This window comes from Rhineura floridana, chromosome 2 (genome assembly GCF_030035675.1).
Source record: "Rhineura floridana isolate rRhiFlo1 chromosome 2, rRhiFlo1.hap2, whole genome shotgun sequence".
Lineage (NCBI taxonomy): Eukaryota > Metazoa > Chordata > Lepidosauria > Squamata > Rhineuridae > Rhineura > Rhineura floridana.
In genome coordinates this window covers 110,756,428-110,828,516 of record NC_084481.1, presented here as the reverse complement: position 1 = coordinate 110,828,516, position 72,089 = coordinate 110,756,428, and the positions used below count along the sequence as shown (strand labels likewise).

The window sequence follows — 72,089 nt, the reverse complement described above, 5'->3', positions numbered from 1 at the left end:
TATCTTCAAAAAGGGCAAAAAGGAGGAAACTACAGACCAGTCAGCCTGACATCGATCCCCGGGAAAATTCTGGAGCAGATTATAAAGCAGTTGGTTTGTAAGCACCTTGAAAACAATGCTAAAAGCCAGCTTGGATTTTTCAAGAACAAATTCTGCCAGACTAATCTCATTTTTTGATTGGGTAATCTCCCTGGTAGACTGTGGGAATTCTGTGGACATAATATATCTCAACTTCAGCAAAGCTTTTGACAAAGTGCCTCATGATATTCTGATTAGTAAGCTAGCTAAATGTAGACCAGATGGAACAACTATCAGGTGGATCCACAATTAGCTACAGAATTGTACTCAAAGAGTGCTTATCAATAGTTCCTTCTCAGACTGGAGGGAGATAACAAGTGGGATAGTGTAGGGCTCAGGGCTCATCAACATTTTTGTTAATGACTTGGATGAGGAGGTGCAGGGAATTTGCAGATGATACAAAATTAGGGGAGATAGCAATACACTGGAGGACAAAACCAAAATTCAAAGTGATCTTGATAGGCTGGAGCATTGGGCTGAGAACAACAGAATGAAATTTAACAGGGATAAGTGAAAACCTCTACACCTAGGGGAAAAAACACCAAGTGCACAGTTATAAATGAAGGATACTTGGCTCAGCAATATTGCTTGTGAGAAGAATCCTGGGATTGATCACAAGCTGAAATTGAGCCAACAGTGCGATGTGGCTACAAAAAAAGGCAAATGCTATTTTAGGCCACATTAACAAAACTATAGTTTCCAAACTGCATGAAGTACAAGTTTCCCTCTACTCGGCACTGATTATGCTTCATCTTGAGTACTGCATCCAGTTCTGGACACCGCCCTGTAAGAAAGATGCAGACAAACTGGAACAGGTTCAGAGGAGGGCAATGAGAATGATATGGGGACTAGAAACAAAGCCCTATGAGAACAGGCTGAAAGAACTAGGCATGTTTAGCCTTGAAAAGAGAAGACTGGGGGGACATATGACAGCACTTTTCGAATACTTGAAAGGTTGTCACACAGAGGAGCGCCAGCATCTCTTCTTGATCATCCCAGAGTGCAATACACTGAATAATGGGCTTGAGTTACAGGAAACCATATTTCAGCTGAACATCAGGAAAAACCTCCTAACTGTTAGAGAGGTACAACAATGGAACCAACTACCTAGGGAGTTGGTGGGCTCTCCAACTCTGAACACATTCAACAGACAGCTGGAAAAGTTGGATTCCTGCATCAAGCAGGGGGTTGGACTCAATCATAGGCCCCTTTCAACTCTACTATGCTATGATTCCACATGTGTTTTAGGAAACCTCTCTCACTGAAGAGAAGAACCTGCATCCTTCCTGCCGTGTAGAGTTACATTTAAGAAATACATGTGATTTTCTGTTTTGGTATTTGCTCTCTCTGCAGTGCTGAGAAATGTTCATAGTCATGGGTGATGGAGGGATGGATTCAAGGCATTGCACAGCTGATGAAATAGAAGTTTCTTCTAAATGAAATTCTTGTATCATAGAGGTGAAGGTAAGTATGTGCATGAGCAGGAGATTCAATTGGAGAAGTATGTTTGGGGTGAGCATGCAGAAACACCATTACAACAAAGGATGGCATTGTATGCACAAAAAAGCCCTTAGCATTTGCTGACATGTTAATTAAGCTTGGAAAGAGATACATGGCGGTATTTTGTGGTTGACTCACTGGCGGTAACACTGATAAACAAAAAAAGAGTTGGGAGTAATCTGTAGACAGAAAGGCAATAATATTAAGTGAGAGCTGTGTTTCATAAAAGCTACATCCTGAGAGTTTTGCCAGATGACTGGCACAGCTGACACATAGCACTTTACTCCTACACAGAATGTGGGACACATGCCAAGAGAAGGTATGCATACAGCAGAGATAGGCAAAAGGTAGACGAGGGTCCCATTTTTGATGGATCACCTGCTGGTTGCCTGAAGTGGACTTTGATCTGATCCAGTAATGTATGTCTTGTAGGAGAAACATAGGAAGTTGACTTTACTGAGTTGGACTATTGGGCCATTTCCCTCAATAATGCCTTCAATACTGTCAGTAGTTCTCCAGAACTGCCCCACCTGGAAATACTACAGATTAAACCTGAGAGCTTTTGCATGCTAAGTATGAGATTACCACTGAACTATGGTCCTTTTCATGTTTTTAAGCAAGAGTGCACACTTGGGATCATTAGCACAGATTAGTTATAACTCAACTATTAATTATTGTTACTCATATTTGCATACTGCTTTCAAGAATTAATAGCACTTCACATGCATTATCTAGTTGTAATCCTTTTAACAACTCTGTCAGTATTACTATTTCCCATATTATTGATGAGGGAGACTGAGAGGATAGCTTGCCTTAAAGTCACCTACAAACCTATGCATATCTACTGTGAAGTAATACTCACTGAATTCAATGGTGCTTACTGCTGGCTATTAATTTTTGCTTACTATATTTGTATACTGTCCATATAACAGGCAGAGCGTTCCAAACCCCTGATCTGCTATGCTGGAAGGAGTTTCAATGAATCAGAGGTATCCCTCCACTGGCCTTCTTTGGCAGAGGGTGTGTGTGCATGTGCTCTGCTGGCAAGGTAATCCCACCAAAATTGTAGCTTGTGAAAACCCCCAGAATGGGAGAGGGCAGAACAGGGCTAGCATAGGATCCACTGGATCCAGACCTGATCTTGCTTGTCACATGATGGCAACAATCCATGTCTCTTCACTGTCTCAGCATCTGAGCTGGTGTACCAAAGAAGCATTTTTCTTCCCCCCCCCTCCTTCTGCCTTCTGTTGGGCTGGGGATGTAGCGGTCACTGTGCAGCTCCATTAAACCCTGCCACTGCCAGGTGCTTGGATTGCATCCTGAGTTGGCGGTTTACAGAGAGATAGTTAAGTATGTATATGTACTAGAATTACAGTCCTAGTGAGTTCATAGCAGAGGGAAGATTTGAACTGGGAAGTTCCTTATTCATACCTCAGTCTTTTAGTCACTACACCATGTACACTTTCTTTGTAAATTTAAAAGTCCGACTACCCACATTTTACCACAGCAACAAGTTCCTAGAGGCTAAGGATTGCATTCAGTGCAGTCCTGCTTGTAAGGCCATACAAAGTTTTTAAAGGGCTTACATACAGAGAGCATTAAAGAAGAAGTGTGCATAATCCTGGCTCAGATATTGTGAACTAGAGGCTTCTATTTTAGGCTTTAACCCTCAAAACACTTTGCTGATATAAGCAGTCAATGGGCCTTGCATTGTTGGAGAATTCTGAATATTCTACAGCAGTGTTCCCAAATTTTTTTCCTCACAGCCCACTTGAAAATTGCTGAGGGTCTTAAGAGATTACTTAATGATTTTTCTGCCTATTGTAGCAATTGTAATTCAATAGAATTTGAGTTGTAATACAATAAAAGACAATACAACCTAAGAAATGAAAGAAACAATAAAAATACAATTACAGTAGGGCCCTGCTTTTCGGCGGCCCGCTTTTCAGCATTCCGCTAATATGGCGACTTTCAAATAGAGTAAGGCCCCACTCATATGGCACTTGTTCTGCTTTTACAGTGTTTTGGGGGCATTGGGCGCCATTTTATTGACAGAGTTCCGCTTTTCGGTGGGTTTTGCTTTTAAGCGGAGGTCTGGAATGTAACCCGCCAAATGAGTGGGGCTCTACTGTAATAATCAATATGAATAGCAGAGCTTGGAAAAGTTACTTTTTTGAACTACAGCTCCCATCAGCCCCAGCCAGCATGGCCACTGGATTGGGCTGATGGGAGTTGTAGTTCAAAAAAAGTAACTTTTCCAAGCTCTGATGAATAGTCAGTGCAATGGATGTACCATCTCCCATCTTCAATGACAAATCTAGACATTCCACAGACACCATCTGAATGAAGCTTGCAGACCACAGTCCTATAAATGTTTACTTGGAAGAAAGGCCCGCATAGACCCACAGTGTTCAGTGTTCTCCCAGGCAAAAGTACATAAGGTTGCAGCCCTAGGTTGATTTTCAAGATTTTCAAAAGTGAAGAGTTGTTTTCAGTTCACAGTATGACATTCTTGAATATAAGAAGCCAAGGGTTGGTTGGTTTTTAGAATATCTAGTCTCCAAAACTGTGTTCTTTAAGGGAATTTATTTATTCATTTATAATAAAATTTCTTACCAGCTCTTCCTTTCCAAGGCAATCTGAGATTACATTAACATCTAAATGCACAAATATACAGTAGCAGGACAGGATAAAACAACAGCCATTCAGCCCACTAGTACTCAGCTGGCACTGAAAACACAAAAAAGTTGGTGCCAACCATATCTGAGAGGAGAGGGAATGCTATAGTTGGGGAACTAATACTAAGAAGGCCCTCTCTAGTGTAGCCATGTATCTCTCAACTTCAGCACCATCAAGGGAGCCTGCTCAATAGATTTTTACATGTGAGCTAGTTTGTATGGGAGAAGGCACTCTGTCAAGCAACTAGGCCTATGGTTTAAGGGTATTTGTTGCAATATCCTGGTAACCTTCCTTATTTTGTGCACACACTGTATCCAAATTATAGCTCCAGTGTTTACAGAATGTCCCTTAGGCATGTGTGGTGTGTCATCCCTTGGACAATTAACAAGGATTAATCATCTGTTATCAAATGATGAACAATAAATTCCATTGAATATCATTACTATGAATGATAATGTAATCCTGATGTTTTGAAATCCTTAAGGAAGTCTTTCAGCTTCTAGCCATTATGATTATTTTCTCATGAAGTAACAGAGAACAAATAGTCCACAGAATTTGCATCCATGAGATCTGGGGTCCAAGCAGGACGCCAGAATCAAGTTTGTGGCTTAGAATAAACTTGTAATACGAGCCTCTTCCCACAGCCATACATATAATCTTGTGAAAGAAAGCTTTTTATTTTAATTTTGAAAGTGCATTTCCTTCATTTTTGAAATTACACCTGGGCTTTTCTATCATGCTTCAAACCACCTATGCCTTTGAGGCTTTTTTTTTTTTTTTGACAGAACATCCAGTCTGAAGAATAGTCTTACAGACCTTGCTGGCTACATTGTAACTTTTTGCTGAGTCCTAATAAACATGTAATCCTTTTGATGGTTTCATTTTTTAATTTTATTCTAATAGACCAACCCAGCCACAACATTTTATAAATTCACTTAAAAGCTTTCTTTTTCTGGTCCTTCCCATTGCAAAATTAATGGTACTAACAGTGACATTACCTAAGCTGAGCTTTTCTCTTTTGTAATTAGTGGTGGTGAGCCTATTTCTAAGAAAGTGGGGAGGGAGGCGTATCCTTCTTTATAGGCAAGGGGGGCAATTTTGACACTTTAAATAAATATTTCTGACCACTAGCGGAAAACTCAGAAATTCATCTCCCCCCAAAAGAAGCCAAAATTTCTCCTCACTTTCATGGGAAGGGGATATCAGCCCACCCTGAGTACTACCTGAACTGTCTTGTCTATTTTGAAAAACAGGAGGATCAATAGGAATCCTTCACCATCTTTTAGTTCTCTTTCTTTAACCTCCCTACCTCTTTGGCTGCCTAATTTGTATTTATAGTCGGACATGGTTGTGTGTTTGTGTGTACACTAGACATCATCTGTTCTGGGCCTTTAAATCCTACAATCAACATTGGCTTCAACTGTACCTGGGATCAGTGCTCCTCATTATTATGGTGCTTTGTTCTTTCCACCAACAGTTCCTCCCTTCTGTCTTTGCACAAGGAACTCTGGGACTGATACTTCCTGAGGAAAGCTCAAATCTGTTTATAAGGGCTCATTCACACCGTTTAATTCGCATGATTCACATAACATTGCAGGCAAGCAGAAGCTATGATGCAGTCTTCTTTTAATCCATATCAACCCAATTTGCTGATAATGCGAAAAGTGGCTTAACCAGTGGCTTACCAGCCACTTCCGCCTCACTGTGTCCTCCCGCATCGGAGTTCTGTTTACCTACTTCACTCACTGTATTGCCAAAGGTTTTTCTCTTCCCTAAGGCAAGTAAGTTCAAGATTTCAAAAATGCAATTAACACTTCTGGTGGTGAAGAAGTTAAATGGTTTATTTAAGCAAGTTGGTTACAGAAGTAAGCTGGTTACACTGAACTGTCAGTATTTGCAGGCAATGAATCACTAAAATGAAACTAATGGCTAATGGGTCCCTGCCTATTCCCCCTGCCTTTCTTACACGTATCTCACTGACTGGAAGCCCCATGAACAGCTGCAGCAAGGATCTTTTGTCTGGGAGGCATTACGACTCTTGACTTCCCTCGATGTTGCTTCGAGGCTTCATTTTTCCTGATGTTATTTCGGGGCTTCTGAAAACCCCTTAAGGCTTTTGAAAGCCCTGGAGGCTTAATCTCCCTAATCTAGGGGTCCTGTATTTATACCCAAAAGACCCTCTAATAGGCATTATGCCTATTAGATCATTATCTTCCCAGCATCCAGGTTGCTTGTTTCTCCCTCAGGTGATTTTTGTTTATCTTTCCTGACCCTGCATATGCTACAGGTGTGCCATGTATTCCCAGCAGTCACTCATGCCCTCTCTTGATGAGCTAATGGGCATAACTGCCTTGTTTTGACTATCCAGAGTCTTGTTTACACAAGCAGGATGAGAACATTCATAAACCAGTTACGCTCACTGTCCCTTCTAAGCTTGGGAAAGCTATAAACCAAGCCCACCTGGCAGAGCAGGAGTGTGAGACAAGCTGGAATGCTTTGGTTACTTGAACAACTTTCCCATGTGCTGTTTTTGAACACAGTGAAACATTTCTTAGCTTATTAAAGCCAATGTCAGAAAACCTGTACTTTAAATTCTTCAGATTCTAATACTATGACAGTATGCAAAAGCAATAAGCACCCCAATAAATCAGGGGTATGAAACATATATAATGGGACAGAGGCTATGCACATGTCATCCTAAGTCTCCTCGTTTAAATCTAGATTCTTCCAGAAATGTGTGGTAATACATTCACTCCTCCCTCTAATCAGTTTTGTTTCAATTGCACCCCACCTTCATCCAGCAGAGGTGTGCAATTGACAAGAAACTACCAACCCCTTCTGTTTACCTACTTCACTTACTCCCCCCCAATCAGTTTGGTATCAATTGCACCCACCCTCTCAGCCTGAGAGGCGTGCAATTGACAAGAAACAATGAAACTGACCAAAAAAATCCTTCTCAGTTAGCAATAGTGATACTCTGGAGGGAGTAATTATGTAAAATTGGGGGTGAGGTACAAAACAGTGACACCAGTCCTTCCCAGAGGAATGCTGACTAGTGTGAATGGAAAATAGCGGATATGAAAGTAGGAAGTGTGAACCTTGCAAATCTATTGCGATGGCAAAAGCTGCATCAGTTCAGCTTCCGGGTGAATTCCCTCTTAGACTGCAAGACCCAGTTTAATTGCAGAAACACACTCTGTTCTAGAGAAGGGCCTGGGCCACCAAATCACTGTTCAGAATGTTGCTTGTTTTGCCCTAACATTGCTTTTCTGATTAGCTTCAGGAAATCTCACAGGATCTGGATAATAGACAGACAGACAGACAGAAGGAGATAAATTTCCATAAACATTCTTATGCATTACCTACAATTTAGTCTCCATTTCTCTCTCCCCCTTCCCCCCCTTCACAGGAATAGGGCTGTCACCTGGGCCAAGGCCACCTAGATCTCCAGGCCCCAGTAAAGCATACCTTTCACCATTTCATTTCTTTAATTTCTTTTTATGAATAGCTTCCTATGAATTGGGTTGCCATATTGCCCTGTTAACTAGGTTTTACCCAGATTCTAGCCATGCTACCCAGTGCCCATTAGGTGATTTCTTTCTTTCTTTCTTTCTTTCTTTCTTTCTTTCTTTCTTTCTTTCTTTCCAAAGCATGTCTCTAGCCCTTATAGATCCAGAGATAAAGGACAAAATGTGGAGGCAGTTTTCCAATCATTTTGTTAGAAACCAGCCTACTCCTGCCTTTCATTGTTCTTAGCCAAGAGGAACACAGCTGTCCTGAGAAAATCAAGAATTTTAGCCTGCCTGCCTGCCTGTCTGCTACATATCTAGGCAGTTTAGAAAACCGCATATGCTCACTTGATCAGCGCGTGCAGTTCCACCCCTTGTCCAGAGTCTCTAGCTCACTTCCTGGTTGAGTCAGCAAGAAGCAGCCTTCAGCTCAATTGTCTCTGTGTCTCAGGGTATGTGACTTCATGAGGGAAGTACCATCATGAGGGACAGAATAAAATGGTATGAATCCACCAACAGTCCCTCCCCTAGAATAAAAGAATAGTAGAGTCAGAAGGGGCCTATAAGGCCATTGAGTCCAACCCCCTGCTTGATACAGGAATCCAAGTTAAAGCATACCCGACAAGTGGCTGTCCAGTCTCTTTGGTTCCATTGTTGTACAGCTCTAACAGTTAGGAAGTTTTTCCTAATATTCAGTTAAAATCTGGCTTCCTGTAACTTGAGCCCATTATTCAGTGTCCTGTACTCTGGAATGGTCGAGAAGAGATCCGCACTCTCTTCTGTGTGACAACCTTTCAAGTAATTAAAGAGTACTATCATATCTCCCCTCATTCTTATCTTCTCAAGGCTAAACATGCCCAGTTCTTCCAGTCTCACAATCTCCTGGTCATCCTTGTTTCCTTCCTCTGAACCTTTTCCAGTTTGTCTGCATCCTTCTTTAAGTGTGGTGTCCAGAACTGGATGCAGTACTCAAGATGAGGCCTAACCAGTGCCAAAGAGAAGGGAACTAGTGCTCGCAATTTGGAAACTATATTTCTGTTAGTGCGGCCCAAATAGCATTTGCCTTTTTTGTAGCCACATCACATGGTTGGTTCTTGTTCAGCTTGTGATCAACAACAATTCCAAGATCCTTCTCGCATGTAGTATTGCTGAGCCAAATACCTCCCATCTTATAACTGTGCATTTATGTGTGTTTTTCCCCCTAGGGGTAGAACATTGCACTTATCCCTGTTAAATTTCATTCTGTTGTTTTCAGCCCAATGCTCCAGCCTATCAAGATCCCCTTTAATTTTGTTTCTGTCCTCCAAGGTATTATTATCCCTCCCAATTTTGTATCATCTGCAAATTTGATAAGCATTCCCTGCACCTCCTCATCCAAATCATTAATAAAAGTGTTGAAGAGCCCAGAGCCCAGGACTGAGCCCTGTGGTACCCCTGCTTGTTACCTCCCTCCAGTTTGAGAAGGAACCTTTGATAAGCATTCATTGTGTACAGTTCTTTAGCCAACTGTGGATCCACCTGATAGTTGTTCCATCTGGTCCACATTTAGCTAGCATGCTAATCAGAATATCATGGTGCACTACCTTGTCAAAAGCTTTGCTGAAGTTGAGATATTTTATTTATTTATTTGTTAAATTTATATCCCCTTCCTCCCAGAAGGAGCCCAGGGCAGCATCAAAAACACTAAAAACACTCTGAAACATCTTAAAAACAAAAGACTTTAAAATATATTAAAACAAAATATCTTTAAAAACATATTAAAACCAAAAAGCTTTAAAAACATCTTAAAAAGCATTTCCAACACAGATTATTATATCCACAGCATTCCCACAGTCTACAAGGGATGTTACCCAACGAAAAGACAAGATTAGTCTGGCAGGATTTGTTCTTGACAAATCCATGTTGGCTTCTAGTAATCACTGCATTGTTTTCAAGGTGCTCGTTTTCAAGGTGTGCTTTATAATTGGCTCCAGAATTTTCCCAGGGGTTGATGTCAGACTGACTGGTCTGTAGTTTCTCAGGTTCCTCCTTTTTGCCCTTTTGGAAGATAGGAACAATATTAGCCATTCTCCAGTCATCTGTATTTCACCCATCCTCCACAATTTCGCAAACATAATAGACAGTGGTTCTGAGACTTCTTCAGCCAGTTCCTTCAACACTCTAGGATGCAGTTCATTGGGCCCTGGAGATTTGAACTCATTCAAAATCATTAGGTATTTCTTAACCATTTGTCTATCAATCTCAAGCTGCAATCCTGCCCCTACAATTTCACATTTGTCAGGAAGGTCATAGACCCTTTTGGGAGAAGACTGAGCCAAAGTAGGAATTGAGCACTTCTGCCTTTTCTTTGTATCATCTGCAAATCTGATAAGAATTTCCTGCACCTCCTCATCCAAGTCATTAACAAAAATGTTGATGAGCCCTGAGCCCTACACTACCCCACTTGTTATCTCCCTCCAGTCTGAGAAGGAACTATTGTACTCTTTGAGTACAATTCTGTAGCTAACTGTGGATCCACCTGATAGTTGTTCCGTCCAGCCCACATTTAGCTAGTTTAATAATCAGAATATCATGGGGCACTTTGTCAAAAGCTTTGCTGAAGTTGAGATATATTATGTCCACAGAATTCCCACAGTCTACCAGGGAGATTACCCAATCAAAAAATGAGATTAGTCTGGCAGAATTTGTCTTGAAAAATCCAAGCTGGCTTTTAGCATTGTTTTCAAGGCGCTTACAAATCGACTACTTTATAATCTGCTCCAGAATTTTCCCAGGGATCAATGTCAGGCTGACTGGTCTATAGTTCCCAGTTTCCTCCTTTTTGCCCTTTTTGAAGATAGGGACAACATTAGCCCTCCTCCAGTCATCCGGCACCCGTCCTCCATGATTTTGCAAAGATAATAGACAGTGGTTCTGAGAGTTCTTCAGCTAGTTCCTTCAACACTCTAGGATCCAGTTTATCATGCCCTGGAGATTCAAAATACTTAGGCATTCCTTGACCATTTGTCTATCAATCTCAAGCTGCAATCCTGCCCCTTCAACTTCATGTTTCCCAGGAGAGTCATAAACCCTCTTTTGGGAGAAGACTGAGCCAAAGTAGGAACTGAGGACTTCTGCCTTTTCTTTGTCATCTGTTATCATTTTGCCATCTTCGCTGAGTAGCTGTACCACCATTTCTTTTCTCTGTCTTTTACTATGGATGTACCTGAAGAAAGCTTTTTTGTTGCTTTGAGCATCCCTCGCTAACCTCACCTCAGTCTCAGCTTTAGCCTCCCTGACGCCATCCCTGCAATTACGTGCTACCTGTCTGTTCCTTTGTGGCCTGGCTTCCACTTTCTATTTGTGTCTTTTTTTTTCCTCAAAGCTTTTTGTGATGCCACATTGGTTTCTTCTGATGTCTTCCGTCTTTTTTCCTTGTTGGAATTGTTTGAAATTGTGCTTTTAGAATTTCCTCTTTTAGAAGCTCCCACCCATCTTGGACTCCTTTTCTCATTAGGAAATGCCATGGAACTTTTCTTATAATTGTTCTGAGCTGATTAAAATCAGCTTTCCTGAAGTCCAGGGTATGTGTATGACTACTCTCAGCCTTTGCTTCCTTTGAAATCAAGACCTGAAATGTAACATGGTCACTTTCCCCAGAGTTCTCGTAACTGCCACTTCATCCACTAAAGGATAGCTGATCCTCTAGTTCCTTCCTCAGCTTTCTGCAGGAGAAAGGTATCTCCAGCACAAGTCAGGGATTTCTTGGAGGAGCCATGTTTGGTAGAATTTGTCTCCCAATAGATATCGGGGTAATTGAAGTCCCCCATTACTACTACATCATGCCTTCTCGCAACATTGACAATTTGCTTTCCAAAAGTTTCATTTTCGTCTTCTCCTTGATTGGATGGTCGGTAGTAGACTCTAACCATCATGTTCCCTTTATTCCTTGCCTCATTTATTTTAATCCATATGCTCTCGGTGGGGCTACCAAGCTGATCCTCCTAATTTTTTTTTCTGTGCAAGGCTATATATTTTTAACATATAGTGTGATTCTTTTTATTCTTTTTGGATACATTATATCCTTCAATTGCTGTATTCTAGATGGGAGTCATCCCACCAAGTTTCAAATACAAGATATAAAAGTAAACCTCTCTGTAGAAAAAGCTGAAGTATTACTATTTGCATTTTCCAGCCCTGCCTCCACCCTGTTAAATAGTACTTACTCCCATGTAAAGTTGCACTGGAATGCAGCCTAGCTCAACCTGTTGCCTGGCAGAGCCTTGTTCAGCAATTCAGAAAAGGCTAAAAAGTATTATTTTAATACATATCCTTCTTAAAAATGACTGGCAGGCATATCCCCACCAAAGATCCCCTTTCTTCATTTCCCTCCCAGGGATAGATATGTGTGTGTATATACATACATATACACATACACAGACTATATATAGTTGGAGGTGCAATGTTTTCCCTCCTTAAGACCAATAGGAATGTAACAATCCACCCCATAGTTACCACCCTGGGAAACATTTACTATGTGGTGATTTTTCCTCTTGGTGCTACATGTCTGCCCCCTTGCAGTTTGCCATTCCCACCGCTATGCCAGGTTCTTGGGGGGAAATGCAAGCTTGGGCTTTAGCTCCTTCAGGGGACACCAGCTTATTCATGGAAGGCAGAAAATGGCTGGGTGGGTAAGGTACATCCCCCTTTCTCACTATAAGCTGCCTTGTCTAATGTTAGCTGCTACTACTATTACTACTTTTGGCAGGCCTCCATGTATACCATATGCTAAAAATACTCTGAAGTTCAGGCAAATACTGCTGCACAACAAGATTCTGTTCTTTCTAGTGGCATATTAAATACTCTAAAGATAGAATACATAATTCTTATTTGCTTGATGATCTCCAATTTATTGCTCAGCATAAGCATAAGCTTGGGTATCTTCAGGTACTTCAAAATTGGGGTGGATCAGGAACATTTCACATCCATACATAGAGATCGGGAATACCATGGTCTGAATGGTCCTGACTTTGGTGTTCAGTTATACATCTTTGCATTTGGGGACCTTTTCTAGTTCTCTCATAGCTGCCCTCCCCAGTCCTGGCTGTCTTCTGATTTCTTGACTATTATCTCCATTTTGGTTAATGACTGTGCCAAGGTATTGATAATCCTTGACAACTTCAATGTCCTTATTGTCATCTTTAAAGTTACATAAATCTTCTGTTGTCATTACTTTAGTCTTCTTGACGTTCAGTTGTAGTCCTGCTTTTGTGCTTTCCTCTTTAACTTTCATCAGCATTCATTTAAAATCATTACTGGTTTCTACTAGTAGTATGGTATCATCTGCTTATCTTAATTGATATTTCTCTCCCCAATTTTCACACCTCCTTCATCTTGGTCCAATCCCACTTTCCATATATGTTCTGCATATAGATTAAACAAACAGTCAAATTTATCAAAATTTGGACAGATTCAGTCTCAGTAGCTTGTTTCAACTCTGTTGGAATGCCATCTGTTCCTGGTGATTTGATTCTTCCAAGTATTCTAAGAGCAGCTTTCACCTCACATTCTAAAATGTCTGGTTCTTCATCATCATTCACTCACTGGCGATCACTCATGGCCGAGTAAGATTGTCTTCCAATATAAGGTCACAGTCCTGTCCCCGTCGCCATTCACCGATCACCACGGGACTTTTGGTTTGCTTTGCTTTGCTTGGAAGACACCTGTGCGTGAATTTGTTTTATGTGGAGAGATCAGTGCATGACGATCAACACAGAATCTTCACAGAAAAGACTTTGATCCAATGTCATGGGATACCACGACGATTGGAAGTCTTTTATCAGCTGCAGACTCCATCCGCCTTCACAGCCATTGTAACATACACATTTTTATCCTCTGCCTGTTCTGCCGTTGAGGACTTTCTTGGATCATTATTTTTCTGGTTCCACTCCCTTGACCTTACTGCCATGGGTGACCCTGCTGGGAATATATGACTTCTGACGGCTTCGCTCACAGGGTTTGGAACACGCAAGCCCACTCACCACTACAAAGTGACGATCCAGCGAGGAGTGTTCTTCATCATAAGGTTTGAATGAATCTGTCATCCTTGCATCTCTTTTATAGAATTCTTCAGTTATTGCTTCCATCTTCCTTTTATTTTATCTCGGTCAGTCGGTGTGTTCCCCTGTTGATTATTCAACATCCCTACTCTTGGTTTAAATTTCCCTTTAATTTCTCTAATCTTTTGGAATAGGGCTCTTGTTCTACCCTTTTTGTTGTCCTCTTCTATTTCTATACTATAACTATTATAATAGTTCTCTTTGTCCCTACATACTAGTCGCTGTATTGTTGCATTTCGGGTTCTAACTGTGTTTCTATCTCCTTTTGCTTTTGCTTTTGCTTTCCTTCTCTCTTTAACCATTTTAAGAGTTTCTTCAGTCATCCATTGAGGTCTTTCTCTCTTTTTAACTAGAGGTATTGTCTTTTTGTCCTTCTTCCCTGATAAATGTCTCTCCATAATTCTACTGGTTCTCTGTCAGCTAAGTTTAAAGCCTCAAACCAACTAAGTTTAAAGCCTTATTTAATCTTTATATTCTTCTGGGATGTTATTCAAATTGTATTTTGGCATAATGATTGCTTTGTTCTTCTTTAGTTTTACTCTGATTTTTTATATTACCAGTTCAGCTCCTGGTCTTGTTTTTGCAGAGAGTATGGAACTTCTCCATCTTCTGCTACCAATTATATAATAAATTTGATTCCTATATTGACCATTTGGTGGTGTCCAAGTGTACAGTCATCTTTTTGGTGTATAGTCATCTTTTTTGCAAGAAACAAATTATTGGCTTCACAAAATTCAACAAGTCTATCTCCTGCTTCATTTCTGTCTCTTAAGCCCCATTTCCCCACAATTCCTTGTTCTTCTCTGTTCCCTACTTTTGCATTCCAGTCCCCCATGATTATCAGCACATCTTGTTTTGGTGTGTGATCAATTTCCTCCTGTACTTCTGCATAAAATCTTTCCAATTGCTCTTCTTCTGTGTTTGCCATTGGAGCATAGACTTGGATGATGGTTATGTTAATAGGTTTCCCGTTTAATCTCATTCACTCATTCATCTTATCACTCACTCAGACCTTGTGTTATAGCTCCTAATTGCTTTTGCTACATCACTTCTCACTATTAAAGCAGCCCCGTTTCTTCTTAAATTCTCATTTCCTGCGTAAAATATTTTGTAGTTGCCTGATTGAAAATGTTCCATTCCCATCCATTTTAATTCACTCACGCCAGGTATTGTAATGTTAATACATTTCATTTCTTGCTTGACAATTTCTAACTTTCCCTGGTTCATGCTTCTCACATTCCATTTTTCAGCATCATAGAAATATAGTCTCATATATATATTTTCAAAACACACTATATATCAGCAAAGTCATCATATCTGGCAGCAGAACAAGAGAGCTTTTGTTCTATCAGACAAGCAGAGAAAGATGGTATTTCCAGTATTTGTACTTAATACTTATGCATGTGTATAGATTTGAAGGCTTCACATAGTCTTGCTCTACATCCCTTTTAGAATTGGGTTAATCACTAAAATTATATATACATTATGGATATTTTATTTATACGGCAAAACATTTTGGCATTCTCCTTCAGTTGATCTGATAAAAATGCATTGATGCTGTTGACAAGGTGGTAGTTATAGAGCTCTGAGGATGGAATGTTCAGAAGGACTTCATTTGCTGAAGCAAAGTGATGCTGGTACTATTCTCCAGGATGAGGTCATGTGATGTTAATATGTTCTGTGTGTGTATATGTGTGTATAATACAAATATTTATCGACCACCCCTCATAAAATAATCAAGATAGTGTACAACAAAGTATGCAAGTACAATAAAAACATAACATACTGTAAAAAATAATGCAAGTCATAAAAATAACTGGCTCATCTTGAAAAAGTTTAACGAACTCAACAGTCTAAGGCTTTCAGCATAAAAATGCAGAATCTTGAAGAAAATGCTCCTGTTTTGGAAAGAGACATTTTTCCAGTACTCAAATTGTCCACAACACATGGTTGCTGGAAAATTAGAATTTTTTGTAAAGTGAAGTGGAGGGGTGTCATTGTGACTTGAGCTGAGGACCTACAGGAAAAAGGTCCAGGTGGGGGAAAACATGCACACAGCCAAAGCTGTTTGGAAAGTTTTCATGTAATCTCTGGCTGCACATATAATCCAGTTTTGTTTGTTGTTTATATAGTGCCCTCTCACAAGACAAAAGTGTACAGCAACATAAAAATTTTTTTAAAGGCAATACAGAATGATAAATAAAATGAACGTCTACTCAAGAAAACTTTAAACAACTGGTTAGGCCTGTTGGCATAAAGAAGTGTTCAAGAGATGCCTGAAAGACAGAAATGAGGATGTCTGCTGAATCTCTGTTGGAAGAATGTTTCACAGCATGGGACTGGCAACACTAAATGGCCAACTTCTGGTTGAGGCCAGATAGGCCTCTGTAACGTGAGGGTCAACTAATAAGCACTCCTCCTGATGATCTTAGTGATCAGGCTGGAATTTAAGGGCTTAAGGAACAGTATCTGTGATCCAAGTTGTCCAGAGCTTTGTACTCAACACAAGAGCCTTGAACCTGATCTGGTAGCATATGGGCAGCCTGTGTAGATTTTTTACCAGAGGTACTGTATGCTGTCAGCTGTCTGCCTCCATCAGCAGTTTCATGTATTCTGTACCAGCTGGAGCTTCCAGACCAGACCCAAGGTCAGCCTCACATACAGCACACTGCAGTAATCACGTCTTCAGGTTACCAGTGCATGGACTGTAGCTGGTTTACCAGACAAAGCTAATAAAGCATTCCTCGCCACCAAGGTCCCTTGAGCCTCTAACGACAAATGTTTCCAGGAGTACCCTGATGCTACATATCTGCTCCTTTAGAGGGAGTGCAACCCCATTCAGAACAGGCAACTCACCCATCTTCTGGACACAGGAACCACCTGCCCACAGAGCCCCACAAAGATTGAGTAAAAGTAGCAGGGTCAGATTCCTCCTGTCCCTTTCCCAGTACAGGTCACCCATTAAGGCAACCAAGGTTGATTCAGTCCCCAGACTAGGCCTAAACCCAGACTGAAATGGATCCAGATAATCAGTGTCATCCAAGAATACTTGGGGTTGCTCCACCACCACCCTCTCCTCCACCTTTTCTCCAAAAGATGTATTGGCAACTGGCCAGTAGTTATTACAAACCATTGGGTCCAGAGTGGGCCTTTTAAGGTTATTCTTTAAGAAGATTAGCACCTTCTTATATGATGCAAGCACAGAAATGCAATGTGGCCCTTTAGTATGAAAGAAAACAATGTTGTACACTTCGGTAATGTTGTGCTGTAACAATGTCCCACAGTTTCATTAACAGTTCCTTTAAAAAATATTGTTTTAAAAAAATTGAAGGCTATCACACTACACTTGGTACACCAGGGATAGCAGGAGTTGAGCCAACTGAAAAGTGAGAATATAAAAAATTGTCTGGATAAGCCTTAAATATATTATCCTTATTTCACTTTCTGATACAAACTTAAGTCAGCTGTAATTCAGTCTTTAAAAATCTGATTACATTGTACAATCTTAGAACAACAAAACCATATGTGTAATTAAGGATTTTTACAGAGCATCAGGTTGCATGGCGTTCAGAGACACCCAAGTAGGTTCATTCCATACCCTGAAACAAATACATGGAGTGCATATGTACTCATCAAAAACCTTGGAGATTCTAGACTGGTGATGCTGCATATTTTATGGTGGTTGTTTCTAGTTCATATAGGTTATATTCTATCTGTTATTTTTATACAAATGTATCGATTCAGCAGGAGACATGCTGTTGACATTATGAGCGATGAAACTTGAGGATGTAATTTAGAATGTTTTTGACACTAGCAGCTGAACTCATGTTGTGTTTGTTTATACCTGCTGTCTTTGAAAAATATTTCAGTTAAAACAGTTATTAAAAAACTACTTGGAGTACCATTTAGAATAAGTTAGAGTAATCTGGGACAGCTTTGATTTAAACTGATTGCTAATGCATTGGACTAGCTGTAACAGGGCTAGTTCCCGGTTTGAGGATGCCTTGGGCAAAGTGCCTGCTTGTGAACCCTTTCTTCTGTTGGTAGTAGGGTTCCAGGTCTCTGATTTTTGCCCAGAGACTCCAATGTTTGGGGTTCTCTTTGGATCTCCAGGTGAGTCACCTTGACTCACTAGCTTTCATTTTAAAAAATATTTCAAGGTCCTCTGATTCAAGAGATATACACCTAAATGACAGCCACCCCCACCCCACAACTTCTGTTAGAAGTCGGCTGCTCTAATCACCACCCTTTCAGGTTTTAGCATGTGTAGTTAGGATTGTGATTGACAAGAGATTTGCTGACCTCCAAGCAAGAGCTAGAACCCACCGTAAATCTTGAAAACAGTTTCCTTTTCCCGATTGTCTGCACATCAGCAGTTGAGTGAGTGTATAATATGTTATACTTTTCTAATTATAAGGAGTCAAACAAGTTTAAGTTTACTGGCTGTTGAAGAGGGCAGTTTATTTGTCTTATTCATAGCCTGTTTTGAAAACCTTCCCAATGTGAAATTTTAATCCATTACCTACTTCCTCGGGAATAAAGCTTCAGTGCTAATCCCACATACCTGAGAGTAAACCCCATTGAATTCAGTAGGCCTTACTTTGGAGTAGACATGATTGTGATGTAAATCCATGGGACTTTTGAGTGAACATAGCAAAGGATTGTGTTGTAAATCTTTCTCTCCCGCTCCAATCCTTTTTTTAAAAAAAGCAACTAGGCAGGACTTACTTAGAATTATTAATAGAATTAGAATTTATTACCTGCCCTTCACCCAAAGGTCAATGCTTTTATTGGGTAGGAAAATAATACTGCTTTTTTTTTAATGTTCTGCAATGGCCAAATGGTTTTGACAATAAACTATTATATAGGGTGCATTTATTTTTACATCTCCAGTGTGTGTGCATATGGAATCTTTCCAACAACCCTGTGAGGTAGGGACAGCTCACAACAAAAAATAAATCCATTTAAAATCCAATAACTGTAAAACAAGTATAAAACAGATGCAAAACAGCTTAAAGTGACATGATTCTGAATTTTGGGTGAGGTGAGTGAAGTATCTTATCATTTGAGGTTGCAGTCCTGTGCACGCTTCCTTCTTTGAATACATTGGGACTTGCTTCTGAGTAAATATGCATAGGATTGCACTATAAATATCTTTATATCTTTATACATCTTTGATATGTATGCTTATGTAAATATTTCTTTATACTATGTCTCAATATGTATCTGATTTCACACTATGGTGGTACATTATTATTTCCTCTACATTGTAAGCGTACCCTTCTTCCTTGGGGTGGTCATGATCCCCCTCCATTGTTTTCACCCAAAGGGGCATGTTAGGTTGAAAGACTGTGAGTAGCCCATGGTCACCCAGTAAACTTTGAAGCTGATTTCCATTTTAAAAAAATAATTAAAATTATTTATACATGCTTATGAAGTAATGCAGAGCCACATAATACATTTAAAGCACATCCAACTCACATGTAAAGCACATAACTTCCCCAAAAGAATCCTGGAAAGTGTAGTTTCCCCCTCAGAGTTATAGTTCCCAGCACCCTTAAAATACAGTTCCCATGATTCTGTGGTGGGATTCATGTGCTTCAAATGTATGTTGAATGTGCTTTAAATGCATAGTGTGGATCTGTCCTAGTATGTTCATAATAATAATAAATTTAATTTTTGTGTCGCCTATCTGGCCAAAGCCACTCTAGGCGACGTACAAACTAAAATTCAGTAAATTACAATACAATACAGATAAAATACAATAAAATCAGAATGATCATTAATCACAGCAGCATGAAATCAGTTAGGGCGATCAATAGATAATAAAATATCCCAAAAAAGTTAGCCCTCCCCGGAATTCCTGAAGGCCTGTCCAAAAAGCCAAGTTTTTAATGCCCGGCGAAATACATCCAGGGAAGGGGCATGGCGAAGATCGAATGGGAGGGAGTTCCAGAGAGTGGGGGCCGCCACTGAAAATGCCCTCTCTCTAGTCCCTACCAACCTAGCTGTTTTCGTTGGTGGGACTGAGAGAAGGCCCTGTGTGGCTGATCTGGTTGGGCGGCTTAATTTGTGGTACTGGAGGCGCTCCTTCAGATAAACTGGGCCGAGACCGTATAGGGATTTAAAGGTTAATACCAACACCTTGAATTGGGCCCGGAAAACAACTGGCAGCCAATGTAGGTGAAATAATACTGGCGTGATGTGATCACGGTGGTGGCTGTTTGTAAGCAACTGAGCCGCCGCATTCTGCACCAGTTGTAGTTTCCGGACCGTTTTCAAGGGTAACCCCACGTAGAGCGCATTGCAGTAGTCTAATCGAGAGGTGACCAGGGCGTGTACCACCAGTGGGAGCTGATGAATAGGGAGGTAGGGTTGCAGCCTCCGTATGAGATGTAATTGGTACCAAGCTGCCCGGCTCACTGCCGAAATCTGAGCCTCCATGGACAGCTTGGAATCAAGAACCACCCCGAGGCTGCGGACCTGATCTTTCAGGGGTAAACTCACCCCATTAAACTGTAGGTCAACAGCACCCAACCTCCCCCTGTCACCCACAAGTAGCACCTCGGTCTTATCAGGATTGAGCTTCAGTCTGTTCCTTCCCATCCATCCACTCACGGATTCCAGGCACTTGGACAAGGTCTCCACAGCCATCTCTGGTGAAGATTTAAAGGAGAAATAGAGCTGCGTGTCATCTGCATATTGATGACATCGCAGCCCAAAACTCCTGATGATAGCTCCCAGCGGCTTTACATAGATGTTAAATAGCATGGGAGAGAGGATAGAACCCTGTGGCACTCCGCATGTGAGGGGCCAAGGGTCTGAAACCTCATCTCCCAATGCTACCTGTTGATGCCTGTCAGACAGAAAGGAACGGAACCACTGCAAAACAGTGCCTCCTATTCCCAATCCTTCCAGGCGATCCAACAAGATACTGTGGTCGACGGTATCAAAAGCGGCCGAGAGATCCAGGAGAGCAAGAAAGGTGGATTCTCCCCCGTCTAATGCCCTCCTCATGTCATCCACCAGAGCGACCAAGGCTGTTTCAGTACTATGTCCAGTCCTGAAACCCGATTGGTATGGATCCAAATAATCCGTTTCATCCAAGTGTGCTGCCAACTGGCCAGCCACCACTCGCTCAATGATCTTCCCCCAAAATGGCAGATTTGAAACGGGGCAAAAGTTGTTCAAGACTTTGGGATCCAAGGAGGCCTTTTTCAAAATAGGTTTTATAATTGCCTCCTTGAGGGCTGGTGGCAAAACACCCTCCTTCAAGGATGCATTTACCACTGCCCTGATCCCTTCGCCTAATTTCTCCCTACATTTCATAAGAAACCATGATGGGCAAGGATCAATCAGACAGGTGGTAGGTTTTACTGTTGAAAGCACCTTGTCCACATCCTCAGAAGGGAGAGGCTGGAACCGATCCCACAGAACCGGACTGCAATTGGTCAACTCTGGATCCCCCACTGCATACACAGCGTACGGAATCGAGTTCTTCAGGTGCTCGACTTTATCAGCAAAGTGCTTTGCCAATTTGTCACAGGAAGCCTTAGAATGTTCCAAGGGTTCCTGAGCAACTGGACCGACCAGGCTTCGGACCACTTGGAACAGCTTCCTGGGACAGCACTCTGCAGATGCAATAGAGGCAGCAAAGAAATCCTTCTTTGTTGCCCTCACTGCCACCTGGTAGGCAGCTATTGCTGCTCTAACCTGTGTCCGAGCATCTTCAGAACGGGATTTTTGCCACCGGCGCTCTAGTCGTCTCACCTCCTGCCTCAGACTACGCAACCGGGGTGTATACCACGGAGCCGTCTGAGTCCTATTCAGGGAGAGAGGACGTTTCGGAGCCACCCGGTCTAATGCCCTGGTGATTCCCTCATTCCACTCCATCACCAGGGTTTCGACCGGGCGACCTTCAGCAGGTTCCAATTCCCCCAGCGCAGTCAGGAATCCCTCTGGATCCATCAGGCGCCTAGGGCGGACCATTCTAATAGGTCCTTTACCCCTGCGGAGGGAGTGTGGCATCGAGATGTCAAAATTCACCAGATAGTGATCTGACCATGACACGGGGGTAAAAGAAATAGCCTCCAACTTCAGAACACTTCCTACCACTCCCAGGACAAATACAAGGTCGAGAGCATGACCGGCTACATGGGTGGGCTCAGTATTATTAAGGTGCAGTTCCCAGGAAGCCATGGTTTCCAGGAAATCCCGAGAGGCTCCACTGAGGGTGGTCTCAGCATGCACGTTGAAATTCCCCAGTACTAAAAGCTCTGGGATCAATGCTCGTACATCCGAGACCACCTCGAGCACCTCAGTCAGGGAATCTGCCGTGCAGCGGGGCGGGCGGTACACGAGCAAGATCCCCAAACTGCCCTTCGGGCCCAACCTCCAGTACATGCAATCAACAACCTTGGTCCTTGGGAGCGGAGGCCTGGTGAAAATCAAAGACTCCCGGTAGATGACTGCCACTCCCCCTCCCCGCTTACCTACCCTCGGTTGCTGTGCATAATAGAAACCCGGCAGACACATGGCCTTAAGGATGGGAGCTGAGGCCTCGTCCAGCCAGGTCTCCGTGATACACACCAGGTCTGCGCACTCATCCAGTATCATATCATGGATGACAGATGTTTTTTGTGTCACAGACCTGGCATTACACATCAGCAATTGAAGGTTGGTAGGAATCCTGCTTCCCCCAGTTAACTTCTGGTTTTGGGCAGACCTGGAACACGGGATAGGTATTATGCATCTATCCCGTGTTCCTCTAAATTGACATGGTCTGCCCCTAGCATCAATCCGGCACCTGCCGCCCAAACTTGGTATAGCTTGGCCCCTCTCCTTCTCTGTTTCATCCCTCCTTGGTTTGCACATGCCCCTATCCCTAATTGCCTGCTGGACAGGCCTATCTTAAATAATATAACAAATAAACATAAAAACCCACCCCTTACCCCCCAGGGGCTGCCAGTCACTTCTTGTACACCACAACAATATACAAACAACATACATACAACGAACATGTAATTAGAACAAAGATACAACACATAACATACGACATAAGACAGACAATACACAACTTACACCTTACATACAACATGCATTTGAGTGTAATCACTCCATACAATTCAACCCGCTAAACCAACATTGTCCAGCACTATATAAGTAGATGAAATCTTCCAACAGCAGCAGCACAGGCAGGCAGATGGCTCTCCCTCCCTGGGCAGCGATGGTCCTCTCTTCCCCTTGCAGGCAGTGGGTCTCCCAAGCCCCCTCAGCCAGCCGGCTTATATATCCCCTCCAAAGAAGGGACAGGTGGAACAGTATCAGGCACAGCTGGCTGAGTACCTGGGGCCTGGTCCTGCAAGGTGCCCACGTGCAGAGCAGGAGCCCAAGAAGGAGAGAGCAGAGATGTTATCCAGCAGCAGCGCAGCAGCAGCACATTAGTGAATGTTGTGCATTCATTAGTGAATTGAAAAGAACAATTTTAAAAGATATTTTTTAAACAGGGGAAGGGCTGTAGCTCAATGATAGGCCACATGTTCTGCATGCAAAGGTCCAAAATCCAATCTCTGGAAAAGACTATTGCCTGGAATCCTGGAGATCCAATGCTAGTCCATGTCATCAGTACTGAGCTAGATGGTATCAAATGGCCTGAATTAAAACAATACAACAATAAGGAATTAAAACAATAAGATTGTTAGCAAAAACAGTTAAATACGGGTATTCCGAAACATTCAAAATTATAAAACCAACAATGAATTAAAAACTAATAAAAAGCACAATAGCTTCTGCATGCTTGAGTAGGCATGCCTAAACAAAAAATGTTTGTAGCAGGTGTCGAAAAGAGTACAAAGAAGGCAACCATGGGGCTGTCCCAATATGCTACTGGCCCAACCCATGTAGCAGGGCATACTCTAGATTTGGTCTTCGCAACTGGACAGGGGGATGGTGATCTGAATGTGGGGAGCTTTACATCAGTTCCTTTGTCATGGACAGATCACCGCTTGTTGAAGTTTAGACTTACAGCGGCTTCTCCCCTCTGCAAGGGTGGAGGACCTATTAAGATGGTCCGTCCCCAGAGACTAATGAATCCGGATGGTTTTCAAAGGGCTCTGGGGAGTTTTTCAGCTGATAGGGCTGGCGCTTCTGTTGAAACCCTGGTTGAACTGTGGAATACAGAAATGACCCGGGCAGTTGACATGATCGCTCCTGTGCGCCCTCTCCTATGTAGAGCTCATACAGCTCCATGGTATACTCTGGAGCTGAGAGCGATGAAGCAATATAGGGGACGGCTTGAGTGCAAATGGAGACGAACTCCTGATGGATGCAATTATACATTGGTAAGTGCCTATACCAAGTCGTATTTAGGGGCAGTAAGAGCAGCAAAAAAGCAGTATTTTGCTGACACTATTAAATCATCTATCTGCCGTCCAGCTGAGCTTTTTAAAATTGTCCGAGGACTATTACATTCTGATCCTAGGCACTTGGTAGAACCATCAGAGGCCTGCTGCAATGCTTTTGCTCGACACTTCCAAGATAAAATCTTTTGCATCCGTCCGGACTTAGACTCCAATGTTATAACAGTTGAATCAAATGAGGTATCCAGAACACAGTCTTGTCCTGATTTTTTGGATGAATTTCAGTTGGTGCAGCTTGAGGATGTTGACAAGGTGCTTGGACAGGTGCGTGCAACCACTTCTGTACTAGATCCTTGCCCTTCTTGGCTAATAAAAGCTAGCAGGGATGGAACAGCCGGCTGGGCCAGGGAAGTGATTAATGCCTCATTGCGAGAGGGAGTGGTCCCTGACTGCCTAAAAGAGGCGGTAGTAAGACCGCTCCTGAAGAAATCTTCCCTGGACTCAGAAAATTATAACAATTATAGGCCGGTAGCAAATATCCCATTCCTGGGCAAGGTCCTGGAACGAGTGGTTGCGGATCAGCTCCAGACACTCTTGGATGAGACTGATTATCTGGATCCATTTCAATCGGGTTTCAGGCCCGGTTTTGGCACCGAGACAGCCTTGGTCGCCCTGTACGATGACCTTTGTCGGGAGGAAGACAGGGGGAGTGTAACTCTGTTGATTCTCCTTGATTTATCAGCGGCCTTTGATACCATCGACCATGGTATCCTTCTGGGGAGACTCGCTGATTTGGGAGTTGGAGGTACTGCCTGGCAATGGTTCTGCTCCTACTTGGCGGGTCGTCTCCAGAAGGTAGTGCATGGGGAGTATTGCTCGGCACCCTGGGTCCTCCAGTATGGAATTCCGCAGGGGTCAGTTCTATCCCCCATGCTTTTTAACATCTACATGAAGCCACTGGGTACGGTCATCAGGAGTTTTGGAGGGCGTTGTCACCAGTATGCTGATGACACGCAGCTCTACTTCTCCTTTACATCTTTTTCAGGTGAGGCTGTCGATGTGCTGAATCGGTGCCTGGTCGTGACAATGGACTGGATGAGAGCTAATAAACTGAGGCTCAATCCAGACAAGACTGAAATGCTGTTAGTGGGTGGCTCTTCTGATCAGATGATGGATGTTCGACCTGTCCTGGATGGGGTTGCACTCCCCCTGAAAGAGCAGGTTCACAGGTTGGGCGTTCTTTTCAAACCATCCTTGTCACTTGAGGCTCAGGTAGCCTCGGTGGCACGGAATGCTTTCTACCAACTTCTGTTGGTGGCCCAGCTACGCCCCTATCTGGACAGAGACAACCTTGCTTCAGTCATTCATGCTCTGGTAACCTCTAAATTAGATTACTGTAATGCGCTCTACATGGGGCTGCCTTTGAAGACGGTTCGGAAACTGCAGCTCGTGCAAAATGCAGCGGCCAGATTGTTAACTGGGACAAGGTGGTCCGAACATATAACACCGATTCTGGCCCGCTTGCACTGGCTGCCTATATGTTTCTGGGCCCAATTCAAGGTGTTGGTTTTAACCTATAAAGCCTTACACGGCATGGGACCACAATACCTGTCGGAACGTCTCTCCCGATATGAACCTACCCGTACACTTCGGTCAACATCGATGGCCCTCCTCCGGGCACCTACTCAGAGAGAAGCTCGGAGGGTAGCAACAAGAAAAAAAGGGCCTTCTCAGTGGTGGCCCCCGAGTTATGGAACGATCTCCCCCTTGAAGTACGCCTGGTGCCAACGTTAATATCCTTTCGGTGCCAGGTTAAAACGTTCCTCTTCTCCCAGGCATTTTAATTAATTATGTTAATCATTTTTAATCATTTGACATTATAACATCTTTGTATCTTATACTTTATGCTTTTAGTATTTAGTATATCAGTATTTTTAACGTTAGTATTTTTGAGTGTTTTAATTCTATATGTGTTTTAATTGTATAATGATGTATTTATTCTGTTGTGAACCGCCCAGAGAGCTTCGGCTATGGGGCGGTATAGAAATTTAATAAATAAATAAATATAAATAAACCTGCCTAATGTCAATAGGCAGGGAGTTCCAAAGCGTAGGTGCTGCCACACATGGAAATCAAACCTTGAACTAGGCCTGGTAGCAAATTGGCAACCAGTACAGATTTCAGAGCAGAGGTATTATGTGCTGATAGGGTCTCACTCATGTCAGCAATCATGCCACAGCATTCTACACTAACTGCAGACCCAGGGTCAGGTTGTGCTGGATGGGGATTTCTGTGACCTTGGCTGAGTGGCTGCCAGGATTTTTAGTTTTGGTCTTTGGTAGGAACCCTGACTGGTTGCAGGATGCTGAGCTTTCTACGTTAATAACAGGAATCTTGTTGTTGTTGGTATGTCATTGCATTTAGACAAAGAGGGCTCTGAAGCCATGTGCTCTGACCGTGTGCTCTGAAGGGCTCCATAGAAGCTTGATTGGAAGGGGAAGAGCCTCATAGTTGCTGGCTGAAAGAGCTTGGCCTGATAGCTGCTGAGTGCAACTAGGAGCAGCTGTGTGGGCTGGGAGTTTTCATTCTGTTTCCTGACTCCTAACTGAGCAGAGTAGAAGAAGCTGTGTCACATGGTCCAAGGGAGATGAAAGTGAGCAAGCTCTCAGAGAGCGAGCAAACAGAGAGCTAACAAGAGTTCAGCAGAGGAAGTCAAAGGGGAGGTCCCTAAAGCTTTTCCCCTTGTATGGCATACCACATACCAGTAGGACTCTCCTATTTACCTTGAAGTAGGACAGGACAAAGTACAGGCCATGACAATGCAAGTAGGAAGAAAGAAAGAAAGAAGAGGCAGTAGAGAATATGGAAGGGAAGGACAATGCACTGGTGGTGACCTGCAAGGTGTAAGTGATGTTTGTTTTCTTGCCTGAGAACAGGATGGTGTACACATGCAACAAGTGCAAGCTGGTGGCACTGTTGGAAGAAGAGGTTTGGAACGGTGGGTGGCTACCCTGAACAGTATAGGAGAATATGAAGAGTTCTTAGATAGAACGCTGGAACAACAGCAGCAAAGAGAAGTACAGGAGGTGGCATGCTGAAACAGAATAGGAGACTGTTGTGGAGAGTAACAACTAAGTGGAGGAAACTCAGTGGAAAGGGGTGACAGGAGCAGAAGAGAGAGAAGATATTCATCACTGGTAGAAACACGGAACCTCTTCCAGGCATTTGAGGATGAGACTAGAGGACAGTCCGCAGGGGAAGAATTACAGGAGACCTCAAGAGACAGCAAGCGAGAGGCTGAAGCTCAGTCAAGCAGAGGCAATGAAACCATGCCCCATGACAACATGAAGAGAAAAGTAATAGTGGTGGGTGACTTCCTACTGCATGGGATTGACACCCAAGTATGCTGAGAAGATCCATGAACTCATCAGGTATGCTGCCTCCCTGGAGGACGGATTAGAGATGTGATGGCAGGGTTGCCATCACTCATAAAGCCCACGGACTGATATTCCTTTCTTCTCATCCATGTGGGAACAAATGATACTGCCAAGCGGAGGTACAAAGAAATCACATCAGACTTTGAAGCTCTGGGAAGGAAACTCAAGGACTTTGGGGCCCGGATAGTTTTGTCGTCCATCCTTCCTGTATTTAGAAGAGGAGTGGAAAGAGGGGGGGGGAAATACTCCGGGTGAATGACTGGCTACAAAGGTGGTGCTAACGCAAGAGATTTGTATTCTGGGACCTCTGGCTATGCTTCCTGGAAGATGGACTGCTGGCAAGTGATGGGTTGCACTTCACAAGGACTGGGAAGAATGGATCCAGATAATCAGTCTCATCCAAAAGTGTCTGGAGCTGGCCTGCCACCACTCGTTCAAGAACCTTGCCTAGGAATGGAACATTTGCTACCTACTGGCCTATATTTATTAAGATTTTCTGGGTCCAGGGAGGGTCTCTTCAGGAGTGGTCTCGCTACCACCTCTTTCAGGCAGGCAGGGATCACCCCCTCTCACAGAGAGGCATTAATCACTTCCCTGGCCCAGCCGGCTCTTCCATCCCTGCTAGTTTTTATTAGCCGAGAAAGGCAAGTTTCCAGCATAGATCCTTTGAGATGTTCCGTAGGAAGCCATTCATAAATGAAATAAAATAAATAAATAAATAAATAGAGCCAGGGCACTCTGGTGGTCTTGGGGGCCTCTTCAGTTGGCCAAAAAGTGGCAAACAATAGGGCCAAATATTCCAAGTTTTATGTCATCTAATAAGATGAGTCATGAGTAGGGATGGACAAATGTTTTTCTTAGTTTCTCATTTTTCTAATCTTCAGTTTAGTTTTCCACATTTTTGCATAGGTTTGTGAATATTTCTATATTTGTCTTCACAAAAATTGTCAGCATTTTAATGCACATTTCTACTAATATAAACATTTTGGCAAGCAATTTTTCCTAATATAATAATTTTTGTGTCACTCTTTTCCAGCTGCACCGGGGTGATTAATGGTGCCATAAAACAATTAGCCAGCAGTTGGCCAGGTGGTGGCTGGGTCATAAATCCATCAAGACTTCAGGATAATGAGCGTAAGCAAAGGAGGGTCTGGGGGTTTCATTCAAGCACCACGTACCAGTTTGGTTTCTAAAAACATCAGTAGCAATTCAGGAGTTCAATATTCTAGTAAAGCAATCCAATTTTCAAGACTTGAAGGGATCCGGACACAGCTGGTGACGGTCTGATGCTGGCATCTAACATTGCTTCCAGTGGAGGGCAAAAGGCCTCTCACTGCCTTTTAAACTCACCTCCCTGGTTCAGGTTATTGCAGTCAGCCCTCTGGCTCCCAGGAGTTTGTCAACTTAAACAGCCAGGACACCTGCATTGCTCTGCTAGTTGCAAGTGTCTTCGCTCTGCAGAGGGCAGAGAGGCCACTGCCTGAGGGGCTGCAGCTGTGTCCTGAACATTTTCCAGCGGTGGGAGGTCTTAAGCTGCAACTTGGGAGATTCTGCTTGTTCGCTGTCCTGGGTCCACTATGACAATCCACTGTTCCTCATCCTTCTCTAGGGATTCATCTGGTGGAGGCATGACACTTGATATATTTTTTCAGTAATATAATGCATTTGTATGTACACATTTCCCCAAGACAATCCTTTTTGTACACATTATTTGGTTGGAGAGCTGTATCACAACATTTAGAGAAGTGTGAATTTCAAAGAACAGTTGTGTTTTGGTTTGTGTTTTGGATTATGTATTATTTCAGAAAGTGTGAAATAAGTAGGTTCTCATTCAAATATGAACCAAACCAAATTTCTCCATTATCCCTAGTCATGAGTGACAGGTAAAAGATTAACCACCTGGGTTTCCTCAGATAGGTGCAAGCTATCATTTATCAGATGTTCAGTTATCCTCAGTATAAAAGTAATGTCTGTAGAAAAAAGAGGCAATTGGCATCTGGGACTACCTCAAGTAGGTGCAAATTAGCAAGGATTTGGCTAGTCTTTTGTCAGGCAACTTTGTGGATTTAGAAAAGGTGAAACTTGGAAGTATGTGATGATGTTGCATGTCTTGCCTCTATTGGATGAGTCCTCAGAGGAGGATGAGGAGCAGCGGATTGGCACAGCAGACCCAGCAGAGGGAACAAACGGACCCACCCCAGAAGCAGCTCCAGACCTCCCATCACTGTTCAGAACATAGCTGGAGCCCCTCAGTCAGACTCAGGCAGTGAACAGAAGGCCCCTCTATTCCCTGCAAAGTGAAGACGCCTGTGAGTAGCAGAGCAATACAGGCATTGTGGCCATTTAAAGCTACAAGCTCCCAGGAGTCAGAAGGTTGATTGCTAGCACCTGAACCAGGGATAGGAACTTAAAAGGCAGTGAGATGCCCTTTGCTGGAAGCAATGTCAAGATGCCAGCACCAGACCTTTGCCAGCTGTGCCTTGAAACCCAGATTACCTTGTTCAAATATCAAACCTTGCTTTGTTAATTGATTTTGCATTTTGGAAGATGACCTGGTACATGTATTGAGACCCCTTGACCCTCTCCCTTGCTTATCTGCTTTACTACCAAGCCTCTGTTTAGGTTGTTGTTGTTGTTATGTGCCTTTAAGTTGATTACGACTTACGGCAACCCTGTGAATCAGTGACCTCCAATAGCATCTGTCATGAACCACCCTGTTCAAAACTTGTAAGTTCAGGTCTGTGGCTTCCTTTATGGAATCAATCCATCTCTTGTTCAGCCTTCCTCTTTTTCTATTTCGTCCTGGTTTTCCCAGCATTATTGTCTTTTCTAGTGAATAATGTCTTCTCATTATGTCTCCAAAGTATGATAACCTCAGTTTCATCATTTCAGCTTCTAATGATAGTTCTGGTTTAATTTGTTCTAACACCCAATTATTTGTGTTTTTCGCAGTTCATGGTATGCGCAAAGCTCTCCTCCAACACCATATTTCAAATGAGTTGATTTTTCTCTTCTCTGCTTTTTTTCACTGTCCAATTTTCACATCCATACATAGAGGTCAGAAATACCATGGTCTGAATGATCCTGACTTTACTGTTCAGTGATACATCCTTGCATTTGAGGACCTTTTCTACTTCTCTCATAGCTGCCCTCGCCAGTCTTAGCCTTCTTCTGATTTCTTGGTTATTGTCTCCATTTTGGTTAACGACTGTGCCAAGGTATTGGCTGGGGGGTGGGGGAGTGCAGCTCAGGACCAATGTGAGTGATGGCCCCTGCCAGGGTGCTGGGGTCTTGGCAACTGCGCATGGATTCCAGGGGCTGATGCCAACCCTGGGGTGAAAGCTAATTTTAGGATGTCTTTTCATTGGCAGTTAAGTAGTGGATATTAGGGTGGCTACATACATGTCACCAAAAAAGAATAAAACATCACTTAAAAAGGACATATTTGCATTACATTTGTATTAACTAATATATAGGTATTGATGCAAATTTAGAATGAATTATTATAATTTAAAAAGAAATGCATCTCACAAGACTGTGCCCAGGTGGCTTCTGTTCCAACTCACTCTGATGCCCAGTGCTGTTGATGGGCAACTTCAAAGCCCTGATTTCTTATGGTTATATTTAAAATGAACTTCGACTGGGCAGCACGTCAGACAAAGGTCACCTTCAAATAGATGACTGTCCTGTGTAAATTAGCACACATAACCACCCTACTGGGTTTTGCTTTTTGTTGCACAGTTTGCCAACAGTAATTCAGTGTTATATGTGGTAGTTGTTTACAGATGCTTGGTCTAGGATACTTGAAAGAGAATGAACAGTTCAGGAGCAGAGTGCAACTACTCCTGTCCTCTTGAGTAGACACAGCTGGGTAGAATGCCCTTTTGAAGGGAAAATACTGTATCTTCCCCTACTAACTGCAAAGGATTATGAGATATCCACTACCGTTCTCAGTTTGGGGACAAACTAGTAATGATCAGCAGTATTTTATTCTCTACTGAAGTAGCAGCGGAAAAGAGTACAGAAATGAAGTGTTACTGTTGAAAGTGCTGCTGTTAAATGCAAATACATTGTTAGGATCAGTGCAGTAGGAGGAGAATACCAAATAATCCTCCCTTCCCCTTCCTTCCAGCCTTATCTCATACCCTCCTGCTGGTGACTCACTTTCAGGAGTCACTCTGATGTACAAATTAATGCTGGTTCATCTGCTTAGAGGCCATATTCTGCTGTAGCAATGATTTCATCCATTGGTGAAAACATTTGCGGTCTGATATGGATTGCAGTTCAGCCTGAAGCACTGTGGAACTGATGCTTTTGTCTCTGGCCAATCAGGAAGTAATCCAGGGCAGTTAGAGTTATGTTCTGTAAAATTCTATGGAACTGTGAAGTCTGTTGTGTAGTATTGTGGCATTTTTTATTAGAGGCTTTCATAGTGAATCTCATAGTTCCCTATCTTTTCTATTTAGTGCTGGAGTTCCATCCTTTGAGATTATATTGCATTTATTTATTTGATTTCTTAGGTGCCCTTTACCATAAGGTCCATGGATGGGTTAAGAACATAAGAAGAGCCTGCTGGATCAGGCCAGTGGCCCATCTAGTCCAGCATCCTGTTCTCACAGTGGCCAACCAGGTGCCTGGGGGAAGCCCGCAAGCAGGACCCGAGTGCAAGAACACTCTCCCCTCCTGAGGCTTCCGGCAACTGGTTTTCAGAAGCATGCTGCCTCTGACTAGGGTGGCACAGCACAGCCATCACGGCTAGTAGCCATTGATAGCCCTGTCCTCCATGAATTTGTCTAATCTTCTTTTAAAGCCGTCCAAGCTGGTGGCCATTACTGCATCTTGTGGGAGCAAATTCCATAGTTTAACTATGCGCTGAGTAAAGAAGTACTTCCTTTTGTCTGTCCTGAATCTTCCAACATTCAGCTTCTTTGAATGTCCACGAGTTCTAGTATTATGAGAGAGAAGAACTTTTCTCTATCCACTTTCTCAATGCCATGCATAATTTTATACACTTCTATCATGTCTCCTCTGACCCGCCTTTTCTCTAAACTAAAAAGCCCCAAATGCTGCAACCTTTCCTCGTAAGGGAGTCGCTCCATCCCCTTGATCATTCTGGTTGCCCTCTTCTGAACCTTTTCCAACTCTATAATATCCTTTTTGAGATGAGGAGACCAGAACTGTACACAGTATTCCAAATGCGGCCGCACCATAGATTTATACAATGGCATTATGATATCGGCTGTTTTATTTTCAATACCTTTCCTAATTATTGCTAGCATGGAATTTGCCTTTTTCACAGCTGCCGCACACTGGGTCGACATTTTCATCGTGCTGTCCACTACAACCCCGAGGTCTCTCTCCTGGTCGGTCACCGCCAGTTCAGACCCCATGAGCGTATATGTGAAATTAAGATTTTTTGCTCCAATATGCATAATTTTACACTTGTTTATATTGAATTGCATTTGCCATTTTTCCGCCCATTCACTCAGTTTGGAGAGATCTTTTTGGAGCTCTTCGCAATCCCTTTTTGTTTTAACAACCCTGAACAATTTAGTATCATGAGTAAACTTGGCCACTTCACTGCTCACTCCTAATTCTAGGTCATTAATGAACAAGTTGAAAAGTACAGGTCCCAATACCGATCCTTGAGGGACTCCACTTTCTACGGCCCTCCATTGGGAGAACTGTCCATTTATTACTACTCTCTGCTTTCTGCTTCTTAACCAATTCCTTATCCACAAGAGGACCTCTCCTCTTATTCCATGACTGCTAAGCTTCCTCAGAAGTCTTTGGTGAGGTACCTTGTCAAAAGCTTTTTGGAAGTCTAAGTACACTATGCCCACTGGATCACCTCTGTCTATATGTTTGTTGACACTCTCAAAGAATTCTAATAGGTTACTGAGACAGGACTTTCCCTTGCAGAAGCCATGCTGGCTCTGCTTCAGCAAGGCTTGTTCTTCTATGTGCTTAGTTAATCTAGCTTTAATCATACTTTCTACCAGTTTTCCAGGGACAGAAATTAAGCTAACTGGCCTGTAATTTCCGGGATCCCCTCTGGATCCCTTTTTGAAGATTGGCGTTACATTTGCCACTTTCCAGTCCTCAGGCACGGAGGAGGACCCGAGGGACAAGTTACATATTTTAGTTAGCAGATCAGCAATTTCACATTTGAGTTCTTTGAGAACTCTCGGGTAGATGCCATCCGGGCCCGGTGATTTGTCAGTTTTTATATTGTCTATTAAGCCTAGAACTTCCTCTCTTGTCACTACTATTTGTCTCAGTTCCTCAGAATCCCTTCCTGCAAATGTTAGTTCAGGTTCAGGGATCTGCCGTATATCTTCCACTGTGAAGACAGATGCAAAAAATTCATTTAGCTTCTCTGCAATCTCCTTATTGTTCTTTAGTACACCTTTGACTCCCTTATCATCCAAGGCTCCAATCGCCTCCCTATATGGTCTCCTGCTTTGAATGTATTTATAGAATTTTTTGTTGTTGGTTTTTATGTTCTTAGCAATGTGCTCCTCAAATTCTTTTTTAGCATGCCTTATTGTCTTCTTCCATTTCTTTCGCCAGAGTTTGTGTTCCTTTTTATTTTCTTCATTCGGACAAGACTTCCATTTTCTGAAGGAAGACTTTTTGCCTCTAAGAGCTTCCTTGTTACAACAATAATATATACACTTATAAAACAAATAAAATAGTTACAACCCTAAAACAAGAAAAGTATAAAAACAATTAAAAACAGTTCTATATACAAAACAAATAAAAACAAATGCATATATAAAAACTGCGAAAACATTTAAAAACAATTCCATATACAAAAATAGTTAAAATAGCTCCAATACAGATGCAGATTGGGATAAAAATCCCATTATGGAATTCTGTGAAATTCCATGACAATATATGACAGTTCTGTGGTATCTGATACAACTGAGGGTGCCATAGATGGTGACTTGTTCCACTTATAGAGGGAAAATAAAATGCAGTTAGACTCAAGTTCAACCAGTCAGTGCTGCTTTTAGCAATGCTCAGGATACTGCTGTCTGCTTCTGCTAGGTATGTAAGAACCAAAGGTCCGTCTAGTCCAGCATCCTGTTTTCACAACAGCCGGTCAGATGCCTATAGGGAAACCACAAGCAGGACATGAGCGCAACACCACTCTCTCATCTAGTCCTCTTTCAAAGACATCCAGGTTGGTGGTTATCACTACATCTTGGGGCAGATTCCACAGTTTAACTATGTGCTGTGTGAAGAAGTCCTTTCTTTTCTGTCCTGAATCTTCCAGCTTTTATCTTCATTGGATGGAGAAATATATGTCTGTACCCACTTTCTCCACACCATTCAAAACTGTATACACCTCAGGGAAGCCTTAGGGAGTCCACCAGTGTGAAGGTGAATACTTTATTGCTGAAGGCCAAAGGCCGCCGCAAAGGCATACCAAAACGAAACATACGCCAATACAAAATACAGAATACAAGCCTAAAAGATATATAAAACACAACTATAAATTTAAAATTGCTAAAAACAAACATACCAGCGCATTTCACGAATACCAAGTACAAGAAGCAGCTCGGGACTGTTAAGAGTGTTACTTGCCCCCTTAGGCACCCTAGCCCGATTCAGTTTAAGGAACTGATGAACCTGTAGACTGGGGCTGTTTTTGGGATTTACTTCTAATTTTCGCTGTAGCGAGGGCGAACTCAGCCACTTGCCGAGTGACAAAATTATCATTACCTGCTAATAGAACACAAACTTGTTCTAGGGTTAACCTATTCTCAAGAAGATGCCTTGTAGGAGATAGGAACTTTGACCGTGGGTCATTATAAAGAGAGCAGCTCAACAAATAATGGGCTATGTCCTCAACATCACCTGAATTACATATACAGTGACAGAGATGTATTGGAATATGACCTTATCTCCTCTTGAGAAGCGCCAAGGGCATTGTTTGGAATCAAACAGCCGTAAATGCAGTTCATAGCCAGGGCGCTTCTAGAAAGAAGAAATAGGGTTCCAGGTTAAAAGAGGTTTTATACATGGGAAACCAGTGCGAAAAGGGGGACTGAGTAGAGGCATGAAGATCCCATCTTTTGGCATAGAAAAGTATTCTATCTCTCAGCAATGTTTTTGTTCGTGAAGATACATATGAGGGAGGCACCAATGTGGAGGTGGCCCGCTAGAGATTACTTTGCCTAGGGCTCCCTCAGGGCTTGAGCTAGCCCTGCTCACCACCATTGTTGCCTTCTTCAGCCACCTGTTCACTGGCCAGACAGACTGACCAGCTGTTCTTCCTCACCTCTGCCATAGTTTCCTTGCTCATGCCCTCTAGGCCAGAAGGAGAGGAAATGTAAGCAAGCAGGTGCCAATGCTGAGGAGAAGGAGCAACGGCAGGTCCATAGAACTTATCTTGGTGATGTGCCCCTTGCTAAAAGATGTCCAACATGCCAATGCCTGATGCTGGTCCTTGAACATTTCAGATGTGATCCTCCAGGTCCACTATATGTCCATAGAGAACTTTCTCATGTTCACACATCAGGGCTTTTGGTGTCACTTGTTACAAGGCCTTACAAAAAGGAGCACCTCTTCCCATACTAGCCTGCCTGTGCATGAATATCTTCAGAAGAGGCACGACTCCAAGTACCATCCATCAGTTTATTTTATTTGTGAGAGAATTTCTAGCTCACCCTGCATCATCTGATCTCAGGGTAGGTTACAGTGGCATAAAAAAACCCCACTACAATAACATCAAATAAGCAAAGTGAGAGCCAGTGTGGCGTAGTGGTTAAGGTGTTGGACTACAACCTGGGAGATCAGGGTTTGAATCCCCACACAGCCATGAAGCTCACTGGGTGACCTTGGGCCAGTCACAGCCTCAGAGGAAGGCAATGGTAAACCCCTTCTGAATACTGCTTACCATGAAAACCCTATTCATAGGGTCGCCATAAGTAGGGATCGACTCAAAGGGAGTCCATTTCCATTTTCCATAAAAACAGGGCATACTTCCAAAAACTCTCAGGGAGCCCCTTCAGTTGCTGAAGAGTACTATACATGTACAAAGAAGTAGGAGGGGGTTGTGGTGGTGCCCAAAGTTTTGAATACCCTCCCTAAAGAAGTTCAACTGGCATTGCCACTACAGTCTTTTCAGTGCCAGATCAAGGTGTTGGTTTTATGGCCTCTGTCTGCTATTTAGGTTTTTTTAAAAAAAATTGTGCTTCTCAGTTCTCGTTTGAAGAATTTTTTACATCACTTTAGAATCCATCAGATCAAAATATGTTGTTGATCTTTCCTAACACCCAGCGTACTGAAGTCAAACAATAATGCCAAATCATCATTGTACAGATAATCATTTTCTTTAGAATAAAAATGTAATATGTGAACCAAGCGCGCTAGAGTCAGAACATCAAGAACCTAACAGTTTCTATTTTAAAATTATTCTTTAAACTAGGCAAACTTGTGTGGCTTGTGGGTGCCTGAACGCAGCATCAGCACTTAACGTGAGCCAAACTGCGATCCTCCTTTTGTGCACCCAGCCAGCTCCCCGGAAATTATATGTACACAAGTATGTGCTTTACATCAGCTTTTCCTGGAGTGGGGAGACGCATTTTATTAGCAGGTGACAGCAGTTGAAGGGTTAAACCACTCTCCGCCTCCTCTAAGGTCACGTTACCCAGTTGCAATTTTAGGCGGTCAGCTGATTAGGCAGTCACGAGGTTGGATTGCTCAGTCATCCCCCTTAATATCAGAGGGGTGCAAGTGCAAATAGGCCATCGCTTGCAGCGGCAATAGAAGCGTATCAGCTCGTATCCGAGTTGCAGTCCAGCGCTACTGCTGCAGTCGTCCTCATGGGGCTCCGTTCTTTAATAGTGTTTGCGTCCCTGGTGGTCGCTTGCTCGTCGCTGATCAGGTGAGGATCGGCTTTCTAGTGCTCAGACACAAAGCCTTTGGGATTCCTTGGCTGGGGCCAGGAGACTGGAAGGGTGGGAAAAAGCAAAGCTTTGTAAACAGAAACCTTGGGAGGAAGTAGCTTTTTTAAAAAAAAAAAATAGCCTCGTGCTTCCCAAGTGGCCCTTTTGTTGTGGTTGTTAAAAGGTAACGTTGGTCCTCACTTGGACTCTTCCAGTCATCTGGGAGGGCGTGTCGGAAGAGCTGCCATCTATAGAGGTTAGTTAGTCAGTTCCATTTGCCCGTTCCACTGTTCCGTTTCTTCGTGGTGTGTCTTAGCTTTTGCTGCTTGTTAAACCAACGTAACCGTGAGGTCGTGCCGGATTTGGCAGAATTTGGTGCCCTGATACTAATTGCTCGATTGGGCAGGCTCTCAAACGATCAAAGATCCCTTTCTTTTTCTAAGTGGACTCGAGTGTTGAGGATTAAATGGAAATGAAGTCGCGTCTAACAGGCATACCCCAAAGGGAGAGTTAGTGCACACTCCAGGAGAGAAACTTACTTTGGCATGTAAATGTAACTTGCTGATAGGCCTTTACGAAGTGACTTTTTCCTCCCCCTCCCTCTACCCTTAAGTAAATATAAAAGAATCCAATAGGACTTGTACTTCTTTCCTAGTTAGGGGTTAGGACTGCAATCTAATACAACAAGAATTGCCAGTAATGCTGTTGTTGATGAGATATAATTTCTTTCTCTTCCCTTGCCTCCCACTCCCTTGGCACCCAGTTTTTGTGGTACTATGGTTGCTCCTGACTCTCATATCAACTCTGTGAGTTCCACACCCTTGGTCCTGTTGCCAAGATTTCAGGCTAGATGGAGGGAGGGTTACCAAGCATGTGGACATCAGGCTGCTGTGCTAGTCAAGATCTCTAGAGTTTAGGTGTGGCAGCAGGTTATGGTACAAAAAAAGACTCTCAGGAGGTATCCTACCCTGTCAGCCAGTTGCCTTTGAAAGGGCAATCCTGTGCAGGTTTGCTCAAAAGTAAGACCCACTTAGGGTTGCTGCCAGGATTTCAGCTTAAGAGTATGAAAATGTGTACCAAGAGGCCTGAGAACCCCCTCAGTTCTAGCTGATGGCAAAGAACTGTTTAGTTTACACCTTCTGAAAAACTATAAGAACAAAGTGTGAGGTGCTTGATGTCAGGAGTCTTGCATACTGAGAGAGTTGCCTACTAGTGATAGATGACAGAAGAAATGGAGTCTTGTTTTGAAAGTACACCTCAAAGGCATAGCCATTGTAAAATACTGCTGTCTCTTTCTCACACCCACCGCTCCCTTGCTTGCATGCACGCACATACACAAGCACCTTTTAGAAGAGATGGCACCAGATAAAGGCTACTGCCATCACATTTTCATGGTGAGCAAACAAGTTAGGTGGCTGATGTTCTGACGTGTAGCGAGTGCCTCCTACATGGTTGTTGGTGCTCTAAAGCTCAGGTCTGTTCTAACCAAAGCTATGGCTTTCCCAGGCCTTAATGTTTACTACATAGTAGATGATTTATCCATGTTAACACAGCTTACAAGGTCTTCAGCCATAGCCAGATTCAGAGAGGGTTGAATTATTTCATAAAAAGCCTGGAATCTTACCATACCCATTTGAAGGGGCTGTTCTAAGAGCCAGATGTCACTTGAAATATGTCACTCCATCTTCTGTATAGGAATCTACATATCTGCTACAATAGTGGTGACCATAAGTCAGTCAGTCTCTCTCTCTCTCTCTCTCTCTCTCTCTCTCTCTCTCTCTCATATGCATCTTGTCTTCCTCTGAGTTCTCTATGCATTGCAGATAATGTGGAGTTTGGGCGGTAGTCTTTTGCTTTATGTTGGATTGGCCAACACACTGGCCAAATAGTGTTCATTGACCTATTGTTTGACTGTGTTCAAATATTCCATGAAGCTATGTGGTAGATTACCTTGTTTGCAATATGGCTTCATTACAGTGTCATTTGTTAGCAAGGGCAGGCCTTCTTGTCCCCTAATTTTGCAGTAGTTGGAAACAAACCTAATGGCATAGTTGCTGTTCAGCATTTGTCTTACCCATGATAGGTCATGACTCCATCTTCCTGGCTGCAGAGGCTAGAAATTATGTCCTCCATGTGATCTGGTGTCTTTTTAAATAACTGCTGCTGTTTGCATTATTTCTAATTTAATTTCACTTTAACAAATGTGTGACTGAAAGCTGGCCCTGGTGTTCTAGAATTAAAGGCTAAAGAGAGCTATTCAGTTAACTAGTTACCCTTATGAGAACCTCTTCCACATTTTTAAAAGTTATAATTGCAGTTTCTTTTATATAAAAGTAATTGTTAGCTGCTCTAACTTGTTCTGTCATTAGCAAAGTATCAAACCTGCTGCTGATTAGAGTATATTTTTGTTCTAATAAAGTACTCAGCTCAAATATTTTCCAATCAGTTGATCAAAGCTTTTTTTAACTTGTCCAGTGCCCAACACTCCCCCCCCCGAAGTCCTCAGGCATGCATGGAGATACTGTTTCTGTGCCTCCAAAGTCTGACTTGGTGAGAAGCTGTCTGCTCTCTCTGCCCCCCCCCCAAGTGTCCTCTGCACATGCTGGAAGATGGGATGCTGTAGCAAAAAAATAGCTGTCCCCCGAGGCCAACGAAAAATGGTGGTGCCCTGCTTCTGTAACTGCTGTCATCTGAAGGAATTGTAAATTTGCAGATAGTGACACCAGACCTCAAGAAATCTAATGGGGCCTTGTTCAGTGCCTCTTGGTAGTAGTTAATACTGCAGATATTATACGCACTTATCTGGGAGTAAATCCCATTGAACTGAAGCCCCATTGAAAAGCCATGCCTAGGATTACACTGTAAACATCTATTGGCAAACTAGGTCTTCTGCAGTTTCTAATTTGGACTGAACAGCTTTCACTGGTATTGTGTCTGCCTGTATGAGTAACTCCTAAAGGTGAAGGTGTCCCCGCACTTGTAGTGCGAGTCGTTTCCGACTCTTAGGGTGACGTCTTGCGACGTTTACTAGGCAGACCATATATATGGGGTGGGATTGCCAGTTCCGTCCCTGGCCTTTCTTTACCCCCCAGCATATGCCGGGTACTCATTTTACCAACCATGGATGGATGGGAGGCTGAGTGGACCTCAACCCCTTTTACCGGAGATTCGACTTCCTCCTTTTGTTGGAATCGAACTCTGGCCGTGAGCAGAGCTTCAGCTGCGTTAATGCCGCTTACCACTCTGCGCCACGGAGGATCTTATGAGTAACTCCTAGCTAAACAGAAACTCTTGCTCTGACATCTGCTTGACTTCCTGTGGCTTTTGAACGATGCTGCTGTTTGAAAGCCTTTGCCAAGGCTGTTCAAGAAAACAAGAACCAATGTGAGGCGTTAGAGCTGGTATTTTATCCTGTTCCATCATGAGCTTGCCAGGAAGCATCGCTACTATATCTTGTTACACAAAGTAAGCTAAAGATGGTAATGTGTTGTACTGGTTGTTGTTAATGCATAAGTTGCCACTAAGAGTGCTTGGCCACATATGCATGATATGGAATGAGAATTTTAAGAGGAAGAATGGCTGGGGCATAGTTTGCTCTCTGGGTGACAGAATGATCAGTCACAAATTGTATTCAACCTAGTATTGTTTGGTACTTTCATTTGTCAGTTTTAAAAGCTATTTGATATCTGCATATGAAAGGTGTCATGTAAGAGTATTATAATTAAAAGCCAGATAGCAAACTTCCAGAGGTTGGCCTTCCAGCATATATAACTTGATTTTTTTTTAAATGAAATCTAGTTTCAAAACTTGCTGCAATAGGGAGGTTCCCATAAATGCTGCCAAATTCCCTGCGGAGGTGAACTAGCAAGGATCCATTAACTTCACAGGAGCCATGTCAGTAAGTAAACCCCAGTGGAGAATCTGGTTCCTTGTTTGTTCTTTTCCAGATCAAAAGGAAAACATGTTGTCCTTGCTATAAAGGGAGATGTCTCTCTTTTGAACATCTTTGAGGTAATATTTGGTTGTGGAATTACAACTAGACAATACTGATAATAGAAAAGTCCCTTGGTTTGGTCTTGACTCCTACTGAACGAGCTGCAGGAGAGGGTAGTGTCAAGAAAGCTACTTACTTCCGCTAATGTCCCTCTCTTTTAAAAAAATCATTTCTGTTGGACAGAATTCCATTGAAGAAGTTCCCCTCCATGCGTAGCATCTACACTGAATATGGGACCAATATCCAAGACTTGAATGAGTTGGGGGAAATGCTGAAATACAAATTTGGGGGCCCAGATGTGGGCACACCTACCCCAGAGGCTTTGAAGAACTACATGGATGTAAGTACAGTCGCTGATTGGCACTCTTCTTAATGGTTTCACTGTGTCTTCCTCCTTAATGACTCAAATCTGTGTGGTACAGTATAGCAGCATGCTGGAACTTCGCAGTTGTCCTTGTTTATTTGCAGGGAACAAAATCAGTTGGGAAAAGGTCATTGTCATCTTCACAAACAGGGTTTTTAAAGTTATCCGCAGTCATATTTGAAAACATCCAGCGCTCAGTGTTTCAGTGCTGCAACTGCACATGCTCTGCTTCATTCCTTTGGACAGACTTGGTATGTGGGGACCTTGTACTGCCATTCCACAAGCACCACAGTGTGTCACCTCCATGTGAAATCTCCTCCCACTGAAGTGCTACACTCCTTGGGGCCTGGCCTCCTTTTCGAAAGAATCCACATGTCTGTGGGAACCAAGGCAGGTTCATGATGATAATTTGCTTTATGCAAAGGTAGCTTTTGAAACAAATGGGAATGTGTAGGAGGAATATGAAGAAAACAAGGAAGCAAAGAGTGGATAAGATACAGATGTTCCTGACATTTAAGATCGTAACCATTATAACTCGAAAGACCTTTACATTGGTAAAAACTACCTCAGTGAGCAAGCATAGACTTAACAATATGATAACCAGGACCAAGTAGACTTTACTTCTGGGAAGAAGAGCGGGATATAAATTTAATTAATAATAACAAGCATTTCCCTCGGAAAACCCTTCCACTCCCTCTGTCACTTCCTACACAACTTGAAAGGATGACTTGTATCTGCACAGGTGTAATATGTTGAAACTTAATCCAGTCAACAAAGGTTCGCAGTATCTGGCAGTCCAGTCTTGTTCCCCAATAGAGTTTTTACACAAACCACCCATCAGTGCTAGGAGATCATTACTTGTTGCTGAAGTCTCTCCTTTTAGAAATTGCAGAGAAAGTGCCACCATCGAACTCTAAAATAGAACTTGCTACAGCCTTTGCAGTTTTCTTCTCTGAGCATTTCTTGCAAAGTGGCTGTAAACAGCCACCTCTCCTCTTCCCTGCTGATTTAGTGATTCCATAACACTGGCTTGCAAGACAATGGGTAAACAGAACACATTCAGAATCTGAATTGGTGAAGTAATTGCTTTTTTTTAAAGGATCATACCAATCTCAAATGCAATATGTATGCTTTTGAGTCATACAACTCCTCTCAGACCGGTTGTTCAAGGAGGGAAAAAAGTGTGCTAAATGTAGATAAGGCAAACTTCTGCTTATCAACAGACTTTCATAACTGGGTTAAGGCCAGGCTGTGTGATATGATGCTAAGTTGCACTAAGCCCTTTTAGGATGAAGAAATAATTATTGTATTTATTGCCTTCTGCATGCATTATACAATAAAAACAGCTAAAAAAAGTTAAAAACACAGATATATTTAAAAAACAAAATAGACACCCTTGGCAAAGACTCATTCATCCATCTGTGAAAGCCTGTTGGAACAAATGTCTTCAGTTGTTTCTGGAAAGTGCAGATGATGGGTGCCTGTCATATCTTGACAAGGATGCTATTCCACAGAGCAGGGACAGCCACACTGAAAGCCCTGCTCTGAATTATTGTGGACCGGGCTTCTGATACATTTGGAACTTGAAGGAAGAACCCTCCCATAGACCACAGTGACCTTATCCCTTATGTAAGGGATCATATGATATCTCAAGAAGATTCTCTTTGCAAATAATAAAAACAACTCTATACAGGCTAATTGGAATTTGCAGGTAAAATATTTTCACTAGTGCCTAGAACTACCAGCAGTGAACTAGTGTTCATTTAAGCAAACATGAGGATAAGCATAAGCAGTGCTTAGTATGGATGACTCTGCTAGATGATCATTAGGTAGGATCTTAAAATTGAAGGAGAGGGTCTTAGGCCATCTAATCCAATTTCTTGCTTTATATGGGAAATCCAGAGTTAGAGCATCCCTATCACATGGCTGCCCAGGTTCTGCTTGTAGACATCCAACAAAGGAGAACACTTGTAACTGTTTCCATTGTTAAACAGCGCTTATGTGGCTTCATGTTTGGGAGCCAGCCTTTGAAGCTTCTCCTTTAGGTTTCCAACTCCTTGAGCACTAATAAAATTCATTGTTTACTATGGCTGTGGGCATTCTGTGAAACCCTGAGAGGAACATCTGGATATTCAAAACAGGCCTCAGTCTAATGAAAAATGATAAGTCAATAAAGAGAAAAATCCAGAAGATAAGGTTTAGCTGATATTTTAAAAATGTTCTTTCTGATGTGTAGCAAGACAGGTCAGTGAAGCAGTGAGCCAAATTGTGCCATTTAGTCAAAAAGTAGATTGTTCCCCAGTGGCTGATGGGAGTTGGAGCTCAGCAACATCTAGTGGGCCACAGGTTAGCACCTTTGAGAAAATGTGGTAAAGATCAGGGCCTCGCTGTACTTGTATGTTGGTGGTTCTTACAAAGAAATAAGTCTCATTGAACCCAATGGGATTTATTACTTCTGAGCGGACATGTAGGGATTGCGCTGTTCAGTCTTGTTTGCTACACATTTTCTCAATAATGGCTCCTTATTGCTGAAAGACAGCCAGAGGCCTGGGAGGTTTTTTATGCCTTTGCATAGTTTCCTTTTCTCATTGACTTCTGCAGTCTTGCTTCCCTGTAGTCCTTCCTTGGTTTTGCAACAGCCCAGTGTTTGTGCCAATTCCTCCCCAATCCTTCCAGATTCTGAAAAACCTGTATCATATTCTAAAGACACATTACCTTTTATAGCATGGGAACTCCTACAGTGCAGTTTCCTCCATGGGTCACTCAGATAATGTCAGAATGCCCACTTTATATGGGAGAAGCCCCTATTGTTGCTCCTTCTTATACTAGTGTCAGCCCTCCTAGAAACTGGGTCAGTGCTGACATGGAAAAGAGCTGTATGGGAGCTCTTTGTTTTATTTGAAAATGCTTATACCACTTTTCACTTCCATGAAGAACTATCTCATAATAAAATCATAACATAGTATATCCAGTGATTTTGTCTGTTTTCATTTGACTTTGAATCTCAAGACCAAGAAGATATTTCCATAAAATCTCTTTTCTACTGATGTAGTTAGGAAAGGTGCTGCATTGACTCTCATGCCAGAATGTCAGAAAGAGCCTTTGATCAGGAGCAATGTGTACATTTTTGCTTCAGTCTGCAGAACTCCAGGTGTTAAATCTGTTAACTCCATAGCATGGACCTTTTTTAGCATGTGTACAAATAATTTTAACTGCAGTACCATTTGTTCTGATCTTCAAATGGGAGACTTCAGGCGTTGATAGCAGTAACTGCTCAAGTCTTTCATCTTCAATATTCCACAGGAAGCTGTTCAAGCCGCTGCTTTGTAATCCTGGCAAAGAATCAGTGGCATGATTATCAGTTTTTTGTGTGTATGGATACGTAACAGTTCTAAGATATCAAAAGATTGCTGTCTCCACCCTGTCCAAATGGAAAACTTTTTGATAACACAAATCTTTAACTTGAATGGATGATACCAACCAAAGAGATGGTTGGAGTGGGGTGAGGGCAAGAGATCATTTGTATGGAGTGATGAGCTGCACATGAGGACATGTCCCTTAGCCTGAGAATGTAAGGAATTGGGGAAATAAGCTCAAGAGAGGAAGGAAGTGCATATTATCTCTCATGGCACACAACACTGTTGAATCATTCTTGGTTCTGAAAGACTGTGTATGCTGCTGAGCTAGAGCTGATGGATGCTAATGAGAAAAAAACTCCATTGGGCTCTGACACTTAAGGTTGGGTGCTGAGAGAGAGAAATCCAGTCTAATTCTGCATTCCTTCTTCATCTGAGGGACACTTTATCTTCATCTTGGGGAAGACTGTGCTATCTATATTTTGCCCACTGTCTCTCCTCATTTGGCTGATGTCTTCTGCACACAAATGGTGAAATACCTTTCTAGGGGATTTGCCCAACTCTTTCCCTGTCCTCATACACATTTTCCTGAATTTTGACTTGCAACATAACTTCTGCCCATTGTTCTGCTGGGCTTGCTACTCCCTTCCTCTTAATTCTTGGTTTCTTGATTGGCCCCATTCTGTTGGTGTCTCTAGTGACCCAGATTTTGAGGCCTGTATTGGGGCACCTGTGATCTGTTCATAATAGGCATTCTCAGTTTGTGGTGGTGGTAGTTTTCTTTCCTCTTCAGAAATACCAGAAATACCAAACACCTGTTGCAGGACTTTGGTAAGATTCTCACCACGGTACTTGTGTGAAAATCCAGGCTGAGCATCCTGAATGGGGCACACTTGCATCTAGAGAGAGTTGGGGAGGGTGGGGGACTGGCCAGTGCAGCCTCTGGAGCCTGGGAATGGTGGGGCTTCTTCCCCAACTTGAGACACAGTCTGGACTTGCTGTGTTCTGAATTGTGTGTACCTTGCCTCTTGGGAAAGCAAGTATCTTGGCTTCTCTTTTCCCCTGCCCTGGGCTCTTGTTGGCCGTCCAGATTTCTTCTCTTGTGATTGGCCATCTCTTTGTTTGCCAACTCCAAGGAGGGGATGGAAGTGTTTAATCAAGCTCTACTTCTGATGTTGAAATATACAAGGTGAAGGTTGTGCAATGCATGGCTACTCAAAACTTTTTTTCCATTTGAAGAAAGCTTTACTCACCTCATGGCATTGTTTTTTTTAAAAAATCCTAAATTTCCACATTTGGAATTAATCCAAATTGTTCCTGTCAAATTACAAATTGCTGCAGACCAGAGAGGACAGATTACAATCCTTCCCCTTGATGTAGCTTTCCAGGGGCAGATAGTCTTTGACATGGGTAATGTTAAAAACATGCAAGCCCATCTTTTTGTCCTGAAATACTGTATGTATGGATGTGAAAGTTGGACAGTGAAAAAAGCAGATAAGAGAAAAATCAACTCATTTGGAATGTGGTGTTGAAGGAGAGCTTTGCACATACATGGACTGCGAGAGAGACAAATAATTAGGTAATAGAATAAACTAAACCAGAACTATCACTAAAAGCTAAAAGGATGAAACTGAGGTTATCATACTTTGGACACATAATGAGAAGACATGATTCATTAGAAAAGACAATCATGCTGGGAAAAACAGAAGGGAGGAGAAAAAGAGGAAGGCCAAACAAGAGATGGATTGATTCCATAAAGGAAGCCACAGACCTGAACTTTCAAGATCTGAACAGGGTGGTTCATGACAGATGCTATTGGAGGTTGCTGATTCGTAGGGTTGCCATAAGTCGTAATTGACTTGAAGGCACAAAACACACACACGAGCATTGCACCATGTGTTTTTCTGAATGTGTAAATCAATTCTTCAAACTAATGAGAGTTGGAGGCTATATGGAATGTTTTTTAAAATGATATTGGCAAAGTTTAAAAAAGAAAAAGCTGGGCCATAGAACTGCATTGCCATTGTATTCTTGCCACATTGCAAATGGCTAACATATGCTCTGTATTGTGTCACTGTGTACTCCTTTCATTGGGCTACTATTATCTTGGCCTCGAGGAAGATCAGTAGTATCTGATGCTAGAAGGCCACACTAAAACATGCTGACACCTAGAGTACTAAAACAAATTATCTGCTTAGACTCCTTTCTTCCCCCCATCCTGTAATTAACAGTTTGCATAAAGCTCACACCAACATGCAGCTAGTAATAATATACATCTTAAATTGAGTTTTGTGCATGGGAAGGGAATTGGCCATTCTTCGGGTGTGTGAATCTGCCCAAGACCATCACACTTTCCTCATTCCCGCTGCCTAGAGATTTCCCAAAACCATGTGCCATTACCAATGGTAGTAGAACACTATGTGCCTCCATGCTTTAAGAGTGTGATCTGTAACTTCTGTCTGTAGATCGCTGGAGCAGTTTGAGATATTGGAGGATGGATCAGAGAAAGGAGCAGGCATCATGCACCTGACTCCCTCCCCCCTTGGAGAAAGGGGTTCAGTAGATACTCTGCTTGCTTGACTTCATTCATACTTCACACTTCCAAGAACATGCACCAGGGTGACTCTTGACTAAATTTCTTCCTGTAATACAGTGGGGAGGAGAGCCTGGCTGGGAGTCCAGAGTCTGAGTTCAAATCCCCGCTCGTGTCTCCTGGGTGTCAAGGGCCAGCTAAAGATCACCCCCACAGTGAGTGGCTCAGGGGTGACATGCCCTGCCACCTGTGCAGCTGTGGGCAAGCTGCATAGTCCCAAGAAGCCCAGTTGTCTACAACTGCCAGCTGGGGGGCAAGGAAAGGGCAGGCTTGTGCATCTGTGGCAAGCTGAGCAGGCCCTAGCCAGCTGGGGAGGACTAGCCTCAGAGGGAGGCAATGGTAACGCCCCTCTGAATACCACTTACCATGAAAACCCTATTCATAGGGTAGCCATAAGTCGGGATCAGCTTCAAGGCAATCTATGTCATTTTTCATGTTTAAAAGTTCCAGTATAATAATAATCTAGAAACCTTTGAGCTTCAGGAACGTCCCAGATAGTCAGTGAGTGGTTTTGATTTATTTTATGCCAGGCTTTTTGGCTTGTTTATGTTGCATGAGAAATGCAGACTTGTTACAAGGAATCCTAGCACCTTTCTTAAGGAAGTGCTTATATTAGAGGGAAGCTCTCACTTTTCCAGCATTCAAAATATAGCAACTTTGTGGTAGCTGTAATGGTCAAGCTATCATCTAGCAATTATAAACCTGCCTCCTCAAAACTAAGCCCCTTGGAAACTAGCAGGATATATTTAGCAGTAAGCATGGTTAGGCTTAGAGAACGGAAATGGAGAAAACAGATTACTCCCAGATATATGCAGAAAAACAACTTTTCAAGTTTGGGACAAGGAGACCATACCTAGATGGTGTTCTCTATATCTTTGTGCCTTGTTGCTTGTTTTGTGAAGAATGGGAAATGTGATCTTGAGCACTCTTAAGTGTTTAAGTACACTGCAGATGACTCTTTAAAAAATGAATATGTTTGTAGTTCAAAAATGCAATTTTCTTCCCCCTATCCCAACATACTATTATTATTCGTTAAATTTCTATGTTGCTCTTTCTTCCAAAGGAGCTGAGGGTGGCAAAAATACCCTCTCCCCCCAGTCACAATGCCACACCATTTTGTGAGTGCTTTATTCTTTCTGAATTCTGCACCGCTTCTCCTCCTTCCGCCACTTATTGTAGAAGCACAGACCTGGTCATTGGACGTCTCGGACCCTCTCACGTCAGATACGTGCATACTGCAATGGGCACTACAGGGGCTGGATCGGGGCTAAATTTGGAATAGTTGGGTTTTTCATTCCTGCAGTCTTGAAATGCCCCGCTTTTCTCTTATTCCCTGAGCAGATAAGGCTAACTGAAACTTGCTGGGTCCTTTATTACCACAACTGTGAACCCCTAGCCTTATCTCGGGAAGGGCTGCAATCTCTTCTGAAATCTAGTCATGAGACAGATGAATTGCAACAGAGTCCCTGACATGATGACTGTGCTTATTGGTGAATTGAAGAGCCTTTTCCTGTCTGTCTGTCTGTCTGTCTGTCTGTCTCTCTCTCTCTCTCTCTCTCTCTCTCCCCCTCCCCCCTCCCTCTCTCCCTGCCCCCCCAGAAGAAAACAAATTGTGACTGCCTGTTGGGAGGGGGATGGAATGGCTAGAAGCCTGAACAGAACTATTCCAGGCTGCAACATTTTCTTGCAGGCCCCACTTGCGTTCTCAAGGAAAGCAACTACAATTGCAGAAGAGAACTCGGAATAATCCACACACTGGTGCAAAAGAGGGAGGATCAGTGTTATCTGAGGCTTCCTCACTGTTGACAGGCATACAGTGGTGAATATATATATATGTGTGTGTGTATGTATATATATATAGATATATAGGCTAATGAGCGTCATATGGGAGGCAATACTGACCTCATTTAGGGACTGCAATAGACTGGTTCAAAATTACAGTTAGAAAGTTGATTGCATTTAGACTCTAGGATGCGGCACAGGTTTAGTTATTCTAATACACCATTACATGGTGAGATTACTTTGGCTTAGTTGACTGCCACACCAACACAACATGCTGTTCTAGTGCGCATTTATAGCAGCCTTCATCAACCTGGTGCCCTCCAGATGTTTTGGACTACAACTGCCATCAGCCTCAGCCAGCACATGCTGGCTAGGGCTGATGGGACTTATAGTCCAAAACAGCTGGAGGCCACCGGGTTGGTGAAGAGTGATGTATATAGAATTGATGGCTTCAACTGGTCCACTAAAACACACACCTCAACTTGATGCTGTTGTTTCCCACATCAGTTAATCAGTCTTGTCTCTCCCCCCCCCCCATTTGCAAAACCCTCCCTTCCAAAAATGGCAGAAGGGAAAGGAAAATTTACTCTAGGGCTGTTGTAAATCTATTAAGTTGGGGTTTTTTTAAGACAACTGCTGCTGTCAAATAATGAACTCTCTCTGTCATACCTGAACCACCTCCGCACTCATTCACACAGGCAAAAATACATTTCTGATGCTTTTATAATATATATAATTATGCCTGGTAAAACTGCTGATGAATACCCTGTCATGCTATAACGTCCTGGAATTGGGAGGCCAGAAGCTGACATCACTTTCCTGGCCACCGAGACCTATTTTCAAAATGTTTCTTTTTATGCCATTTTCCCCACAACTGAGTGTACTCCAAAGGAACATTGGAAGCTGCCTTATACTTGCCATACTATCCGCCATCTTGCTTGTTACTGTCCATAATGACTAGCAGAAACCCTCCCAAGTTTCAGATGGCAGTCTTTCCTAGCCCTACTACTTCAATATGCCCAGATTGGACCTGGAGGTTCTGCATGCAAGGTTTTGCCTGGGATATGAATCCAGCGCCTCTTTCACCCAAAGCAAAAATCGTGCCACTAGACCAGTAAGCTAAACCCATTATGTGGATGCAAAGTGACAGGTCCTTAAATGTTACTGTTATCTTTAAGATTGATTGGGTGGTCTGTTTTTTCCTTAAGGCTGGGAAGGTGGTCAGGTTTTTTAATTGTTATGACCTTCTAAAGTGGTCAAGAGTAAAGTTGAAAACATGATTTTGTTGTTTTTCTGCCTTGAAGCGCAGGTGGACTTTCTTTAGTATGCACGCAAGACCTGAGAGAAACTCTCTGTTATCCCACAGGCTAGCCGTCTTAGCCAGATTGTTGCCACTCCTCTAAACACTACCTCCCTTGCAATTTGCAAAAATAGGACTCTTCTGAGTCAGCTTTCCAACTAATACTACCTTTTATTAAAAACAACAACACAATCTGATTCTGCCTCTTGAGGTGTTATTACAACTTCATACCCTTGGCTTTATTCCATTTTACACAATGGCTTACCTATGCTAGGAAGACAGAAGTCAGGTGGATTTCTTATCTTGAAATGGCTAATTCAAGTACACCATCCTGATATAAAAGGTATCACTCTTGGTGTCTTATTTACTCTTGCCCTTCTAGCTGTGGAATGTGTGGATGCTGTCGCACCACAGCCTCACGTGTGCAGCTTTAGGGGTTGCAGTGCAGACCAGAGGAGGAAACAGGCCTGTGACTAGAAATAGGAAGGACTAGGTGTATATGGGGTGGTGACATCAGGTAAATGTGCAGTAGGTACACAAATGCTAAAAACCACATATAACAGCCACAGTGTTTTTGTGTGTGTGTTATATGTAGCAGCAGCCTAGTTCTGCAATGGACAACTTAGAAACAGCCTTATCAGACAGTGATCTATGTAGAACGCCATCTCCCTTTTATTGTTTGCTTTAAAAAGTGGTAGAGAAATTTAGATTTTGCCAGTCTTCAGTCAGTTGCACATCTCAATCCAGATATGGCTGTGCATTGCAATAGCCTTCTAGCAGGTGTGCTGGAAGAGGGGTCTAAACGCCCAGCAATTTTCCACACATGCAAATTTGTATGAGTAAGAAAAGTGCACATTATTCTCAAGAGAGAAATATAAGTGTATGGGACCTGCTCAAGCTGGCAAAACACTTGGCTAGGTTCACAAACCTGTTCTTAACCCAGAGAAATCCCATGTACCTTAGGTTGCCACCCTTTATTTTTTCCCCAGGCAGGACTCCTGTAACAGCTGTTTGATCAGCAAAATTTGGAAGCAGTGCAGCTTTCTCCAAGACAGAGGTGCAGGAATTGCCAAGGGAGAGGAAGCTACACCTAATGTATTTGTTAGGAATCCTGCTTCAGTAAGGGTTTTTTTTCACAAGCTAGGGAAATAAGATTTATTGTCACTTATGTACTATGCCCACTGCAGCTGGGGAGGTAGGAATCTCTTTCAGAACATTCTTCCATTAAATGCAAATTCCATTAGACTACCGGATATTGATTGTGGTAAATGCAGTGCCCTTTGCAACTGGACTGTCTTCTCTCTGTGTGCCCCCTCTTCACTTCTTTCACTGCATTGTTCATTGTTTCCTCTAGTTCAGCCTTTCCCAACCTTTGGGTCCCCAAATGTTGCTGGGCTGCAACTCCCATCAGCCCCAGCCAGCATGGCCAGTGGTCAGGAATTATGGGAACTGTAGTCCAGTAACATCTGGGGATGCAAAGGTTAGGAAAGGCTACTGTAGTTCATGCTTGCAAAATTCCCACTCATTGTATCAAGTTATTAGGGTGGGAGGAAGCTACTGCTTGTCTTCCACCAGCAGTGTCTCACTTCTGGAGTTCTGCACGTGTCCCTTCTCTTTGCCTCAACTGCCAAGTTCTTAACGATGAAATATGCTGCACATTTATACTAGTAAAGGAATAGATATTGATTCCTTTCCTTGGCTTGGATGTCCATGTGAGAAATCTTCTAGGAGTAAGCAGCTCCACCTGTTCCTCAGGCAGGATGGGGAGCCCTATGATCCTTGAGATGCTGCTGGACTGTAACTTGCACCACCCCTGAGTATTGCCTATACTGGCTCGGGGTGATGGGAGCCCAGCAACATCTTGAGGGCCACAGGTTCCCCACTCTCGTCTTCAGGCATCTAATTCCCTACATCCTGTGCATGCATCTGGGACCAGAGCTGCTCCCTAGTTCAAGCACTTAAGCCACTCTTCTGATTCAAGTGCAGAGACTGCCAGGCTTCTTCAGCCTGAATGGTGGTTCCTTCATAGCATATGAGCTACTCCAAAAGTACAGGTAAACAATACTTAGGATTTGTTGCACTGCAGCAAAGATCCTGCTGAGGCACATGGACAGCTTTGTCTACCGTGTGCCAAGACATGTGGCTCCTTGATTTCATTTTTAAGAGTATGGCCAATAAAGGAATGTAGCGATCTTTAAAAGTTAGCTCAAGACATGTGTGTTTAGTGTTAATTCTTACATAATAAATGTAAGATGGTAAATGTCAATCATTTAAGTACAAAATGACTATCAAGGCAGTAATCCTGGTTAATTACAAGGTGAATCACATTTTCTAGTCTGCTGTGGCACTTTAAACATAACACCTGGTATATTTGGCTTATAGTAACTGCTGTGCATGTACTTGGTTAGAAAACACACCCTACCCTAGTATGATAATGGTTTTAATGTAAAATGCCAAAGGAAGAGGAAACATATCATTACTTCTTAATCTTTGCAGGCTGTAGGCACAAGACATGCATATGAATAGTACTTGAAAATGAGTACCACTTTTGGTACTTGGGGACTAGTGTTTGCATGGGGATGCACATCTAGTGCATGCTCATCACAGTACCCAGGTAGCTTGCTCAGAGGAACGAGGAGTCTCTCCTAGCCTGCACGGTGGGGCTGTTGACTGGAGCAGGGAACAAGCATCCCGGTAGCTTTGTCATTCATTATTGCCTGGGAGTTCTCATCCACTGGTGTTTATGTGCTTGTGAGTAAGGAACTCCAGATAGGCAAACAAAATGAAGTCATTGGCTGAGCCAAGTGAAGTTAATCTACCATTGCAAACAAATAGAAGATGTGAATGCAAGTTTGTAATACGATAGAACACTGCAATGTTGGGATGAAATGGGGTACACTATTCTGTAAGTCTTCTCTCACCCCACACCATCTTTTTAAAGGGAGTTAGACATGGTATGCACTGTAACGCAATATTTGATGAAGGTTGTTGAGAGACCTGCATGTAAACATTGTGCACACACATGGGATACAATTCCCTGTTTTAATTTCAAGCATGCTTGGTCAAGGAACTCAGAAAAGAGACAAAATACATGATAGCAGGCTGGTATCGTGTTCTCACAGAGGCTAACCATATGCCAATGGGAAGCCCACAAGCAGAACCTGAGGGCTACAGCACTTTTCCCCACTTGTGATTCTCAACAACTGGTGTATAGAGGTGGTGAAGGTAGAACATAGTCATAACTAGTAGCCATCGATGGCTCTGTCCTCCATAAATCTGACTAATTCTCTTTAAAAGCCATCCAGACAGGTGACTGTCAGTACATATTCTGAGAGCAAATGAGACGTTCACATAGTGACCTCATCTTTATACAGCCAACTCTCCTTTTGCCTTTCCTCCAAGGAGCTAAAGGCGACATCAGTAGTCTCCATCCCCCTGTCCCATTTTATTCTCTCAACAAACCTGTGAGGTAAAACTGAGAGAGAGAGCATGAGTAGCCCACAGCCACTCAGGGAGCTTCATGGGAATTTAAACCTGGATCTTCCCAGTCATGGTCTGACCCTCTAAGCACTATTCCTCACTGGCTTGCTCTCTTGTACCATCTCCATATAAAATTTTATATTGGGGGAGTGTAGTTATGTGCAAATTGGCTTCTTATTTTGAGGTATTGGGGACTTATTTCCACTGTATAAATGCTTCTGTGGTAAGAACGCTCTCTTTCTAGTAATCCTCCTTCATATTGTAGTGTAATGAGTGTTGCAATTGACAATGCAGTGCCCTGAAAGTGGTGCGTATTTTGGTTCTATGTAGACATGGTGTTAGCATGGAGTAGTCTTTTTCTTACCTTTTATCCTCACATCTAACCTTTTCTTTTCCAGGCTCAATATTATGGTGAGATTGGCATTGGGACACCACCACAGACGTTTACTGTGGTCTTTGACACTGGATCTTCCAACCTCTGGGTGCCTTCTGTCAACTGTAATTTGTTGGACATTGCTTGCTGTAAGTGTCTCCTAGGTTTAAATAGCACTATTCTGCATGGTTACCATTTTGACCAATGTACTGCAGCCACGTGGGATACCATACTGGGGAAAGCAGCTCCTGTGTAGCTCAGTGAGTGTGTGAAGGGGGTGAGAGGGCCTATATTCTTTTTCCTCACAAAAAACTGCAGAACCTCTGTAAATTTACAACTAAGACTACTAGAAGTGATAATCTACTTTGTAAAATGGAGGGAGACTTCACATGGGATGAATTTCCTGCACAGATATCACGTCCCTACATCCTGTGCATGCATCATATTATGTGACAAGCCTCATGTATCTCTTTACTGCATGTATGCATAATAGATGGCCCCACGCAGCTCATTCCATGTACGCTTTAACCATAATGTATGACATATAAATGAAACCTTTGTAGGGAAAATCATGAAGTGGTCCTGAAAGTCAGTCCTCTACAGTGTCTACCACTTGATAATCTGACTTTAGTTAAGCTGTTATTGAGTGATAATGGCTAATCTTTTTAAAAAAAAGGATTTGCCATTTCATTTATTGTGTTGTTCATTTTGAGAAACCTTGTATCTCCTTTACATTATTCCTTAATGCTGTTTTCAGCTGAACCCTTCCCCTCTTTCTTTTAAAGAACGCTTTGATGCAATTGGCCATTGTCTGAGAGGCAAAGAGGTGTCTTTTCTCTCTTAAGATGCATGTATCTGTATACATTCTCTCTTAAGATGCATGTATTTGTATATGCCCTAACATACAAAACAAAGTAACAAACTGGTCAGCCAAACTTTCTGTTACGTTGTTGAGACCTGTGACCACGGATAAGTGATCTGAAGGAATTAAAAATTTAAATACAACCTCTAGTTTTGAATAACGTTTTACCATTTAGAACAGGGTGGCTAGCCTGTGGCACTCCAACACTTCATGGGCTTCAGCTCCCATCAATTCAGTCAGGCCAGTTGTCGGGGATAATGGGAACAGTAGTCCAGCAACACCCAGAAAGCCAAAGGCACCCCCACCCTGATTTAGGTCATCAGCTGTGTTTCAGCCCATTTTCCAGAGGGTCTGTGAAAGCACTTAAAACTGGTGTTGGCACAAGTCCCCTGATCATTCCTCTGTTTTTAACTCTGAACACTAAAGGTGGTGATAAATATGTTACATCTTTTAACCAATCAGAAGAGTCTTCACTGGTTTTTTTTTATAAACTTCATTTATTTTCTTGCAGGTATCAATTCTCCAAATAACCACAAGATTTCTTATACATGTCCATCTGATACCATTGTAACTAAATACAAACAAAATTTAACAAAAGTATATAAGAGAACAAAACCTCAAGATACATATCTAGAAACGTTGGTCTTCACTTATTATTGAAACAAATGAAACTACCTCTGATTGTAATGAGCTCCTTGTGCACATTGGTACCTTACTAGAGATTGTGGCAACCGTGTCTTCTGAACTTACCTATGTACAACAGCGTTACTGGCTGAAACTGATGAGGGCTTTAGAGCATAAACTTATATACGCTTCTGAAAGGGCCAGATAGTAAAAATTAAACTGGGGGACTATCATACTTGTGGTTTTCAGAGTATGGTATGCATGTATTTAAGCAATAAGATCCAATATTCCCTTTGCAAATTTCCAAGCACATAGGTCTGTGACTTAAAATGTACCTTTGCTGCTTTAGGCCAGGAGTGGCTAACCTGTAGCCCTCCAGTTGTTGCTGGTCAGCAACTCCCATCATCCCTGACTGTGCTGACTGGGGTTGATGGCAGCTTTAATCCAACAATAGCTGGAGGGCCACTGCATAGCCACCCCTGCTTTAGGTGGAAGATGGATAATGACTTTATTAAAAGACTGAAGGTGGTTTGAAGAGGGAGTTCTCATGTTTTACACACCCTTTTCCATGCTTTTATTCTTCAAAGCCTGTTTGACCAGAAATGAGTGGAACAAAAGAATGAGTGGGACATCATAGAAAATGACGCCTCTCAGACTAGTTTAAGGTCTCTTGAAAAGTATGTGTGAATTCAGCATACGTACCCTAGTTCTTCAAGTCTTAGACATCTTTGAGAAGAGAACCTATCAGTTGTACTTGAATCTCAAAATACATTTGCCAACTTCAGTTTAGCAACCAAATTGGATCTCTCCACTTAATTATCCATATGTTAGAAGAGCTTTAGAAAGCACTCTGTTAATTCTTCCCGGTAAAGAGATGCATGTCGACAGTCATTTTGCTCTGTTCAGGAAGTTTCATTGGGTCAAGAGGAATGAAAAATTTCTTTCCAGCAGATGGGATTCAAAACAGGCAGAGTTACTGTATATCTGGAATGCTTGCTCCACAGATTCTCCTTCTCTGCTTAAGATGTTTGGGAGGTGATACAGCTGTTAGATAACTATGGCCTACATTATAAATAGAGTTCCTTACAATCAAGCAGTCCCTAATCTTCCATGTAATTGGGGTTAGCCTTTGCTTTGTATTGCTTCTTCCTGTGTTTCAAAATTTCACAGTTGCCCTTCAGAATAATTTTAACTGCCCTAGAAATTTGTTGTTTTGAAATGAACCCTGGTGTGTGGGTTTTAAGTGACACTGTGGGGCGGTTGGTGTCCTGTTTTTTCTAATTAAAAAGCTACAAGGAAGGGATTATTAATCTTTTTATGATTTCTACTTTGTCTTGAGCACATAGAGTTGGTTCTCTTCAAATATTTGTTTAGTGTTCAGAGTTGGTAGAATGTGTGTGTGAACTGCATTTATGTGTGTCTCTTATATTATTTTTTCCTGCAGTGCTGCATCACAAATACGATTCTTCCAAATCCACCTCATATGTGAAAAATGGTACAGATTTTGCCATCCATTATGGTACTGGGAGCCTGTCGGGATATCTCAGCCAAGATACCGTAAAGGTTAGTACATCACCAATAATTCACTTCTCCAAGATGTTAAAGCCTTGATTCTTCAGTAAAACAAAAACAACAAAAACCTCTTTAAATTTACTCCACTTCATTGCAGCCCTAAGACTTAGATGCATTTGAGAGTACTGAAATATCAGTGTGATAGTGACTCCTGGGATACTACCAAAAGCTTGTGAGGCACATGGAACACATGGTAGTAGGAGCAATTCCTAATTCTTCATGATGTAAAACAAGAAAGTGACAGCATTATGGTAATTTTAACAAGCAAGGTAGTAAAAGTAAGAATAGTTCTGGCTGATACATCAAACAAAATCTTAATCAAGTCTCACAATTTCATCCTATCTGGTCATAATTTGAGTGGAGAAGAAGCAGTCTAGATTAATTCATGCGAGGCCTCAGACCAACATTCCTGAAAGGTACTTCTCCCTCCCCCACTGTGTGCACTGACATCAGATGAATTACCATTCCTCACCACTGTGTTTTTGCAGCAGGTAACGACTGTCAGCAGCTAGAAGCAGGGCTTTTGCCACAATGGCTCCTAAGGTTTGCAACTTTCTGCTTGAGGGAAGTTCAGAAATCCACATCTCTGGGATTTTGGAGATGTGATTAAATGTCCTCTTTTCAACAAGCATTTGCTTCTGTGTCTCATTTCTGTATTCTGTGTTTGTGGGCCTTTGTTATGCTAGTTTTTATGCTTTGGAAAAACAGTTTAATTGTTTAAAATAAAAAAAAATCAATTCAATAGTGAGATGAGAGAAGTGACATGGCTTCCAAGAAGACAACTGCATGCTGTTTATCTGCATTTTTTCCTGGTAGCTTGGAGGTAATCCAGAAGCACATCTATGATTTTCAAGGCAGCTCTGTTTGTTCCATATGCTATTTATTATATGACATGTGTTTGAAGAAAGGATTCTGGCTCTCTTGTTTAAAGAACTTCATCTGTTTGACAGCCCCACTTGAATATATGTTTTTATTATATTACCAGGAATGTGTTGCCTTATCTGTTCCAGTAGTGGTCTAAACGTGTGTGTTTGGGGTTCTCCCCTCCCCTTTTTTCCTCTCTCTCCCAGATTGGTGACCTGCATGTCCAGGAACAGTTGTTTGGTGAAGCTACCAAACAGCCTGGCATCACATTTATTGCTGCAAAATTTGATGGCATCCTCGGCATGGCATTCCCAAAGATCTCAGTGAAAAAAGCAAAACCTTTCTTTGACAATGTAATAGAACAGCAACTATTGGACAAGAACGTCTTTTCCTTTTACCTGAACAGGTGAGTTTGGCTCTTGTAGAATGGAACCTTGCTTGAACTTGTGTGCCAGGGACATAAAAACAAAGGCCTTCTGTTATCAAAGAAGTATCTAATCATTACAAATATGTTGTTGTTTGCCTTCATGTGCTGCATAAAAATAAAAGGTCTACTTTAGAAGATTGAAAGATTACATATGGCATCCATTGGGGGAAGAGGGAACATCAGAGTATGATAGACAAGTTCCTCTTTGCTGTTTAGAAATGGAGAAACCTTTTGCCTAGTGAACTTTGGCTCATTTCTATCTTGTGACACGCACCCAGTTCTTCTATTTTTGCAAAAACATTATAGTACATACATTGGCACAAAAAATCAATACATAACATTGATTACTCTTGTGCAAATCACATGATCCTGAATAAAAGAAGTCTACCGCATCATATGACAAGTCCCTTATTATTGCTGGGTGTAGATCAAAGGTGTCCCTCGCAGAGTATGCGCACACGTGTGAAAGGGCATGGGGAGCCAGGTGCAGACTCGGGATGGTCTGAAGGCTCCTAATGCAGCCCTGAAAGCCAATGTGATATGTTGACCAGTCAGCTCTCATTAGATAGATGAACATGGTATTGCGATAAATAACAGGATTGCCATCCAATCTGGTGCATGTTTTACTTGGAGATAAATCTGTTGACTTCAGTTTCGGCTTGCTCACTAGTAGGAGGGCTTAGGATAGCAGAGTTGTTGAAATATACCGAGTATACTTAGGATGACTTTGCTTTCCTTGGATTATATGGAGTTGTACCGTGTCCTGCATCATCTGTAACCTTGTCTTTTTGTGCCTGTTGCCACCATTATTTAAGTATATTGCTCAGAAGCTATGGATCCTTCTCCTTGTTTGTACTAATACTTTCTTTGTCCAATTGCGTACTCCTTCTAGGGATCCAAAAGCATCAACTGGAGGGGAATTGCTTTTCGGAGGGGTGGACCCACAGTATTATGCTGGAGATTTCAACTGGGTGAATGTCACTCGCAAAGCTTACTGGCAGGTCCACATGGATAAGTGAGTTACTTCTTTCTTTTGTTTCATACATGTACATGTGTATCCATAGTTCGTTAGCATACAGATAAGACAAGTGGAAACCTACAACAAAACGTTTCCATATATCCCTAGTCCCTAACAGAGTGCTCTTTTGAGGGCTTTAGCCAGATTTTTTATTTTATTTTATTGAGTATTTTTAGATATGCAACAAAATTAGGGCAGAAACTAGTGCCCTAACATACAAAACAAAGTAACAAATTGGTCTCTTCACAATCTGTAAAATGAGCGCTTAAGTTCCCTCTTGGAAAGAACAACAAAGAGAGAGGAGGGGATAAGGAGAAAGCATCATCAGTAAAGTACACTAGATAATTGACGATCAGTGCAGGAAGCCTCTCCAGAATGGTTTGTGAGCAGCCGGTGGCCTTTGGCAATCCTCTGATGCACTGATAAATGAAAAGAAGGAAAACCACATCTCTTCAAAGGAGCTTGGTTTAGGATGGCACCTGGCACCCCTCACTGAACCAGACCATTTTTCTGACAAGGCAAAGGACCAAATGCAGGCAAACCTATTCTCGAATCATAAAATCTGAGGACGTTTTCCAACCCCCTGCTATTGTCATGTGATCAGGACCTTAATGTTTTTCTGTTGGCTTCATCCTGACTTGAACATTTACCTTGTAGCACTACTTGAGGCATGTGGTAAGGGAGGCTTCTGTGTGTGGGGGGGGGTGTGGGGGGTGTGTGTGGGGTGGGGGGGTGGGGTGTGTGTGTGTACACGCACACAATATACGTATAATCCCTGCCCTCCTAAAACCTTCCCCTGCTGTGTCATATAGCATAAAAGAAGTTCCAGCCCTAAACCTTAGTACACTACTATGTTTTGGGGGAGTGGGGATAGTCGTTCTGAGTTTTTTCTTTAGAAGAGAGAGAAAGGGAACCATTTGTCATTTTTCCCCTCCTGAAGTCTCCCTAGCTAGTGGAGAGAAGGAATTTCTTAAATCTCAGTGGTATGCACTCCCTTAACTCTTCCCCCCAAATACTCATCCCCTTATTATGCTAAAAGCTATTAATGGCTCAAGTAAGCCAACTCCCATCTCTCCCCACAGCTGATGCCCTCAACATTTCTGAAGGCACCTATTTGATTGTATTTGGGGATTTTTGAATCCAAAAGAGTCCCTCAAATAGAGAGAAACCACTGCCTTATTTTTGGGTGACCCAGTTATGTTGCCAAATTCATTGGTATTGCAACACTAAGTTTGGTATTGGAAGGAATGATACTTGTCCACAAGAGTGTATAGCATATGACAAAAAAATGCATGTGTCATGTGAAATTATACATTGCAAGTTAATACTTAATATGGGTGTTGTCTTTTCCTAGCAGAAGGCACTATCTGCTTCTGTAAGACGATGGGGAAATGCCATAATACGCGCTAATTCTTTCAAAACTGATGAAAACTTTCAACTCATGAATGCAACTTCTTTTGCTAGTTACCATTTGTTTGGTTTGACTAATGTTAGACAAAAACCTTTAGAGTTTCTTCATGCTGTACACAAGGCAAATGCTTTATTTAAGTTGCTGCTTATATTAGTGAGAACACAGGTTTATCAACAAACTTACTTATGAAAATGCTTTAGTTGAGGTCATCTGATAAGTTGACCTGGCTACTGATAGTCAAGGACTGGCTCATTAGACCAACTCATGACTCCTTCACTATTCTAGTGGCCGTGTTTTGGTTTGCCAGTTGCTACCCACTGGCCTTAAGCTCATATCTGCGGAATGCCATTAGTATTTATAGCTGGATATGCTAGGGAAATTTGTGTCTCTCTCTTATCCCAAAACCAATCTGGTAACGTTTCTAGATGTTTAGTTTCTGGACTTGACGTGGCCACTCTCCGAAAGATGGTGTCCTCTCTCCTGTGTCCTACACTACTGCATACCTTCCACATACAAGAATCAATGGCTACTAGCCATGATGGCTGTGCTCTGCCACCCTAGTCAGAGGCAGCATGCTTCTGAAAACCAGTTGCCGGAAGCCTCAGGAGGGAAGAGTGTTCTTGCACTCGGGTCCTGCTTGCGGGCTTCCCCCAGGCACCTGGTTGGCCACTGTGAGAACAGGATGCTGGACTAGATGGGCCACTGGCCTGATCCAGCAGGCTCTTCTTATGTTCTTATGTTCTTAATCCCTCTAAGAGGGGGAGGTCAAGGGCTGCATTTCTGATCCACTCCTTTTACTTCATTACCTCTTGATTACTTGCAACATTTGAGAAGTAGGAGACTTGAGATACACCTCGGATAACCTGGGACATAAAACCAAATGTATAAATAACTGTGTGGAGGAGAGAGATGTTGGTTTTATTCTCTTTCCTATACTCCTTGTAGAGTAATAATGTTTCTCCTGGCCCCCTTTGTATGGCCTGTATGTTCTCCCAGTTCATGTCCCTTTAAAATAAACTCAGCCCCCGCTTAGAAGACTCTTCCAAAAGCAATATCTGTCTTTCTAATAACAAAAATAACTCTCCTACTCCAACTGCACCAAGGTGAATAGAATTATGATTTGTTTGTTCTTAATCTGAGAATTGTCGTCTTCTTACAGGGTTGATGTTGGCAATGGCCTGACCATTTGCAAAGATGGCTGTGAAGCTATTATAGACACAGGGACCTCTCTCATTACCGGGCCAACAGATGAAATTAAGCAGCTACAGAAGGCCATTGGAGCTAAGCCAATCATTAAAGGACAGGTAAAAGCGAGTGGGGAATAGGGGGAGGCAGTGGGTCTAACATTGGATCATATGTATAGTCTAACTTAATAAGACTACAAGCTGCAGCAGGGCTAACTAATCTGTGGCTGTTCAGATGTTGTCCAGCTCTGTTCATCTCTACACATTGCCCAAGTGGCTGGGGATTTGGGAGTCCAAAAACATCTGGAGAACTATAGGTTCTCTGTCACTGCTTTTACATACTGGCTTGGGTTCAAATGCAGTCAGTGGCTTTATATTGCTAGCTCAAAAGCAACTTAGTTATTAGTTCAAAGTGATTTTATATTGGATAAATGCTGTGCTACAGTACTGTAGATTTTCTCCCACCACCAAACTTGCCTAGAAGGAACTGACCATAGTGAGCTGTTCTATCTGCCTTTAGTAGTCGTAGGACAGGAAGAAATCTAGTGGGTGCAGTTTCTTGCTTCAGCAGTGCTCCAGGTATGGAAGCACCTCTCTGCAAACTGTAGCAAGTTCCCTAACTACAGTAGGGCCCCGCTTTTCAGCATTCTGCTAATACGGCACTAACAGTGTGATCAGCTGGAGCGCGGGGGCTGGAGGTTGCCACGTTCCAGCTGATCGCGCACTCCAGCTAATCAGCTGGGGCACAGGGAGCTCCAGCCGCCTCGCTCCAGCTGCCAGCGGTCAACTGTAGCGTGCGATGAGCTGTACTGTAAGCTGATGGCACGCTATGTCCCACTTTCCGGCAGGGTTCGCTTTTCGACGGTGGTCTGGAACATAACCTGCCATATGAATGGGGCCCTACTTTATTTCCAGGTGTACTGGATGATAAAATCATCAAATTTTCAAGTGGAAATAGCAAGTGGTGAAGAAAGAGGACTTGGGTGTCAATTACAATGTCAACTCAGTATGCAATAGCAATGTGAAAAGGCAGATTCCATGCTAGGAGGTATTGAGAGAGCATTAAAATAAAACTTACTATCTCATAATGCCTTTGTATAAATGTAAGATGCTGCTGTATTTCAAATAGCGCATACAGTTCTCAAAAAGGATATTGTAGAGCTGGAAAAAGTGCATGAAAGGGCATCTGAAACAATCAAAAGGTTAGAGCACTTTCCCTACAAAGAAAAGCTAGTGTTATGGCAAGAAAAAGCTAGTATTTGAGGGGGGGGGGGCTGGGGGCATGATAGAGGCTTACAGATAGACATGGATTGTAGAAAGTCAAAATGGTAGAGCAAAGAATTTATTTCTACCACCAGAACTCAGGTTGAAATTAATGTTCAGGATAGATAATGCTTCGTTGAACTTGTGACCATGAATTCCATAAAAATGCAGCAGTGTCCACTAGCTTAAAGAGAGGATTAGACACATTTGTGGAGGGGAGAGATCTATCCACAGCTGTTGGCCATGCTAGCTAAATGGGGTCTCCATATTCAGCAGCAATATGATTCTGACCACAAGCTGTGGGTGCAGGGGGTGGACAATATTGGGCAAGACTGTTGCCTTCATGGCCTGCGTGAGAGCTTCGTAGAAGCATCTTCTTGGTCCTTGTGGAGAAACAGACATGCTAGATGAACCTTTTAGTCTGATCCAGCAGAGCTCTTCTTATGACAGTATTAACAGTTATTGGTACGACAGGTGGAACTATAACATCAAATGTCTGCTTTTAAGAAGGCAGATTTTGAGAACTGACTTCTTAGAACTTACCTTTAAGAAGCCTGTCTTTTGAAGAGCTGGAATTGTGGGATGGGGCCAGATGGACAGTTTTAGTTTCCTCATCCTTAAGAATGATCAGTCTGAAGAAACCAGAGCACCGAATGCAACAGTACATGGATCTTAAGTGCTGATTACAAAAACAAAGTGCTAAGAAATTTTGTTCTTTTCCTTAAAATATATACTAGGAGATAAAGTAAGGTAATCTGAGAAGCATAAATTTAATGCAGTCATGTCTCGGGTCCTGCTTGCGGGCTTCCCGCAGGCACCTGGTTGGCCACTGTGAGAACAGGATGCTGGACTAGATGGGCCACTGGCCTGATCCAGCAGGCTCTTCTTATGTTCTTATGTCTGGAGAGGCCAGATAAGCACCATCCACTAATATTTTAGAAGTTGGCATGTGAAATATTGTGCCCACTAGCCTGTTAAATTTGGGGTGAGTGGTACTAGATGACTGGAAAACCAACTGTCAATGGTTTTGCGTAGACTTTTAATCCTCTTTAATGCTTGGAAGGGAAAAGCTAGATGGCAAATATCAAGTATAACGATAGAGCCCCAGAAGCACTTCCTGCATTGCAAAAAAATTTTATCTGTACAAAAAAGAAACACCTTTGCCACATAACACAGTATGGCCATAGTATGGAACATTATGCTTGGTCTCCAGTATACTTGGCTCTTCCTTCTACATCATCTCAGTTATCCTAGGATTTTCAGGCCAAGACTCTTAAGGACTGATTTATACAGGATGCAGGACACTGGCAAAGCTCCTTACAGTGTCAACATCTCATGTGCTTCCAGTCATTTTTACATGTGCTTTACACAAGTGCTGGCCCACCTGTGTGTAATGTTAGCATGCCTGTGGTCAGTGGCCTCATCAAGTGAACATTATGCTGATAGTATGTGCAAATAGACCAGTGCCTGTGTGAAGTACACTTCACATGTGATGAGGTGACAGCCTGAACCCTTATAAAAGTTTTATTTGTAGCCTGCATCCTGTATAAGTTGGCCTTAAGAAAACTTTCCTCAGGGAATTGCATAGGAGAAGGAATTCTGCTAAATTCAGCGTCAACTGCCACTGGAGCACTTTAGGAATTGCTGTACATGAAAAATTCCCATCTGTGCAGTTCTTAAAATGGAGGGCACGTCCACTCAAGAGACGGATCTTCTAGCTCCAACTACCGAGTGCCTTCTACCAACTGCAGTTGATGGCCCAGCTACACCCCTATCTGGACAGAGATAACTTGGCTTCAGTTGTCCATGCTCTGGTAACCTCCAAGTTAGATTACTGCAATGCACTCTACGTGGGGCTGCCTTTGAAGACAGTTCGGAAACTGCAGCTTTGAAGACGGTTCGGAAACTGCAGCTTGTACAAAATGCAGTGGCCAGATTGGTAACAGGGACCAGATGGTTTGAACATATAAAACCGATTCTGGCCCGCTTGCATTGGCTGCCTGTATGTTTCTGAGCTCGATTCAAAGTGCTGGTTTTAACCTATAAAGCCTTACATGGCTTGGGACCACAGTACCTGATGGAATGCCTCTCCCAACATGAACCCACCCATACACTACACTCAACATCCAAGGCCCTCCTCCAGTTGCCTCCTTGGAGGGAAGGTGGGAGTCTGGCAACAAGGGAGAGGGCCTTCTCAGTGGGGGCCTCCAAATTATGGAATGATCTCAGTGACGAGGTGCGCCTGGCACCAACACGGTTATCTTTTCGGTGCCAGGTCAAGACTTTCCTCTTCTCCCAGGCATTTTAGCATGTGTTTTTAAATTTTTTTTTAAGTGTTTTTAAATTTGTATATTTGTTTTTAATGTTTTTAATTGTTGTAAACCGCCCAGAGAGCTTCGGCTATGAGGCGGTATACAAATGTAATAAATAATAATGATAATAATATAATGATGATGTGAGGCTTTTTTTTGTAAGAATGTGGCCCTTAACAATGTTAAGCATTTTGTAGAGGACTCAATATTCACTGTAATCCTTACAATAACCCTGTGAGTCAGTGTTGTCCCTGTACTGCAGATGGGAAATGACAAGAGATGTCCCAAGATGTTTGGTGCCAGCAACAGGAAATCCAAGGGATGCCCTAGTATAAATATAATAGGCTAAACAATTGACAACTTGCTACCTTTTAACAATCCCCCAAAATCTTGCTGTTTTTGAGAAGCAAATTGCATATTAATGTGGAGTTTTGTGTATCTCAGACCCCTGCTGTGTGTGTAATGAAAAGCAGCTGTGATAGGCTGCAATTGAGAGCAGAAGAAGTGGATAGAGGCTTCTTATCCCTCTTCTCTGCAGACTTGTTGTTCCATGCAAATCTACCTCCTCCTAAGCTGCGTTTCTTGCTTATGGGAAGAAAAGATAGACAAGTCTGTATCTTTGCCCTGCAGGAGGAAGGATAATGGGGGGGATGCAAATGTTTAAGAGGAAAGGGTTAAGTAGCCCCTCTTCTTCCCACCCCCACACTCCAGATGGCAATTCAGTGTCTGTGTTCTTATTGTGAAAATACAAATTGGGGGAGGGGGGAGAGTTTGGCCTGGGGTTGGCTTGCAGAGTTGTAGGACCACCCAGAGGAACCACACTGGGTTGCCTAAGGTCACCTAGTAAGTTTATGACAGAGGCAAGATTTGAATGAGGCAGGGTGGGGGAGGGAGACTTCATGTCTTACAACTCAGTCCTAAGAGAACTGCTGAAGGCAATCCTTAGCCTTCATTAAAGCAACGGTAATTTTGAATGGAAATTTATAGTACCCTGACACATAATTATGAAGGGGGTTGTTGCATGTATATTGGGACAATTCAGACGGAGCCCAAGCTTCTGGAACCAACCCATCTCTGAAACAGCACAAGACGCTTGTAGGGAGAAGTATCAAGTTACGGAGTCTCTCTAGCTAGATCTTGTCTGCATACTTCTGGAGTTACATTTCATTAGGGTGTCAACATTTATAGTACTATGAGATATATATACTTCTATTTTTTTTCTTTCGCAGTACATGCTTCCGTGTGATAAACTAGACACCCTTCCCACTGTGAACCTTGTCCTAGGAGGGAACTCCTATGCCCTCACTGCAGATCATTATGCTTTAAAGGTAAGTTCAAAACAATGTGATTCTCCTAGTAATGCTCAGCAGCCTATCCCAGCACAGTACTTTTTGTCCATGGATTCTTATTCTTGATCTCATGGATCCTGTACCTAGTAATAGTTTTCTTGTATCCACACTGGATCCAATCCAAGGAGATAGCATGGGCTTTTTGAAATCACAATGGACCATGCCTGAGTGTCTTCACTCACTTGGTTGAAGGAGCCCTAGCTTTATAAGTACAGGTTTGTTTATTTATTTTAAAAAGAGTCAAACTAGTTGGATGTGGAGTGCTAATGGATTTCCCCTGAGAAATCTGGGGAAAACATGAGAGAACTACATCAAGAAAAAGCTGTAGGACCCAATCTTCAGCTCCTAGAATGAGAGGGAATCGGAAAACAATAATATGTTTCTCCAGTGTTTTCTGCTCATCTCTAAAACATGATTTGACTGCTGGTTTTCTATGAGGATTTTGTTTAGATGCTGGAGTAAGGGTTGTAAAAGGAAGCAAGTTTTTACAAGATTTAGAATGAGTTCTTAGATATCTTTGCTGACTAAAGCCTGGAGCCAAATCTAATGGGGGAGACATGCCACATAAAGTTACTTACTTTACTTCATTCATTTAGCTATTTGACTTATTGATATAAGTAACTGGAGTATGTTTATTCAATTGCAACTGTAGAGTGAACTTAACGTGTGTGGCTGCAGGCGGTTGGGAAGGGAAATCTAAACTATTAAAAACGACAGCAACAAAATTGAACGCTCTGAAATGTAAAGGCGTTGTTTCACGATCTAAAATTGGCCCTCTTCAGAAAGGACAGGTTTTTTCCAAAATGACCCATTTCTTTCTCTATTTTTTTTATTTTTACTTCTCTCTTTGTAGATTACTATTCAAGGAGAAACACTTTGCTTGAGTGGATTTGCAGGCTTGGATGTCCCACCACCAGGTGGGCCTCTTTGGATCCTGGGCGATGTCTTCATTGGCCCATATTACACAGCGTTTGATCGAGATAATGACGCAGTTGGTTTTGCAAAATGTATTGGCAACGTGTAAAAGCAACTGATGGCCACCTCCCACAATTTCTCTCTACAAATTCACTGGAGTTGTGTCTTGTTGGTATTAGAAACAAAATCAGGAAAGTTAAACAACAAAAAGACACTTTAAAATTTAAATAAGGAGGAGCATAGATCTTACAATTTTAAACAGAAAATATACTAGTAACCTTTCAACAAACACTAGAAATGTTCTAGTAAAATCCTATTTAAGGAGCTCTTTTATTTGAACTTCTTGAAATACTATCTTTCTGAGCATGACAAGTATAAATATTTTATTTAGACTAATACCATTTCTTAATTATTTTCCCCACCCTCCAAATGCTTCTGGATACACTTGCCTGTTATCCCTGTTTTTATTTATATATACATAAAAAAGAGAACAGACTTGATCATGGGGACGTACTAGATAGTTGGGATGTCACCACGAAATTTGCATTTATCTAATGACCCAGTTTGCACTATTGAAGCTAAGAAAATTTGTTGGCAGCATTTCTCACATCATGGGGGTATGGGATACAGTAAAAGGATCCAGATCTGCAAGTTTTTTACAAACAAAGCAGATCCACCAATTTTGGGGTGGCTGGGCTCCAGCTAGTAGAGAATGCTTGGGAAGTAATAATTGTGGGAAAGGGTACTTCCATAGGATAGGACTGGGTTCTCCAGCTTATATTTTATAAATGGCTGCATTCTATACTTTGGCATGAACAACCCCATTCAGGTATTACAGTTCTGAAATACCTTGTCACAGTATCTTTCTCTTAGTTTCCCAAAAGGTTTGTACTGCCCAGCTGCTTTTGGAGGTATAAGGAAAGTGGCCTTGATATGGCTTGTTCCACCTGTTCAAACCCAGAAAGTATTTCAAGCAGGGATTTTTGGGGATCTTTTTGGGTCAAGGTGGATTTGGAGATGCATCTACATGGCTGTATTCTTCCTTAATAAAGCCTCTATTTTCCCACTTTTAAATCAAGTCACCACTACCCTAACATTCCTTCTCAGTCCTGCAGTCTGAGTTGAAAAATCTTGTAAATAACTCTAGAAAACACAGGTGGGGAACTTCTGGCCCATGGGCCAAGTTTGACCCACCAGGCCATTCTCCCTAAACTACATTCACCTGCCCCAGACCTGAAGTCAGATGTTGGGCAGGTAGAGATGTGGCTGGATTGGCCAGAGACAGCCCCTGCAGAAAGCAGGGTTAAACATCCCACACATCTGCTGATGGACAGGGAGTTGAATCCTGCTTGGTCAGTTGGCCCATGGGCCAGTTTTGACCCTGACAGGACCACCAACTTGTCAAGGTTAGCCTGCAGGGTATGGGGAGGCTCACCAGGCCCAAAAGGTTCACTACCCCTGCTATAAAGCTTTCCCTGCTCAGAAGACTTGTTGAGGAACCCAAATTGTGTGAACTCCACACAGGCAAATTCTGGTTACCTAGACTTCTACAGAAAGTGTTTCATAAAAAGAACTGTCTCTTTATTGTGGTTTAATTTTGCCTTGGCAAGCAAAATGCATGAAGCAGCTATTCAGGACAGGGAAGGATGGGAGGATAGGTAGAAATTAGTGGTGGGAAATTAAATAAACTAGAATGTTTTTCTTAGCTTGGTGAATGAGAAGACTTACAGTACCCTTTTAGGTTAATCTGAAATGTTCCATGATATTTTGGACCCGGTTCCAAGGTTTTGAGGCAGCATGCACAACAGAACAAAACTTGGTAGTAAACAAATAGTTGTTTTGATGTAAAGCCAACAGAATTCACTGTAGATGCTTTATTTTAAACTAGAGGTAAATATGGTTCATGAAGAGCAATGCAATAGAAAAGCTTGCGAACACGGGAGTAGAAGATGGCAGGAATTTAAATATATATTTGTGAATATGTTGTATATCCTAGACTTTTCTCCTCTGCTGGGTTGAATACTTTGGAATATTGAAAAGCCATAGGATATTTAGAGAAGGCTACAAAGAAAGTAGCAACTGTCTGGGATTGCTAACAAGGCTTGGCCATTCAAAAACCACGGTGTGTTCTTAAACTCGTGAAAGATACAGATATATCTTGGAGACATCAGTAACACTATAGCATCTGTCCCCAGCCTGGTCTTACCCATTTACCAGCTGGGGCTGATGAGAGATGTAGTCCAAAACATCTGGAAGGCACCAGGTTGGATAAGGAAGCAATCACATGTTCTGAATTATGGTGGGTTTTAATGAAATATGCTTCTCTAAACTCAGTGGTTAGTTCCTGGTAATGGTCTTCAACCCTGAATTAGTAATTTAAAGTCATTGAATAATTTTTCACTGCAAAATATCAAATGCAAATTACTCAAGGAACCTTCATTTCAAACTTAAGCTCTTTTACAAAGAGAAGCTGTATGGGAAGCGTCTTAAAATTTCTTCAGGTGGCCATTTATACCAGGATAGGCTAGAACAGTCTTTTGTCTTGGAGAGATTTTACTGACACAAATGCCAACTAACTTATCTCTCACTCATTAGCATTGGATGGATTGATTGGCTGGTAATGGTATTTGATCAGTCTCTTAGGCTGCTGTTATCAGTTGCCTCTTAACACACACCCCTTTAAATGGCATGTGGCATAGTCTGTAGGAAGATAGTGCCCACTACAAATCTTTGGAAGGTGACTTTTGAGGGATCTGTTTGGAATGCAAATGGAGCTGCTTGCCACTATCCCTTCGTTTTGCTTGCTTTTTATAAATACGTGAAATGCTGTTGTGACTCTCCTGTTGGGAAAATGCAATCTGCTGTCATAGCTGATCTCTCTCAATTTGCCATAGAAAAACTTAAATGAAAAATAAACGATCTTGTTTCCTCTACATCCTATCTTGTGTCATCATTTGAATGGTTTGGGAGATATTGATAAAGAACCAGATGATGCAGTACAGGCAGTGTCCGAACTGACTCAGAAGACAAGACTAGTCCAGACTGGAAAGGAAGGCACACCTCATAGTGCCCACTGATATTGGTGGTTTACAGCACAATCCTATGCATCTTTACACTGAAGAAAGTTCCACTAAATTCAAAACAGCTTACTTACCCAACATGTGCTTAGGCTTGCTGCTTTCTCCTCTCTCTTCTTTCTTTCCTATTGGAATGGCACTATGGTTTCCAGATCTGCTCTGCAAAGAGGTTTTGCAATAGAATTGCTGGATTTGATGTCGTCCTACTTGGCAACAAACTAGTCTTTGTCCATTTGCAAGCCTTCAACCCTGCTGCTGGCAACAGACTACAATGGCCGTACATCCTACCTAGCCCATCTCCTGCAAATTGGCATGTGCCTCTAAAATAATATGGTTGAGATGGTTGACCTCCATTTGGTTCAATATTTTGTGTTTAAGATACCCCTTATATCAGAAACTCACTGCTTCTTC

At 42.4% G+C, this 72,089-nt stretch overlaps 1 protein-coding gene across 2 annotated transcripts; it reads left to right on the top strand.

Annotated features, from left to right (window-relative positions):
• The first annotated feature begins 37,356 nt into the window (after positions 1–37,356).
• Positions 37,357–71,534, top strand: CTSD (cathepsin D). Of its 2 annotated transcripts, none has more exons than XM_061610125.1 (9): positions 37,357–37,557; positions 41,736–41,892; positions 54,826–54,949; positions 57,731–57,849; positions 58,929–59,128; positions 60,042–60,164; positions 62,738–62,882; positions 67,567–67,665; positions 68,540–71,534. In XM_061610125.1, the coding sequence occupies exons 1-9, from the start codon at positions 37,496–37,498 to the stop codon at positions 68,708–68,710; spliced, it is 1,200 nt and encodes a 399-aa protein (XP_061466109.1). In that variant the 5' UTR covers positions 37,357–37,495; the 3' UTR covers positions 68,711–71,534. The 2 variants fall into 2 exon arrangements, with proteins under 2 accessions (XP_061466109.1, XP_061466110.1); XM_061610126.1 differs by lacking the exon at positions 37,357–37,557 and adding an exon at positions 37,791–37,814.
• Positions 71,535–72,089: the final 555 nt, after the last annotated feature.

Bases quoted from the DNA above. Each gene is read 5' to 3' on its own strand.
- CTSD (XM_061610125.1), top strand. From the start codon at position 37,496: ATGGGGCTCCGTTCTTTAATAGTGTTTGCGTCCCTGGTGGTCGCTTGC. The intron at 37,558-41,735 runs GTGAGGATCGGC...TCTGTTGGACAG, and splicing joins GCTTGCTCGTCGCTGATCAG to AATTCCATTGAAGAAGTTCC. The intron at 60,165-62,737 runs GTGAGTTACTTC...GTCTTCTTACAG, and splicing joins TGGCAGGTCCACATGGATAA to GGTTGATGTTGGCAATGGCC.